At 40.6% G+C, this 72,089-nt stretch overlaps 2 protein-coding genes and 1 long non-coding RNA gene across 4 annotated transcripts; all 3 read left to right on the top strand.

Moving 5' to 3' along the window:
* Positions 1-21,586: 21,586 nt before the first annotated feature.
* LOC130706228 (uncharacterized) lies at positions 21,587-40,256 on the top strand. 2 transcript variants are annotated; one of them, XR_009006596.1, is made up of 3 exons: positions 21,587-21,903; positions 22,795-23,024; positions 40,126-40,256. It is a non-coding gene; the product is annotated as an uncharacterized LOC130706228 (long non-coding RNA). The 2 variants fall into 2 exon arrangements; XR_009006595.1 differs by lacking the exon at positions 40,126-40,256 and adding an exon at positions 30,968-32,207.
* A 144-nt stretch (positions 40,257-40,400) lies between these two features.
* LOC130706319 (histone H2B-like) lies at positions 40,401-40,718 on the top strand (the record flags this gene model as incomplete). Its single annotated transcript, XM_057537709.1, has 1 exon — positions 40,401-40,718. A coding segment is annotated over one exon (318 nt), but the record flags the coding sequence as incomplete, so codon positions are not given.
* Positions 40,719-67,303: 26,585 nt separating this feature from the next.
* Positions 67,304-69,160, top strand: LOC103007184 (putative MAGE domain-containing protein MAGEA13P). Its single transcript, XM_007184572.3, has one exon. The coding sequence runs from the start codon at positions 67,902-67,904 to the stop codon at positions 68,961-68,963; it is 1,062 nt and encodes a 353-aa protein (XP_007184634.3). The 5' UTR covers positions 67,304-67,901; the 3' UTR covers positions 68,964-69,160.
* Positions 69,161-72,089: the final 2,929 nt, after the last annotated feature.

The raw sequence follows: 72,089 nt of genomic DNA, 5'->3' as shown, positions 1-72,089 counted from the left end.
AGGTTTTGGGTCGTCATGTTTTCATTGCCATTTGTTTCTCGGTAATTTTTGATTTCCTCTTTGATTTCTTCAGTGATCTGTTGGTTATTTAGTAGTGTATTGTTTAGCCTCCATGTGTTTGTACTTTTTACAGATTTTGACTGTGTAACTGGTATCTAGTTTCATAACGTTGTGGTTGGAAAAGATACTTGATACGATTTCAATTTTCTTTAATTTACCAAGGCTTGATTTGTGACCCAAGATATGATCTATCCTGGAGAATGTTCCATGAGCACTTGAGAAGAAACTGTATTCTGTTGTTTTTGTATGGAATGTCCTATAAATATCAATTAAGTCCATCTTGTTTAATGTAGCATTTAAAGCTTGTGTTTCCTTCTTTATATTCATTTTGGATGATCTGTCCATTGGTGAAAGTGTGGTGTTAAAATCCCCTACTATGATTGTGTTACTGTCAATTTCCCTTTTTATGGCTGTTAGTATTTGCCTTATATACTGAGGTGCTCCTATTTTGGTTGCATAAATATTTACAATTGTTATATCTTCTTCTTGGATTGATCCCTTGATCATTATGTAGTGTCCTTCTTGTGTCTTGTAATAGTCTTTGCTTTAAAGTCTATTTTGTCTGATATGAGAATTGCTACTCCAGCTTTCTTTTGATTTCCATTTGCATGGAATATCTTTTTCCATCCCCTCACTTTCAGTCTGTATGTGTCCCTAGGTCTGAAGTGGGTCTCTTCTAGACAGCATATATATGGGTCTTGTTCTTTCATCCATTCAGGCAGTCTATGTCTTTTGTTTGGAGCATTTAATCCATTTACATTTAAGGTAGTTATCGATATGTATGTTTCTATTACCATTTTGTTCATTGTTTTTGGTTTGCTATTGTAGGTCTTTTCCTTCTCTTGTGTTTCCTCCCTAGAGAAGTTCCTTTAGCATTTGTTGTAAAGCTGGTTTGGTGGTGCTGAATTCTCTTAGCTTTTGCTTGTCTGAAAAAAGTTTTAATTTCTCCATCAAATCTGAATGAGATCCTTGCTGGGTAGAGTAATCTTGGTTGTAGGTTTTTCTCTTTTGTCACTTTAAATAAGTCCTGCCACTCCCTTATAGCTTGCAGAGTTTCTGCTGAAAGATCAGCTGTTAACCTTATTGGGATTCCCTTGTATGTTATTTGTTGTTTTTCCCTTGCTGCTTTTAATATTTTTTCTTTGTATTTAATTTTTGATAGGTTGATTAATATGTGTGTTGGCATGTTTCTCCTTGGATTTATCATGTATGGGACCCTCTGTGCTTCCTGGACTTGATTAAGTATTTACTTTCCCATATTAGGGAAGTTTTCAACTACAGTGCCTTCAAATATTTTCTCAGTCCCTTTCTTTTTCTCTTCTTCTTCTGGGACCCCTATAATTCGAATGTTGGTGACTTTAATGTTGTCCCAGAGGTCTCTGAGAGTGTCTTCAGTTCTTTTCATTCTTTTTTCTTTATTCTGCTCTGTGGTAGTTATTTCCACTATTTTTTCTTCCAAGTCACTTATCCGTTCTTCTGCCTCAGTTATTCTGCTATTGATCCCTTCTAGAGAATTTTTAATTTCATTTATTGTGTTGTTCATCATTGTTTGTTTGCTCTTTAGTTCTTTTAGGTCCTTGTTAAACGTTTCTTGTATTTTCTCCATTCTATTTCCAAGATTTTGGATTATCTTTACTATCATTATTCTGAATTCTTTTTCAGGTAGACTGCCTATTTCCTCTTCATTTGGTAGGTCTGGTGGGTTTTTACCTTGCTCCTTCATCTGCTCTGTGTTTCTCTGTCTTCTTATTTTGCTTAATTTACTGTGTTTGGGCTCTCCTTTTCGCAGACTTCAGGTTCGTAGTTCCCCTTGTTTTTGGTTTCTGCCCCCAGTGGCTAAGGTTGGCTCAGTGGGTTGTGTAGGCTTCCTGGTGGAGGGGACTAGTGCCTGTGTTCTGGTGGATGAGGCTGGATCTTGTCTTTCTAGTGGGCAGGTCCATGTCTGGTGGTGTGTTTTTGAATCCTGAAACTGAGAGGTAGGGCAAGCTGGCTTGCAGCCACTTGTTGGGAACCTCTTCCCCACACTATATACAAAAATGAGCTCAAAATAAGTCATAGACCTAAATGTAAGAGCTAAAACTTTAAAACTATTAAAAGAAAATACAAGAGTAAATCTTTTCTGACTTTGGATTAGGCAATGGTTTCTTAGACATGACACCCAAAGTGCAAGCAGCAAAAGAAAAAGTAGTTAAATGGGACTTCATCAAACATCAAAATTTAAAACTTTTGTGCTTCAAATTATATCATCAAGAAAATGGAAAGACAACATGCAAAATGGGGGAAATTTTTTGCAAATCATATGCCTCATAAGGAACTTGTATATAAAGGACTCTTACAACTGAACAATAAAAAACAAATGACCTAATTTTAAAAAAAAATTCAAAGGATATAAATAGACGTTTCTGTAAGGAAGATATACAAATAGAAAATAAGCATATAAAAAGACATTCAGCCTTATTAGTCATCAGGGAAATGCAAATCAAAACCACAATGAGATACCATCTTACTCTGCACAGGATGGCTAAAAAATAAACAGACAATAACAAGTCCTGACAGGGATGTGGAGAAATTAGAACCCTCAAGCATTGCTGATGGGATTGTAAATGGTTCAGCTACTTTGGAAAACAGTTTGGGTATTCCTCAAAATGTGACCTAGCAATGCCATTCCTAGATATATAGCCAAGAGAAAAGAAAACATATGTCCACACAAAAACTTGTACACAAATATTCATAGCAGTGTTATCAACAATAGCCAAAAGGTGGGACAACCCAAATGCCCATTAATTGGTGAGTGGATAAACAAAATGTAGAATAGCCATACATGGAATAGTATTCAGTTACAAAAAGGAATGAAGTACCAAACATGTGACTATATGGATAAACCTTGAAAAATTACGCTAAATAAAAGAAGACAGACACAAAATGATTCTATTTATTTGAAATGTCCAGAGTAGGTAAATATGTAGAAACAGAAAGTAAGTTAATGGTTGCCAGGGCCTACAAGGAAGGGAGATCAGGAGTGACTGCTAAAGTGTAAAGGGTTTCTTTCTGGGGTGATGAAAATATTTTGAAATTAGATAGTAGTGGTGGTTTAAAAACTCAAGGGATATACTGTAAACAACAGAATTATATACTTTCAAAGGTTGAATTTTATAGTATATGAATTATGTCTCAATCAATTGTTATTGTTTAAGAGGGCACATTAGCTATTAATCTCCTGCAGTGCTTTAGGATCAACTGTAAGAAAATCACTTTTTTAATATTTAAGGAATATGGTTTAGTGTGAGCAATTTATGGGTGATGGAATGTGGGTTAAAGCAGCTATGGCTGTGGCCCAGACCACCTTCCCTGTCTTCTGGAGGGCAGTAAGCTAGGGGAGAGGACAACTGGCAGGAAGGAAAAATGGGAAAGTTGGAGAGAAGGAGTCCAAAGTGAGAAGCCTACCCTGGGGTTGAAACTACCTTGCTCTCAATGGATGAAAAAGATGAGGTCATAGAGCTTCCATCTGTCTTTGTGAGACATCAGAGATCATCCTGATAATAGTGTCTTTCCAACAAAAATAGAGCATGAACAAAGTACATTTCTCAGCAAGGCCAAAGATAGGCAGATCTTGTTGTTAGGGATTGCCTGACCAGAATTTTCTCATTTCACCCTAAATCTACTGAGTCCCACTGAGTTCACACAAGCACACACACACACGCACACATGCGCACACACACACAGAGAGAGAGAGAGAGAGAGAGAGAGACAGAACCCAACATTTTATGATGACCAAATTAATTATTTTGCTGGAGAAAATGATGGCATGGCTCTCAGCATGCTCCAGCAAATCTAAGCCTAAAGCATCAAGATTCTTAGTCACCCAGACTGCAAACCCTGTTGTTAAGCTGGCCCTCTTCCCTCTCCTGGGCTCTCATCCATATCTACCTAGTCATCATGGTCTATTGATTTATGTTTCTCATCTAATGTACCTCACATCTGTCCCTCTGTTTCCAATCCTCTTACCACTCTGTCAGACCAGATGCTCATCAACTCATGCCGGAAAAACAACTGAACTAACTAATGGGGAGAAAATAAAAGTGTCTGTTTAAGAGCTAACTAACTACAGATTTCCTCTTAGGGGAAGAGATTTGTGTTTGTTTTAGCAAATGCTCTGATGGATCATTTTGATTGCTCAAAGATTACCCTTGGGGCATGGTTGGAATAAACCTGGAGCTAAACATCTCTGCTTGAGAAAGTAGCAGTAATGCCAGAGTTTGGGTATTTGTGATCTGAGGAAAACTAGGGAAAAGACTGAAAGATGGAGAAGGAGAATTGAGCAGCACTGAGAAAACTCAAGCCCTATTAGAATGGCTAAGGAACTTTCAATGTGAGAGATATTTAATATTTAATTTTAAGTTGTTTGCTGCTGTACTGTAAATACTTGGTCCTTCAGTAAAATCTGTGAGCTCACAGCTATTGGTAGTACATGGGAAAGTGAAGAAATCAAGGAGTGAGCAGGGAGGCAACACAGTACAGAAAAGGAACCATATATCCAAGAGGCATGGGAAGAGAATGAGAACATAGTAGAAGCAGAAACTCACAGACATTGGTGACCAGAATTAACATAAGCATCAAACCTTCCCCAGAATCTCCTAAATCGTAAAGGGCACAATTACCCCAGCAAGCCAGGAGGCTTAGGGCCTTGCAGGGCCTGAGTCTTTATCACACTACCCCGGACTGTTGGTTACTTACTGCTCTTCCAGTTTCACTCTTCATCCCTCCTCACTTTCCCCATGCTTTGTGTCCAAGGAGGAAATCGACCTATATTGACATCATTAATGGGCTTCCTTATATAATGGCTTTCTGTTGGGTTCCACCATTGAGAAGCCCTGGTAGGAGATCTGAGGAGAGTGAGGTCAGGGTATTTATTCACTCAACTCATTCCCTGTAGGGTCACAGTGGGATGGCTAAGCACAGTACCTGATAGATGACCCTCTCAACATCTCTCTCTCTCATCAACTAACTTCTCACACTTCTCTCTCTCTTTCCTCCTCCACTCCTCCAGTTCTAGGAGGGGTAATAACCCTACTGTTATTTGTCCCTGGGTACTTTACCATTCCTTGTGATTTCCCTACACCCTACTCACAACTTTGTTAAGACTCCCTCCCTTTTTTTTGCTGGCACCCTGACTAATACACTCATTAGGCCTTTACATCCATTATCTTAGTTAATTCTCACCACTACTCTATGAAGTAGATATTACTATTAACCTTGTTTTACAGGTGTGAAAATATGAGGCAAGGAGAGGTTAAGTAACTTCTCTGAGGACCTTCTGACTCTGGGGCTTCAGCTTCTACACATGTTATTTTTTTTCCCCACTCCAATAATATCCCTGCATCCAGGCTCTAAGCCATCTGATACACTATGGCCAGACTATTCCTCCTAAAACATTCATGTAAGGCCCTCTAAGATCTGGCTCCTATCTACCTTTTATCTCCCCTATACTTTCCCTCTGTACAAGCCTTCCAATCAAGTTAAACTGGACTCTTCAGTTTTCCCCAAACATATGATATTAGTCCTACTTTATCATTCTACTCATAAGGCACCCCAAGCCTACTCTCCTCACCCCATTCTATCTCCTTCTATGGTAGTTTCACTCTTCCCTTTCCTTTAGGCCCAGCTGAAATCCTCCCTTCTCTATAGAGTCTGGCTAATCCCAGTCTTGCCACTTTCTAGTTAGGTGACCTTCAGTGAGTCATGCTAACTTCTCTGAGTCAGTGCCCTTAACTGTGAAATTCATATCAGTTGCTGGTCTACTGATCTCAAAATACTTACTAATACTAACTGATCTCAAAGTGGCTCAGCAATGAGGCCACCCAACCTAGGAGCCCTTTTCTTCAATAGCTTAATCAAGATTTTCACAAGTGATGTCTGTTTTTTTTTTTTTTTTAGCAAGGCAATGCTTTTTTTTTAAATTTATTTTTTATTTATTTATTTTTGGCTGTGTTGGGTCTTCGTTTCTGTGCGAGGGCTTTCTCTAGTTGCGGTGAGTGGGGACCACTCTTCATCGCGGTGCACGGGCCTCTCACTGTCGCAGCCTCTCTTGTTGTGGAGCACAGGCTCCAGACGCGCAGGCTCAGTAGTTGTGGCACACGGGCCCAGTTGCCCCGCGGCATGTGGGATCCTCCCAGACCAGGGCTCGAACCCGTGTCCCCTGCATTGGCAGGCAGATTCTCAACCACTGCGCCACCAGGGAAGCCCACAAGTGATGTCTTATGGTGAATATTTGCCAATCTTTTTATGGTTGCATAGCATCTGAACCCCCTTCATGTATGGGGGAGTTGTCTATTGTGTGTATCTTGGTGGAAGAAAGTGCCCTGCCTCTCACTACAGAGCTCAAGAGGAGCCAAACATTCTTACTTCCTGCTCTCAACAGCTAGGATACAGACATATGACCTAGGCTCAGCCACATGACCTAGGTGTTTAGCTCCTTCCCAGGACTTTTTTTTTAACTTTCTATTTTATATTGGAGAATAGTTGATTAACAATGTTGTGTTAGTTTCAGTTGTACAACAAAGTGATTCAGTTATATATATACATGTATTTATTCTTTTTTAAATTCGTTCCCCAATTAGGTTGTTACATAGTATTGAACAGAGTTCCCTGTGCTATACAGTAGGTCCTTGTTGGTTATCCATTTTAAATACAGCAGTGACTTTTAATATGGAGGAAGTGGATACAGAGGCACTTGGAAATTTTTCACTAGCCATAGTTTCACCACTCTTCTTAGACTATAGCATGGTTTAGTGGTTCTCAAACTTTAGTGTACATCAGAAACTCAGTGTGATGTATGTGTGCATGTAGGGGGGCGGTGTTCTTGTTAAAGTGCAGTCTCCTGGGTCCTACATAGCTCTGCTTCATCAGTATCCTTCGGAGAGGGGGTCCAGGATTCTTCATTTTCATAAACTCCTTAGAGTTTGTTGATTCTAATATACACTAAAGTTTGAAAATCACAGCTCTATAAGGTCTGTAGGTAATACGTTTTCCTTGCCTTACACATTCTTCCCTTCTTCATCTGTGGATTTCCGAGATCCCTCGATTTGCTTCTACAGAAGAGAGGATTTATTTTCTCTTTAGACTTTGACTTTACTTTTTCCTTGAAAATAATCTTTTTATCAACCACCCCCACACACATACATTAAATACCACACACACACACACACACACACACTGTTTGGACACCTTGAAAGACGAACAGGATTTATATATCATCAATTATTCCTTTTACCATATTTCTAATTTCTCTAAGATAACCTCTATACATCTTTTCCAACTTTCTAATCTTTTCAGGAATTAATTTAGGTTCTTGCCACAGCATGATAAGAAGTGATGACATCTTTCACTTCATTTTGCATGACTTCTATTTTTTCTTTCACTTAAGTCCTATCAATTTTATGGCATCTTTCATTTTTTTTTTTGGTTAAGTATAAACTGGACAGATGGTATGAATTTATCTCAATCAGTTCTTCTAATCCTTTATCTTACTAATGTTAACTATTTGGCTTCATAACTCATTTTGATTACTTCTCTTTCCCAACACATTTGAAAATTCCTCCCTAACTCTTGGCATTTTTTATATATTGGAGGAATATATTACTTTCCCTGCCATAGATCTTTTCAAGGGCATATATATTCATAAATTGGATCTCTTATCTTTTCGAATACATACATAGCTATGTTATATCTTATGTCTTTTTTGACATTACAGTCTTGGGTAAGTTAAGAATTAACTTACTCAAGATTTGTCTTTCTGTACACTTAAAGTTTTTCTAAGAGGGTAGATCTTACATTGTGTTTTTACCACACACACATGCCCACACAGATAATAATAAAGGAGTGAGAGGAATCTTTGGGTGGTGATGGATATGTCTATGGCTTTGATAGTGTTGATGGTTTCATGGGTGAATAGTTATCTCCAAACTCACAGAGTTGTATACACTAAGTATGTGCAGTGTTAACATGTCAATTATACACCAGTAAAGGGTCAAAAAAGAGAATATCCTTAGAAGATTGTTTTTAAAATGCTGATTCTCAGCATTCCTCTGCCTCCGGAGATCTTTGTTCAGTAGGTCTGAGATCAGGACTAGAAATTTATGTTTTAAACAAGGACCCCAAGTGACTCTCATGATCAGGCAAGTTTAGGAGACTCTACTAAAAGAATGGAAGATGCTGAAGGGTTTGGTTTAGAGTAAGCTTTTTTTTTAATTGAAGTATAACACACAGAAAACTGCAGAAATTGATGCATGCATTTTTCACAAAGTGAACACACTGGTACAAGTAGCACCAAAATCAAGAAACAGAACATTAGCAGGACCATAGAAGCTCTCCAATGTGCCTTCTCCCAATTACTACTTCATCTAACGGGAACCATAAACCTCATTTCTAACAGCATTGATTATTTTTGTCTGTTTTTGAACTTTATGTAAATGAAATGAAACACCGTATACTCCTTTTTACCTGGATTCTTTCACTCAACATTATTTTTGTGAGATTCATTTGTGTTGCTGTTTGAATGAAAATTGGTCTTTTTTTAGTTGCCACTCTGTTATGTGAACATACCACAATTTTTTATCCATCTTACTGTTGAATTGTTTTCAATTTGGGGCTATCATGAGCAGTGTGGCTATAAACTTTCTTGTGCATGTCTTTTTGTGCACATATACACTCATTTCTTAGTTAGGTATACACTCAGGAGTAGAATTTCTGGATCACTGGACACATATACTCTTAGCTTTAGTAGATACTGCTAAACAGATTTCCAAAGTGATTGTTCCAATTTATACTCCCACCTGCAGTGTTTGAGAGTGCCAGTTTTTCCACATCCTCGCCAACACAGGGTGTTGTCGGTCTTTTTGATTTTAGGCATTTTGTTGGGTGTGTAATGATATTTAATTGGATTTAATTTGTATTTCCCTCATGACTAACGAAGTAGCTGCTGTAGGATTTTGAAGCCTGAAGAAACTAACTAGGATGATGGCTTGATAAGCATGCCACTAATTAAACTTTGTTTACTTGAGAGTTGCTGGCAGAGCATATGCCATATATGAGGTGTTAAATGAATATTTGTTATTGAATGAACCTCTGTTTGTAACTCTTCAGTTGTCTTCAGCAAGCCTTCAGAAGTTTGTTGTAGGAAACAGTTGTGGAAAACCATTCTTTTTTCTTAAAAATAAATTATTTATTTATTTATTTATTTATTTATGTCTGTGTTGGGTCTTCACTGCTGCACGCGGGCTTTCTCTAGTTGCAGCAAGGGGGGCTACTCTTCGTTGTGGTGCACAGGCTTCTCATTGCGGTGGCTTCTCTTGTTGCGGAGCATGGGCTCTAGGCGCGCAGGCTTCAGTAGTTGTGGCACACAGGCTCCAGAGAGGAGGCTCAGTAGTTGTGGCACACGGGCTTAGTTGCTCTGTGGTGTGTGGGACCTTCCCGGACCAGGGCTCGAACCCGAGTCCCCTTCATTGGCAGGCAGATTCTTAACCACTGTGCCACAAGGGAAGCCTGGAAAACCATTCTTTAATGATGTAAGGGATCCCAGTTCTTCAGCAATTGAGAATTATTGACATGGAGGAGCCCGGTAGATGTCAAGGTGAATTACCAAATAATTGAAAGACCAGATTAGGTAGTGACGGACCAGCTGAGGATTGCAGTTGAGGATTAATAAGTAGGTACAAAAAATTTTAATATTTTTGTTTACACTTCTTTAAATTGTTCTATGTAGTGTGCATATGTAATATGTATAATTAGAGGATAGTGGGTGCTAGTGCTTTAGTCATTCATTCAACAAATATTTCTTGAACCTCTACTAGATGGCAGACATTGTGCTAAATCATGGTATAATAGAAAGAGTATGGGCTTTGTACATTAATATACCTGTCTTTGAATCCCTGATCTTCTGCAAGTTATTTAGCCTCTCTAAGTCTCAATTTCCTCATTTGTAAAATGTAATTATAATGCTTATCTTTCAGGTTGTATGAGTATTAAATAAAGGAATGCCTTTAAAGTTCCTGGTACATAGAAGGCAGGCAATAGCTTAATTCGCCACAGAACTTATCACAGTGTGATTTATATTATAATTGTATACATTCTACCTCCCCCTTTAGATTGTGAGTTCCTTAAGTAACTCACAGGGAGAATCCCATTCATCCTTGTACCTTTCAAACCCTAACAGAGTGTCTGGCATGCATTGGGCATTAAATCAGTGTTTGCTGAATTAAAGATATACTCTCTTCCCTCCAGAAATTTATAAGCCAAAGGCGAGCTAAGAGAGTCACATAACTAACTGTACTAGAAGGCAGTATACAATGAATAGCATAAGAAGTGTCCAAAGTGCTTTGGGGATTCAGAAGAAAGAAACTATCACTTCTGGTTCTGTAGATCATAGAAGGCTTCATGGAAGTGGAACCATAAGGGCTGGACTTTGAAAGATAGGTAGGATTTTTAATAGACAAATATAACAAGAAAGATATTTCAGACAGTGGGGTCATTGTTAGCAAAGAGTGTGTTAGGATGAAATATAGGTTAACTTAAAAAATAAACTTTCTATTTTAAAAGTTTTCGATGTACATAAAAATTACAAAGATAGTACAGAGTTCCTATATACCCTGCACCCAGTTTTCCCTATTATTAATATCTTACATCAGTATGGTACATTTGTCAGAAGTAATGGACAAATACTGATGCATTATTATTAAATAAAGTCCATACTTTATTCAGATTTCTATGGTTTTGCCTAATGTTCATTTTCTGTTTCAGGATACCATCCAGGATATCACAGTACATTTAGCTGTTATGTCTTCTTAGTCTCCTCTTGGCTGTGACGTTTTTCTCAGATTTTAATTGTTATTGATGACCTTGACAGTTTTGAGGAGTACTGGTCAGGTATTTTGTAGAATATCTCTCAACTTAGATTTGTCTAATGTGTTTCTCATGATTAGATTGGGGTTATGTGTTTTGGGGAAGAAGACCACAGAGGTAAAGTGCCATTTTCATCACAACATATTAAAGGTGTATAGTATCACGACTTACTCCTGTTGATGTTAAACTTGATCACCTGGCTGAGTTATTATGTGTCGGGTTTCTTCACTGTAAAGTTATACTTTTTACCCTCTTTCCATACTGTACAATTTGGAAGGAAGTCACTATGCATATCCCATACTTAAGTCATAGGGAGATATGCTTCACTTCTTTGAGGGAAGAGTATCTAAAATATCTGGATTCCTCCACATGGGAGATTTACCTCTTCTTCCCAATTATTTATTTTCATTATTTATTTATAGTAGTATGGACTCCTGGATATTTATTTTATACTTTGAGTTATAATCCAATACTACTTTCTTTATTTTCTTGCTCAAATTACTCTAGCTCTGGCCATTGGGAACTCTTTCAATTGACTCCTGTATCCCGTTGACATATTCTAAATTTTGTGGGATTTTTTTGAGCACCTTATTACTTACTGGCACTACAAGATACTCTAGGATCATCTTGTATATCTTCTGTTCCAATTCTAGAATCAACCCTTTATCTAAGGAGTCCTGGGTCCTTTCATTGGAAAATGGTTTTAGAAATCAAGATCTGGGCACTAGGTGTGCTCATTGTTATGGAGATGTTAGGTTAAGTTGTACATAATTTCCTAGAAGCCGAATAGCTTTCTACTTTCTCTTCTTGTCAGGTGAGAGTTTCTTGATGTCATATCTTCTTTTTTCCTAATCCATGATCTTTGATGCAACTCTTCCCTTATCTAGGTAATAAGCCTCATGGCCTAGGCCTAGTGACTTCAGAGTAGCAGAAGAAGGATTGATATTAACAACCTCTACTTACCCTCATGCATACATATGTGTCTCATCCTTGTTTGCCATTTTTCCAATCATATAAGAGGGATTTTTCTGAATGCCAGCAACTATGTTATTTAACCTCCCTTCCCAACAGATAGGCACCAAAAAGCTATTTTATTATTTGCAATTTTATAACCTATACCATAATACAGATCTCTTAGAAACCAATTTTGAAAATACCATACTAATTTGTTCAACTTGCCTATTTTCCTTTTAGAAATACATTTTAACTCAGCGGTCCCCAACCTTTTTGGCACCAGGGACCAGTTTTGTGGAAGACAATTTTTTCCATGAACCGGCTGGGGGGATGGTTTCGGGATGATACAAGGGCATTACATTTATTGTGCACTTTATTTCTATTATTATTACATTGTAATATATAATGAAATAATTATACAACTCACCATAATGCAGAATCAGTGGGAGCCCTGAACTTGTTTTCACTTGCCACTCACTGTTAGGGTTTTGATATAAGTCTGCAAGCAATTGATTTATTATGGTCTCTGTGCAGTCAAACCTCTCTGCTAATGATAATCTGAATTTGCAGCCACTCCCCAGCACTAGTATCACCGTCTCAGCTCCACATCAGATCATCAAGCATTAGATTCTCATAAGGAGCACGGAACCTAGATCACTCCCATGTGCAGTTCACAGTAGGTTCGCGCTCCTATGAGAATCTAACGCCGCCCCTGAACTGACAGGAGGCGGAGCTCAGGCCTTAATGCAAGTGATAGGGAGTGGATGTAAATACAGATGAAGCTTCGCTCTCTCGCCCAACACTCACCGCCAGTTCTGAGGCCCAGTTCCTAACAAGCCATGGGCCAGTGCTGGTCTGTAGCCTGGGGATTGGGGACCATGTTTTAACTGACCATCAGGCATAGTGGATTTCCTATAGATTCAGAATAACTCCTCTCTGCACTGTTGGTGAGAATGTAAATTGGTGCAGCCATTATGGAAAATACTATGGAGGTTCCTTAAAAAACTAAAAATAAAACTGCCTTATGAGCCAGCAATTTCACTCCTGGGTATATATCTGGAAAAAAGAAAAGCATTAAGCAAAAAGATACATGTACCCCAATGACCATAGCAACATTATTTACAATAGCCAATACATGGAAGCACCCAAATATCCATCAACATATGAATGGATAGAGAAGTTGTGGTGTATATATACACACAGAAGGTGATAAAGGAGAAAGGACACCTAGTGTGCAATCATGATCTAATAGTGTGCTTTACTGAAATGATAAATTAAGGGAAAGAACTTTACTGCGTAAATAAAAAATGATAAGCATCAACTCTGAGAAAGTAGTGTTATAAGGACAAACATACCCCATTCAAACGTTTTCAACATGACTAGTGTCAGGGAAATCATTTAAAAGCACAATCGAGGACCCAAAAACAGCAAAGGAATAATTAAAGCAAAATGTCCAAGAAAAAATACATATCCAAGGTGGAAGAAACTAAAGTTACTAATCTGACTGGTTCAGATTAATCTTAGGTGGTTTCTAAACCCAAGAGTGAATTCTCCTGTTTTTGAAAACAGAAACTTTCTTGACATGTACCTTGGCATCTTGGGGGGATGCTGGAAGCATCCAATCAGAGCAACCGAAGCACCACTCTGGATCGGCTCAGCCAATGAAAAGCCTGCAACTCCTGAGGCATGGCCATCAACTCAAAGTGTGAAGAGTTGTCCTGGGCTTGAAGCAAAAAGAGTCTTCCCGGCACGTGCAGCTTTTGACGTTGAGGGGGGAAAGGGATGTGATTAATTGACAATGGGCCAAAATATTAAACTGTGACACAGTGTAAACCAATAAGGGCCTTCTTGGGAGATGCGGCCTTTAGAGATTATGGAGTATATTAGAACGTTTCATTCACTGTGGTTCCTTTGCTGGCTGATGTTTAATCACGGTGATTTAATGATATGCATTCAGAGACTGTACCGGATATGTTTTTGGCCCTTGCATCAAAAATATGGCAAGAAATTCATTACGAGTATTTCAAGTAAGATTTTTTATACCCTCATTTGTAAAATGAACTCTTCAGAAATTTGAAATAGTAAGATATTTTCACTGGTTGTATCATTCCATTCCATTTTCTAGTAATAAATATTAGCTTTTTCCCCTTCATGATTGACGCCATTTTCTTAGCGGTAGGATTAGCTGTCCCTTAAAAAGTCCAAGAGGAAACACTATTGGAAGCCTAGTCATTTGGGGAGGAAACCACACTGATGACCCACATTTCTTCAATTCTTCTAAAGTCCCTTTTTGGTTCAATTTCTGTAACTTATTTCTCCATGAATACATTTAAATATGCTTTTGATTGTATTATCTTAGGCTCTTGAAAGTAATTTGATCTTAATTTTTAAGTATTTCCAATTTATTGATTCCTTTTCTCTCCTCTGGTGGTTTCTTAAAGAATAGGGACATTGCTGAGTGTTTTTTTTTTTCCCCCAACCAACCTCTCTTATATTTATCCTCCATGCGAGGTATTTTAGGAAACCAAATAATGTTAAGAAAAAAGAATTTTAAATTTGTTAACGATGAATTATTTTTAATCATTTTATGAGTAACCATTTTTCATTTGTGTTCTCAGTGTGAGGACTGTGATATTGCCATTTCTTCCACCTGTATATAGCAGTATCATCCAGAGATTCTTATGTGGGATACAGTAGCCGATAAAATGCAGTAACAGATATAAAAACCACACCTACCCGTTTATTCTCCTTCAACATATCTCAAATCCTAATTCAGTTAAATACATAAAATAAGACCCCAAAGCAGTGTAAACTGAGAGAAAACTAATTTTCTAGAGTCAAGCACCATAATTTGCGAAATTTCTTTGTACCTAATTCAGATTTCTCCGAATCTTTTTTTTTTAATTTTTACTTTTTGCAGTCTTTCCCTTTTCGGTTTTCATCCAAAAATCTTGACTGAACTGCAGTTGTGCACGGATGAAGGGATCATCCACTGACAGCAGGTGTAAGCAGCATCTCCAGAGCAGCAGCCCACGAGGGGCTGGCAGCCCGCGAGCCAAAGCAGTTGGCCCAGAGTGTGGTGGGGTGTCCAGAGCTGAACTAATAACAGCCTTCCTGTGATACTCAGCCCGGAGATCAAGTTGGAAAGAGGTGTGATAGCTCACTTGTTGTTTTTCCCTTCACGTAGTTGCTTTGCACCATGGTGATGTAAGTACAGTCATCCAGATCTGGTAGCGGGACATGTCTCCATCTCCTTGCATGAAAATAACAGGAGGGTGTTCAGCTATTAAGATAACTAAGATGACTCCTTCCTCTACCTCAAGTAATTTGAATGTTAATGCTTCTAATAATATTTATGGAATTTAATATCCATTGTGTTTTCTTCTTGGTGCATTGACTTTTCTTCTTTTCTTTTTCTATAAATATGTTGCTGAATTTCCAAGGATTTGTGGATTTTCCTATTCCTTTTCTCAAAAAATGTATTTCTGGCTTCCCACAACGCTGGAGAGAGAGAAGGCACTCCATGATTGCAATCCTTTGTAACGTACTATGGTTTTCATTAGAGATTAATATTTCACATATTTAAAATTATTCATTTGGCATTTTAAAATAAGCAACAAGGATATGCTGTACAGCAGAGGGAAATATAGCAGTTCTTTAATAATCACTTTAAAAAGAGTATAATATATAAAACTTTTGAATCACTTGTTATAAACCTGAACTGATATAATATTGTAACTCCCCTATACTTTGAGAAAAAATTGAAAAATGAAAAAGAAATTCTCAGTGCCCCTGGAGTAGGATGTACCAACCTGCGAAGGCTGTCACTCTCAGCCACACAAAGAGAGAAAAGCTAGATAAACTACAATATTCCAACCTTTTCTTGAACCCAGTTTCAGTGCTTTCTCTATGTCGGGCTTTATAGAGTTTTATGAGGTCTAACTTATTTTCCTATGAATTTCATTTCCCAATTTATTCCTATCCTCCCGTGAGCGTATTATGGAATTTTTCAGAAGTATTTTATGTGTGACATGCAATAGAAAATGTGGAGGAGCAGTTATATGCATCAACTACCCCTATTATACAGTTTCAACATATCCCAGTGTAAGCATACATCTAAATATATAAATGGGGACGGATAATAGCTTACAGAAGTGGCAAAACAAAATTTTCACAAACATTTCACTTTTCTGATTACCTGGTTTTTGAAACTGTTGAAAGAATTCCCACAGATGCATCTAATCAATTCTTCCCTAGCAGAGAATCTTTCCATCTTTAAAAGGAAAACTTTCATGACCTGCAATTTTACAGCCTTTGGAGAATGTCCAGGGAGAGCAGCTCGTGCTCCGGTCTCCACTGGGGGTCTGGCAGCCTGTGAGCTATAGCCATTGGCTCGAAATGGTGTCCAGTGACCAGGGCTGAACAGATAATAGCTTTTGTGTGATCATCCACCTGGAGATTAAGGGGAAAGGAACTGTGATAATTTACCTTATTTTATTTTTTTTTTGGTTCCTTACTTATGTTTAATCATGGGGATTTAAGGAGTTAAATCCAGAGGAAGTCATTTCTTCAGCCCTTTGCATCCATTTAGAGGAGGTTTATCAGCAATAGAAGACCTATTATATCTGCTTTTACCTCAAGTGGTTTGAATGTTAAGGTTCATATCTGTTCTTTTCCCTTGTTTTATCTTCGTGGCCCAGGAAGATTTTATTTGTGTCATTTTTCTCTAAGTGTATTGCCAAATTACAAAGAGGTTACCGATTTACTATTTTTTTTAAACAGATTTCTAGCTTCCTACGACTGTTGAGAGAGGACGATCTGTGGGATTTCAGTCTTGTGCAATATATTCCGATTTGCTTTTTTTTTTTTTTTTTTTTCTTTTTTTTTTTTTTTTCCGATTTGCTTTAAAGCCCAATACTTTATCATGATTGTGCAGTGTTTCATTTGAACATGTAAAGTAAGTTGTAAATAACCCTTTTGACTAGGATGTAGAAGCTGGTAAAGGATGTCTCTCTCAGGCAAACAATGAGACAAAAGGCATATCAACTACAAAATTCAAAAAAATTTTGGAGTCATTCTGTGGAGAGACCAGAAACCAAATATTCCAGCTAGAACAGAGCACCACTTGCTGAAGAGTAAAATGGGGGGCAGGACAGGACACTAGAGAGAGTTCACGCACAATTGCAAGTAAGAAGGGGGCCCATCTTGCCTCCAGCGATCTCTTTGAGATCTCTAGAAATAGGATTTAGGCAAATAAGCCCCCTCATGAAGTTCATTACTTACTATTATTCGGGAAAGGTGAAACTTAAAAGGGTTTGAAAAAAGGAGCGCTTGCTGCTCAACTTGCCATTAAAATCTACCATGAAATCAAGTGCATACCTTCCTCTGTGTAGGAACTACAAATTGTTGTACACACTGGGAAAAAAAAATTTCAGAACTCAAAACTCTTGGTAGGGCCAGGTGCCTTTTCTGAGAAACAAGTGTGGACCACTTTGAAAAGAGCTGACTACAGAAAATCCCTTAATGTCTATCATGTTAATGGTTGCTGCATCAAAATGCCAGTTTCTCTCCATATGAAACAGAGATGCATTACCTAGGTTATTTTAGCGTGCTGGTCTCAAGGCTATGGTCTCTGTAAAAACATTCTAAGAGATCTAGTACACCAGGACACTGCTATTGTGCTTTGTGCGTTTTGCATCTGTGGATTCAGAAATGAAATAGGATCATTTTTGTAGCATATTACAAATTCAGCACAATAGAGCTGGAGAGTGAAGACTGGGCGTGCCAAGGGTGAGCAACACGTGGGAAATCGAGAAAGAAACAAAGATAAGGGGAATTTAGTTATTTATGCCGTTGAATTTGGGAAGGGGGAGTGAGCGATTGTGATTATCCACTTCAGTGGGTGCTTGAGGAAAGAAGGGCACCTAGATTGCTCAATCGCGATCTAACGGTGTGATTTACTGTAAAGACAAACTGAGGGAGAGCCTTCACGGCCTAATCAACTTATGAGAACTGTCACCGCGTGGATTATAGTATTGCTAGGACAATTATATCGCATTCAAACTCTTTTCTCCACTACCCGTATTATGGAATTCATTTAAAGTGTGGATCCAAACATGGTAAACGAATAACTAAATGTGAAAGTTCCAGGAGAAAAATCGATCGCAGATTCTAATCTACCGAGAAAAAATTTAATGTTGGAACTGAAGGGTCTGCTCGAACTTGTTCCGGTAATCTGCTTCTATCCTTTTCCGTCTTTACTCTTTTTAAAAACCACCTTGTGGGGCTTCCCTGGTGGCGCAGTGGTTGAGAATCTGCCTGCCAATGCAGTGGACACGGGTTCGAGCCCTGGTCTGGGAGGATCCCACATGCCGCAGAGCGACTAGGCCCGTGAGCCACAATTGCTGAGCCTGTGTGTCTGGAGCCTGTGCTCCGCAACAAGAGACCGCGATAGTGAGAGGCCTGCGCACCGCGATGAAGAGTGGCCCCCACTTGCCGCAACTAGAGAAAGTCCTCGCACAGAAACGAAGACCCAACACAGCCATAAATAAATAAATAAATAAATAAAATTAAAAAAAAAAAAACCAAACCACCTTGTTGATACAGGCCTCGGAGGATGGGAGATCCAATCAGAGAAGCTGAAGCACCACTCGCCTCTGAGTCAGCCAATGAGAGGCCAGCAACGGTGAGCCACAACCGTGGGTCCAAAGTTCAAGCTGGATTTGTGGGCTGAAGGGGTAAGTGCCTTCGTGGATGTTCAGCCTTGGTAACAAAGAGGGTATCAGGTGTGATTATTTGCTTGCTCTTTGCTTGCTTCATTGTATGTTTCTAATCGTGCTGGTTACCTGGGGCTGATGTACAAAATGCCAGAGATTGGTTTCCTTGAAGGACACGTACATAATGTCTCACACTTCTGGAGGTCAGAAATCGATATCAGGATGTCAGCGGGTTTGGTTCCTTCAGACTGGTGTGAAGGAAGCCTGTGTTCCAGGCCTCTCTCCTTGGCTTGTGGAGATGGCAGAGACACCCCTCCATCTGTTCCCAGTTTTCTCCCTCTATGAGGGTGTCTATGCCCATATTTCCCCTTTTAATATGGATACAGGTCATTTTGTATTCGGGGTCATCCTAATGAAGGCAGTTTAAGTTGATTTGTTCTGTAGAGATCCTATCTCTGTATAGAATCACTTGTTAGGTGCAGAGGTTTAGGACATCAACATAGGAGCTTTAGGGAGAAAGAATTCAACCCACAAAGACATGAATTTTGAGATATAGGTGGGCATATCTCCTGACTCTTCTACTAAGAGAACACTGGTTCTGTTCACACATAAACACTGGTTTGATGCTTACGAGGTGATATAGTAACAGATTTGAGTTCTTCCAACACATGTAAGCATAGAATACTGATGGAAAGTCTTACTTAAGCAGATGTTTTTGGTGAATTAATGCATTCAATCCCTGAGCTATCTGGAAAATACTGAATTTTTTCATAATAGTGCATCATTTACCAATTTCTGCATTGTAAATTACTTCAGGCTTAGTGGACTAACACAGCAATTATTTATTATTTCTCATGTATCTACGGGCCAGCTGAATGCTTCTGCCGTTATGGGTGGTACCTGTCAGGATTCTCGTGCAGCCCTCCTTTCTTTTTTCATCATCCCTGGTACAGTTCATATCCCATTGCTTCAAATTTAATAGTGTATAGAAAGGACTTTTGTCTGTGTGCTAAAATTGATGTTTGATTGTAAGCAATGTTTTGTCGATACTCCTATAACCATAATAATAAAAAAGAGAACACTGCTGACTGTGTATGGGAAAATAAGGTGACACATTCCATGTAATTTTCCTCAAGAATTTGAAGAGTGAATAGCTTTTATCACTCTTACAAAGTTTCTGACTTTCCACCACTGTGAAGAGGGAAGATATTCTATCATTTCAGTCCTTATAAGTGCTTTAAAATGTGAATTGTGACTTGTTTTAGACACCAATGTTTCTTCAGTTACGTTTGGCCTTCGTTTTGTACTCTGAAAATAATTTGTAAAATTCCCTGTTGATTAGGATGTGAAAACATGAAAAGTACGTCACGCACCCAGTGAGACATATTATGGACAACCTACTGAAATCAGGCCCTGAGAAAAGGGACAGCACCGTCGTGGGAGACAAAACAGAAAATGTTTTTTTAATGTTTTCAGAAACCCACAAACTCAGGAGAAAGAATTTGACAGGGCAGGATACTAGAGAGAGCGTGACCACTCTGAGGTGTGTGGCTATGCAGGGGGCCATTGCCTGATCGAGGAGAGCTCTAAAATTCTTTTTTCTCTGGTCCAGTGGAGAACTCTGTCGGACCATTAGCCCTGAGAAACTGTTCTTGGGGCCATCAGACGAAGGATTTATGATAAATGAGCCACCGGTATGGGAATGTTATGTATTTAGATTGTTGAATATGATAAGAATCGTAGGAAAATATTTCAAAGACAAAAAAGGATTAGACACCCAAGGAGACCAGAACAAACTACCACCAAAGGACCTTCAGGTAAATCCCTCTCTCCGGTATCTCAGGATGATCTCACACACCGGAAACAAAATTTTGGATGAGAAGAGCTCTAGGAGAAGCTCAAGGACGACTGACACACAGGAAATGTAAGAAAGAGAGGAATACAGTGGTATGATGTTGAAGAGGGTAAGACCAAAGAAGTACATGTGATTACTGATTTCAAAAGGTGATTAAGGAGAAAGGGCACCCCGTGAGTAAACATGATCTAACAGTGTGGTTTACTCAAATGATAAACTAAGGGAAAGAGCTTTACTGCTTAAACAACTAATGATAAGCATCAACTCTGAGAAAATAGTATTATAAGGACAAACATAACCCATTCAAAGTTTTTCAACATGACCAGTGTCAGGGAAATCATTTAAAAGCAGAATCGAGGACCCAAACACAGCACGGAAATAATGAAAGCAAAATGTCCAAGAAAAAAATACCTATCCAAGGTGGAAGAAACTGAAGTTACTAATCTGACTGGTTCAGATTAATCTTAGTTGGTTCCCCACCCCCCCCCCCCAAGAGTGCATTTCCTGTTTTTGAAAACAGAAACCTTTTTGACATGCACAGTGGCATCCTGGGGAGGATGCTGGAAGCATCCAATCAGAGCAGCACAAGGGCCACTCGGGATCGGCTCAGCCAATGAAAGTCCTGCAGCTCCTGAGGCCTAGCCATGGACTCAAAGTGTGAAGAGTTGTCCTGGGCTTGAAGCAAAAAAGAGTCTTCCCGGCACGTGCAGCTTTTGAGATTGAGGGGCGAAAGAGATGTGATTCCTTGCCATTGGGCCAAAATATTAGACTGTGGCACAGCGTAAAGCAATAAGAGCCTTCTTGGGAAATTCGGCCTTTAGAGATTATAGAGTATACCGGAACGTTTCATTCACTGTGGTTTCTTTGCTGGTTGGCTGTTAATCACGGTGATTTAATGATATGAATTCAGAGACTGTACCGGACCTGTCTTTTGTCCCGTGCATCAAATTGTGGCAAGAGCGCCCTCTAGCGGCGCCGGGCGGTGCGGACGGCCTCTCCTGCCGCCTGCACGCGCGCGCACGCACGCCCGCGGCGGCACCGCGCACTCCGCCGCTTCGCCCGTCGCGCCGCGCAGGCGGTCGCTCGCCGAGCCCGCGGCCGGGACCTTGGCGTGCAGCGCGGGCCTCGGCGGTGCCCAAGACCCCGGCCCGGAAGGATGCGGCCCTGGGCGGCCCGGGAGCTGAGCAGGGCCCCCGCGCCGACCCCCGCGGGCCCCGGCCTCCGGAGCTGCAGCTGCCGCCCGGCCCCCGAGAGACATGACTTGCAAGCCGCGTTCCGACTGGATTCCCTACAGTGTCTTAGAAGATGAGGGCAGCAACCTGAGGCAGCAGAAGCTTGACCGGCAGCGGGCCCAATTTTTAAAAAAAGGAAGACAAACAAAAAAACAACAATATGGCAAGAAGTTAATGACGAGTATTTCAAGTAAGATTTTTTTATAAACTCATTTGTAAAAAGAACTCTTCGGAAATTTGGTGTAGTAAGCTATTTTCACTGTTTGTATCATTCCATTCCATTTTCTAGTAATGAAAATTAGCTTTTTCCCCTTCATGATTGAAACCATTTTCTTAGCGGTAGGATTAGCTGTCCCTTAAAAGTCCAAGAGGAAACACTATTGGAAGCCTAGTCATTTGGGGAGGAAACCACACTGATGACCCACATTTCTTCAATTCTTCTAAAGTCCCTTTTTGGTTCAATTTCTGTAACTTATTTCTCCATGAATACATTTAAATACGCTTTTGATTGTATTATCTTAGGCTCTTGAAAGTAATTTGATCTTAATTTTTAAGTATTTCCAGTTGATTCCTTTTCTCTCCTCTGGTGGTTTCTTAAAGAATAGGGACATTGTTGAGTGTTTTTTTTTTTTTTTTCCCCAGCCAACCTCTCTTATATTTATTCTCCATGCGAGGTATTTTAGGAAACCAAATCATGCTAAATAAAAGCAATTTAAATTTGTTAACGATGAATTATTTTTAATCATTTTATGAGTAACCATTTTTCATTTGTGTTCTCAGTGTGAGGACTGTGATATTGCCATTTCTTCCACCTGTATATAGCAGTATCATCCAGAGATTCTTATGTGGGATATAGTAACCGATAAAATGCAGTAACGGATATAAAAACCACACCTACCCATTTATTCTCCTTCAACATATCTCAAATCCTAATTCAGTTAAATACATAAAATAGGACCCCAGAGCAGTGTAAACTGAGAGAAAACTAATTTTCTAGAGTCAAGCACCATAACTTGTGAAATTTCTTTGTACCTAATTCATATTTCTCCGAATCTTTTTTTTTTATTTTTACTTTTTGCAGTCTTTCCCTTTTCGGTTTTCATCCAAAAATCTTGACTGAACTGCAGTTGTGCACGGATGAAGGGATCATCCACTGACAGCAGGTGTAACCAGCATCTCCAGAGCAGCAGCCCACGAGGGACTGGCATCCCGCGAGCCAAAGCAGTTGGCCCAGAGTGTGGTGGGGCGTCCAGAGCTGAACTAATAACAGCCTTCCTGTGATACTCAGCCCGGAGATCAAGTTGGAAAGAGGTGTGATAGGTCACTTCTTGTTTTTCCCTTCATGTAGTTTTAGATTCTACATATAGATGATATCATATTATATTTGTCTTTGTCTGACTTATGTCACTTAGTATGATAATCTCTAGGTCTATCCATATTGTTGCAAAAGGCATTATTTCATTCTTTTTATGGCTGAGTCATATTCCATTGTATATATGTATCACATCTTCTTTATCCATTCATCTGTTGATGGACATTTAGGTTGATTCCATGTCTTGGCCACTGTAAATAGTGCTGCTATGAACATTGGTGTGCATGTATCTTTTTGAATTAGAGTTTTCTCTGGATATATGCTCAGGTGTGGGTTTGCTGGATCATATGATAGATCTCTTTTTAGTTTTTTAGGAATCTCCATACTGTTCTCCACAATGTGTGTACAAACTTACATTCCCACCAACAGTGTAGGAGGGTTCCGTTTTCTCCTTTTAAAATTTCTTTTTTTTTTTGGCCACGCCACGTGGCCTGTGGGATCTTAGTTCCCCTACCAGGCATTGAACCCATATCCTCAGCAGTGAAAGCACAGAGTCCTAATCACTGGACTGCCAGGGAATTTCCAGGTTCCCTCTTCTCCACAACCTCTCCAGTATTTATTGTGTGTAGACTTTTTGATGATGGCCATTCTCACCCGTGTGAGGTGGTACCTCATTGTAGTTTTGATTTGCATTTTCTAATAATTAGCAATGTTGAGCGTCTTTTCATGTGCCTATTGACCATCTGTATTTCTTCTTTGGAGAAATGTCTATTTAAGTCTTCTGCCCATTGTTTGATTTGTGTTTTTGGTGGTGGTGTTGATTTGTATGAGCTGTTTGTATATTTTGGAAATTAAGCCCTTGTAGGTCATTTGCAAAAATTTCTCCCATTCCATAAGTTGTCTTTTCATGTTGTTTATGGTTTCCTTTGCTGTGCAAAAGCTTGTAGGTTTCATTAGGTCCCATTTGTTTATTTTTTATTTAATTTCTATTGCCTAGGGAGACTGACCTAAGAAAACATTTGTATGATTTATGTCAGAGAATGTTTTGCCTATGATCTCTTGTAGAAATTTTATGGTGTCATGTCTTCTGTTTAAGTCTTTAAGCCATTTTGAGTTTATTTTTCTGTATGGTGTGAGCGTGTGTTCTAACTTCATTGATTTACATGCAGCTGTCCAACTTTCCCAACACCACTTGCAGAAGAGCCTGTCTTTTTCCCATTGTATACTTTTGCCTCGTTTGTTGAAGTTTAATTGACTGTAGGTGTGTGGGTTTATTTCTGGGCTCTCTATTCTCTTCCATTGATCCATATATGTTTTTTTGTGCCAAAACCATGCCATTTTGATTACTGTAGCTTTGTAGTATTGTCTGAGGTCTGGGAGGGTTGTGCCACCTGCTTTGTTCTTTTTCTTCAGGATTTCTTTGGCAGTTCTGGGTCTTTTATGGTTCCATATAAATTTTAGGTTTATTTGTTCTAGTACTGTGAAATATGTCATGGGTAATTTGATTGGGATCGCATTAAATCTGTAGATTGCTTTGGGTAGTATGGCCACTTTTACAATATTGATTCTTCCACTCCAAGAGCATGGGATATCTTTTCATATTTTTAATTATTTTCAATTTCCTTTATTAATGTTTTATAGTTCTCAGTGTATAAGTCTTTCACCTCCTTGCTCAGGTTTATTCCTGAGTATTTTATTTTTGGGGGTGCAATTTTAAAAGGTATTTTTTTTTTTTACATTCCCTTTCTGATATTTCATTGTTAGTGTAAAGAAATGCAGTCAATTTCTGTATGTTAATCTTGCATCCTGCTACCTTGCTGACTTCGTTTATCAGCTCTAGTAGTTTTTGTGTGGAGTCTTTAGGGTTTTCTCTATATAGTGTCATGTCGTCTGCATATAATGACAATTTTACTTCTTCACTTCCAATTTGGATACTTTTTATTTCTTTTTCTTCTCTGATTGCTGTGGCTACGACTTCCAATACTATGCTGAATAGAAGAGGTGAGAGTGGGCATCCTTGCCTTGTTCCAGATTTTAGCTGGAAGGCTTTCAGCTTTTCCCTGTTGAGTGTTATATTGGCTGTGGGTTTGTCATAAACGAATGGCTTTTATTATGTTGAGATATGATCCCTTTATACCCACTTTGGTAAGAGTTTTTTTCATGAATGGATGTTGAATTTTTCAAATGCTTTTTCTGCATCTATTTAGATGATCACGTGGTATTTGTCTTTTCTTTTGTTGATGTGGTGTATCACATTGATTGATTTGTGTATGTTGAACCATCCTTGTGAACTTGGGATGAATCCCACTAGGTTGTGGTGTATGATCTTTTGTGTGTGTGTTGTTGGATTCAGTTTGTTAATATTTTGTTGATAATTTTTTCATCTATATTCATCAAAGATATTGACCTGTAATTTTCTTTTTTGGTGATGTCTTTGTCTGGTTTTGGTATCAGGGTGATTTGTTTTTTTTTTTTACAGATTCTATTCCACTTCTAGTGAACAGTCTGTTCAAATCATCTGTTTCTTAGTAATTCAGTTTTGGTGGGCTGTATGTTTCTAGAAACTTGTCCATTTCTTCTAGGTTGTCAAATTTGTTGGCATATAATTGTTCATAGTATTCCCTTATGTTTTTTGTATTTCTGCGGTATCAGTTGTTATGTCTCCTTTTTCATTTCTTATTTTGTTTGTTTGGGTTCTCCCTCTTTTCTTCTTGGTGAGCCTGGCCAGAGGTTTGTCAATTTTGTTTACCTTTTCCAAGAACGAGCTCTTGGTTTTATTGGTTTTTTTCCTATTTTTTTAATACCTGTTTTATTTATTTCCTCTGTGATCTTTATTATTTCCTTCCTTCTGCTGACTTTAGGTTTTATTTATTCTTCTTTTTCTAATTTTTTTTTTCTAATTTTTTGAAGTGGTTAGTTAAGTTGTCTATTTGAGATTTTTCTTGTTTTCTGAGGAAGGTCTGTATCGCTATGAAATTCCCTCTCAGACCTGCTTTTGCTGCATCCCATAGATTTTGTATGGTTGTGTTTTCATTGTCATTTGTCTCAAGGTATTTTTTAATTCCTTTAATTCCTTCTTTGATTTCCTTGTTGACCCACAGTTTTTTAGTAGCATGTTGTTTAGGCTCCATGTAGTCGTTTTTTCCCTCATTTCTTTTCCCGTGTTTGATTTCTAGTTTCCTGTCCTTGTGGTCAGAGAAGATGCTTGAAATAATTTCTATACTCTTAAATTTTTTTTTTTTACATTTTTTTTTCACACACACACACTGTATTTTATTTTTACAAGAGATAAATAGACTGACACCAAGCATTGTACATGGATGACCACAACAAAAGCAACAATGATTGCAATTACCAAACATGAAACACACTCATACTATGTCATAATGTTGACATTCAGTCCAGTAATCCTCCACTGTAACAGCTCCTTTACTTTGCAGTGAAAATTGATTTTATACTCTTAAATTTTTGAGGTTTTGTTTTGTGCCCTAGCATGTGGTCAGTCCTAGAGAATGTTCCATGTGCACTTGACAAGAATGTTCATTCTGGTTTTTTTAATGTAATGTCCTGAAAATATCAATTAAGTTTAACTGTTCTATTGTATCATTTAGGATCTCTCTTGCCTTATGGATTTTCTGTATAGAAGATATCTCCATTGCTGTGAGAAGGGTGTTAAATTCTCCTTCTCTTATTGTATTCCTGTTGATTTCTCCCTTTATGTCTGTTAGTAGTTGTTTTCTGTATTCAGGTGTTCCTATATTCGGTGCATATATGTTGACGAGTGTAAAATCCTCCTCATGTATTGATCCTTTCACCATTATATAGTGTCCCTCTTTATCTTTCTTTATGGCCTTTGTTTTAAAGTCTATTTTGTCTGACATGACTATGCAACCCCCACTTTCTTGTCATTTCCATTTGCATGAAATATCTTTCTCGATCCCCTCACTTTCAATCTATGTGTGTCCTTTACCCTGAAGTGGGTCTCTTGTAGGCAGTATATTATAGGCTCTTGTTTGTTTTGTTTTTTTTAAATCCAATCTGCCACTCTATGTCTTTTGACTGGAGCATTTAGTCCATTGACATTTAAGGTAATTATTGATATATATATATATATATATATGAATTTATTGCTATTTTAATCCTTGTTTTCCAGTTGATTCTGTGCTTCTTCTCTGTTCCTTTCTTTGTCTTTTTGTAGTTTGATAATTTCCTTTTATTTTATGCTTGTGTTTTTTTCTTTTTGGTTTTAGTGAATCTATTGGATGTTTTTGATTTGTGGTTACCCTGTTTTTCGAGTCTAACCCCCTTCCTATATCTACTTGCTTTAGAGTGAGAGTCATATAGGCTCAAACACATTCTAATAAAAGAAAAAACTCTACATTTTCTTACTCTTCTCCCCAACCTTTTATGATTTTGATGTCCTCTTTTGCATCTTCTTGTTTATCCTTTTGTTGTTCATTGTGGTTATCATCCTTTTCCCAAAAGTGTTTTGATTTTTAAAAATCTGTGTATGGGCTTATTTAAGTGGTTTATTTTCCAATTGTGATTTTCTCTTTCCTATAGATTCTTGCTTCTTTTCTGTGTAGAGAAGACCTTTTAATATTTCTTTTAGAATAGATTTAGGATTGCTGTATTCTTTTAGATTTTGCTTGTCTGAGAAATCTTTCCTTCTATTCTATATGATTATCCTGATGGGTAGAGTATCCTAGGTTGCAGATTTTTCCCTTTTAGGATTTTGAATATATCTTGCCACTCCCTTCTGGCCTGCAACTTTTCTGTAGAGAAATCAACTTATAGCCTTATGGGGGTACCCTTGTAATTAAGTCTTTGTTTTTTTCTTGCTGCTTTTAGAATCCTCTCTTTATCTTTAAATTTTGCCATTTAATTATAATATGTCTTGGTGTAGGTCTGTTTGAGTTCATCTTGTTTGGAACCCTCTGTGCTTCCTGTACCTGGATTTCTGTTTCCTTCTTTAGTTTTGGGAAGTTTTCAGCCATAATATCTTGAAATACGTTTTCGATCCCCTTTTCTCTTTCGTTCCCATGTGGAATCCCTATTATGTGTAGATTGGCATGCTTTATGTGATCCCATAGATCTCTGATATTGCTTTCATTTCTTTTTTCATTTGGCTTTCTGTCTGCTGTTCTGATTTTGTGATTTCCATTCTTCTGTCTTCCAGATGACTTATTTGTTCCTCTGCATTATTCATTCTGCTATTCATTGCCTTTAGCTCAGCTTTCATCTCAGCAAATGAGTTTTCAAATTTTTCTTGGCTCCCCCTTATAGTTTCTAGCTCCTTTTGATAGTACTCTGCATTTCTGTCAATAGCCTTTCTTAATTCCTTTAGTATTTTCATTATCTCCTATTTGAAATCTGTATCTATTAAACTGAAGAGGTCTGTTGCATTGTTTGTTCTTTCAGGAAAATTCTCTTGGTCTTTTAACTGGGAGTGGTTCTGCTTCTTCATTTTACTTATATTTCTCTTACCCTATGAGTTTAGGGGAAACAGTTTTCTTCTCTGTTCTTGGAGGGCTATTTATATGTGGGAGCATCCCTGTGTAGCTGGTGTGGGTTTGATATTTTTGTTGCGAGGGCTGTTTTTAGCATGGATGCCTGCTGCCTCTTTCCTCAGCATGTGCTGGCCATTATCCCCTTGATACGGGGTGGGCAGATACGGCAGCTGGTGCCAGATCCTGGGGCTCTTGTCAGTGGTGGCTGCTCATGTGTGCCCCCGGAGCCTGCAATGGTAGAGGAGGTGGCTCACAACTGCTCCTGGAGCTTCTGTAGGTGGTGTTCTGTCACCTGAGAGCACACGCAGGGGAAAAGGCTGCAAAGGTGGGTCCTTTCCCTCTCCTCGCACACCCCCCAGACAATGGTGCCTGGCCTCTAAGGTGAGCCCAGGTTTCCTCCAGGTACACGCTCAGCAGCGGTTGCAGCAGACTCCAGCCCCTTCAGACTGTTTCTGCACAGCCAACCCCAGTCGTCTCCCCGGGTCTGATCTCCAAAGCCCAAGTTTCTGCACCCAGCTCCTGCCCACACTGGTGGATGCACATCTCAGGCAGGCAAGTGCAGGGTTGTGGCATTGACCATCTGTGCAGTTCTCTCTCTGTTCTGGCTGCCACAAACCAGTTGCTGTGCTCTGCTCTGAACCTCCAAGCTTCCCATTAGTCCCAGCCGATCTCCCCGCTGGTGAGGGGACTTCCCATGGTATAGGAACCTTTCCTCTTTCACAGGTCCCTCCCGGAGCACAGATCCCATCCTGATTCCTTTCTTTTTTTCTTTTGTCCTACCCATTTATGTGGAGATTTTCTTGAACTTTCAGAAGCTTGAGGTCTTCTGCCAGTGTTCAGTAGATATTCTGTGAGAGTCATTCCACAAGTAGATGTATTTTTGGTGTACTTGTGGGAGGAGTGACTTTCACATCCTACTACTCCACCATCTTGATCACTCTCTCCTGTCTTCACTTTCTTTCATCAGTGTCTTATACTTTTCCAAGTATATGTCTTTTACCTCCTTAGAAAGGTTTATTCCTGGGTATTTCAGTGTTTTTTGCTGCAATCGTAAATGGGATTGTTTCCTTATTTCTTAATTCATACAATTTATTCTTTCCCAATCCAGAATTTTTTTGATTTTTAGAACACAGACCTTCAGGACCTGCAATTTTGCATCACTGGATGATGAGAGTATCCAGTGAGAGCAGCTCAGGCCCCACCCTTATGCAGCCACTGAGGTACTGGCAGCCAGTGAGCCACAGCTATTGGTCCAAAGAGTGGTGGAGTGACCAGGCCTGAACCAATCACAGCCGTCCTGTGATATTCAGCCAGAAAATTGAGGCTGAAAGTGTAGGATTCTCTGTCAGCTGGTCTTGTTACTTTACTTGTTTTTCATCTTGGTGATTTAAGGATATAAATCCAGAGCACATAGTGCCCTGTGTCTCTGGACAATTGCATCGAATAAGAAGATGATGGTCAGCAAATAAAGATTTTTCTCTTTCTTCTAGAATTTGAATGGTAATATTCAAGTGAATGTTAATATATTAATATTATCATTGTGTTTTTCTTGGCACAGTGCCTCTTGTATAATTTTTCTAAAAATATATTGCTGATTTTTGACAAAGTTGATGATTTTCTAATTGTTTCTTTTAAAAACATTGATTTCTAGCTTCATACTTTGTGAAGCAGGAACATACTGTGGGATTCAGTCCTTTGAAGTGTTTTATAATTTGCTTTAAAGTTCAGTATTTTATCACCAGTGTTAAGAGTTTTATTTGAACATATATGATAGGTTAAAATAACAATTGATTTGGATGTAAAAACCTTGGAAGGATATCACCCTTAGCCAAACAATGAGACTAAAGCTGAATAAACTACAAAAATTTCATGGACTCATCAAAAGAGAGATAAGACTCTCACAGAAGAGATCCCACATGTAGAATTCTGCATTTGACAGAGAACCACTTGCTGTAGAGAAAGATGAGGGCAGGTCAGGAAACTAGAAAGAGCTTCACTGAGAATTGCATGCATGCCAGGGTCAGTTTTACTTCCAGAGCTCTCTTTGATAGCAATAGATCAGGAATTAGGACAAATAATCCTCCTTATCAAGATTTTAGCTTCTTATTATTATGGAATATTTTTAAAAGCTTATACAGCATTTAGGAAAACTGAGTTAGCTGCGCAGTAAATCTAGAAAAGTTATCATATGATGAAACCAAATTTATATTTTAAAGCAGGACAAGAAAATTTCAAGACAAAATTCTCTCACTGTGTCCATCTGGGCCTCCACCTTCCCTCCCTAATGTGTAGTGTACATCTGCATTTCACATTTACTAGATATCCTTAAAGATGGGAATGTCTGCTCAACCATAAAAATTGTTTTGTTACCTTTCTTCTGACACTAGCAATGTAACTTCTTAAAAGCATGGCGTTCTTTCGCATCTCTGTAGGTGGTCATCATGACTGGCTGTGTGTTCTCTCTTGACTGATGGAGGAAACTGGAGGTCAATTCAAAGAAAAAGAATTGGAACATTATTAACTATCTTGAAATTCAGCAATATACCTATAGAAAAACCAAATCTAAAAAAGTCAATGCACCAAGAAGAGAACACAACGGATGTTAAATTAAATAAATATTATCATAAGCATTAACACTCAAATGACTTGAGGTAGGAGAAGGAGTCATCCTACTTCTCTTAACTGCTGAACATCCTCCTCTTATTTTGATGCAAGGAGATGGAGACATGTCCCACTACCAAATCTGGATGCCTGTACTTAAATCACCATGGTGCAAAGCAAGTACTTGAACAGAGAAACAACAGGGAAGCTATCACACCTCCTTCCTACTCTATCTCGGGGTTGAGTATCACAGGAAGGCTGTTATTGGTTCAGGCCTGGTCACTCCACCACTCTTTGGACCAATAGCTGTGGCTCACGGGCTGCCAGTCCCTCTTCGGCTGCATCAGTGGAGGGTGGGGCCTGAGCTGCTCTCACTGGATACTCTCATCATCCAGTGATGCAAAATTGCAGCTCCTGAAGGTCTGAAGGTTCCTGCAAGGTCCTGAAGGTTCTAAAAATCAAAAAATTCTCGATTGGGAAACAATAAATTGTATGAATCTGAATGAATTCCAGTAGTAATTTCAGAAACCAGTGACTTAAAAAAGTGAATTGTTTCTTGGAAGTTTCAGGTAGCTATTTTGTAATATGTTTGAGTACTCATGTGTGCATTTAAATGACTTAATATTATGGGACATGTCGAAAAAGGTTGAAGAGGGATGTATTGGTGGGCTTATTTGCTTCCTCACTTTATCTCTGGCTATATCACACATAAAGTATCTCTAGTAAATTCCACAACATCCTCCCAGGGAATGAGAATTAAAATGCAAAATAAAATTAATACAAAAATAATTTAGACCTTAAGGAACTCTATAAAGGCTGAACTAGAACTAAAATGACTGTTGAGGTAAGTTATGAAATGCAGTATGGTTAAGGAATAGTCACAATTTTTGTTGGAACAAACTGCACTACCGACATATATTCAAGTAGAACTGATAATGTTTGATGTTCACTTCAACTTCAAAATGTTTCAGTGATGGGCAGTAGTATGGCACAGGTCGAAAAACGAGAGTCAATCTGACTCTTCAGTGCTACAGGTCTTTTCCTGACAAGTGAGTGGCTCTGAAAAGACCCTTTGGTTTGCGAGGCTCAGGTGGTTCTGAAGCAGCTCATTTGAGGATGGTGTACCTGATGACTGCCTTGGTGGCCTAGGACGTGGCGTGCTTGCCAATCTCCCTGGGCAGCAGCAGGGGCACGGAGGTCTGGATCTCTCTGAAGGTGATGGTGGAGCGCTTGGTGGAGCTGGCCAGGGGTGCAGCCTCCTCGGCGATGGGCTCGAAGATGTCCAGGCCCTCGTGAAGACCTGCTTCAGCACCCTGGGGAAACAGGTGATGAAACTGTCTGGGCAGCAGCGGCGACAACGCCTTGGCATCTTCTGCTTTGGGCTCTTTGGTTCGGCCTCTGTGGGCTCCTTGGTGCCCAGGCTTTCCTCAGAAGAAGTCTCACGGCAAGGCTCGGCCATGTCGGAGCCACCTTCCCCACAGCTCAGAGGGAAGGACAAGGAGGCTGCTGAGGGCCAGCGGCCGGGTTTATAATCCCTGCGTTCTCTGATGTCACAGGCAACGTCCACATCTGACTGGACAAAATGCAAGGCAGGGAGGCCTGTCACTAAGGCACCCCATGTCACGTGTCATTGGATGCCACCCTGCTTGGCCTCCCGTCAACCAATCCCAGTGGAAATCTGGTGACCTTTAAACTTTCCGTGACCTCCACTAGAAAAATCTTTGAACTATGCCCCATGGAGGAAAAGGTCATCCGTTCACTTCAGCTGATTTATGCCTACTACTTATGCATGAGAACTTTGAAAAGATGTCACCCAAGTCACCTACATTGAAGAAAAATCAGTTTGAGTTCCCTGAGAGAGTCTCTATAACTCAAACCTTTGCCACCATCAAAATGACTCTGGCCACTTGGGGGCCATTTTTCTCAACACAGAATTTTCTCTTTCCATGGCTGAGCCACCGTGGCTTGAGCAGGAACTCTCTGACTTGGTCAGCAGAGTGCTCCTCAAAATCAGTCATAGGACATAACTGACCAGCCCTTACCTCCAATTCTTATCAAACTTACAGGGAATCAGAAAGAACAGTAAAACCACATTCTCCAAAGACAGGCCACAAACAGAAATCGGCTACTTGTACATAAATACTAAAAATATTTAACATTTAGCAAATTTTAATTTTTTTTAACATTACTTAGGTACCCCAAATACCACACATACTGGAACTGATGAAAAAATATGTGTTAGTTGAAAGAAATTATTTTTCTAATTCCCTAGAAACCTTCCGAGTGAGAAGAAACTAATCAGTAAAAGGGAAATATTTAAAAATTAGAAACACATTCCTTTCAAAAACCTACGTAACTCAAGCAAAGTATATCTTTAATGTATTTATGTAAAAATAAATTACAGACACTGAACCAAGAAGGACTTAGGAAGACTTGAAGCAATGGAGGTCTTCAATGAGCTAAGATCCTAATGGTCAGGTTTCCAAGTGTGTTTCCTGTGAGGGCTTCAAGGAGCGGCTAATTCTACTGCTAACAAAATAGTTCCAATCATGAAAGGATAAATGCTCTTTTTTATTACTGGTAAATACAATATGATGATCAAACCATGGAAGAAAGTTTACAACAGGGAATTCTTTGGACCATAATGATAGTGTTAACATGAACCCCAAAGCTACAGGAGGACACCTTTGTGATTACAAATTCTCAAGGAGACTTTTCCTGACCCCAAATCTAGGGCATGGTGTAGAATTCTTTTTTTCTGGCATCTTCCCTTTCCATTAGAAAAAGTCCAGTTTTTCATTAAGGGTGCAGCCATTCAAGCAACCACAATTATTAAAGATCTCAATGAAGTATTAATTTCTGTCACTTTTCACACAGAGGTGAGCATTTTCAATAATGTATATAAATAATTTTGTCAAGTTATTTTTCATGTCTTGAATGGAAATTTCCCCCATTTTCTATTCCATTTATTGACCAAAACAGAAGTGTAACTGACCCTTTAAACTACTCTGCAGCGTAAGAGACAGCTAACACTCATCCCGGTACCATGGAGGGACCTCTCCAAGGGGCTGTCCAGCAGGACAGGCAGATTTTCACTTGTCGGCTCAGAACTCTCAAACAGCAAAGCAGAAGCTATGTGTCCTCTTAAAGATTAGCTCTGTAATGGGCATAACATCACTTCTTTCATACTCCATTGGTCAAAGCAATTATAGGCCTGCCAGAGTCAAGAGGCAGGGGAACAGACATGCTTAATCCATCCGAGAAGTGTCTGGGAATGAGCAGCTTTCACAAATCTAACAAATAGTGCCACACAACACATGCTTTTTGAGACGCCGCTGGGTGCCACACACATGATATGTCCGTAGCACAAGGTCCTGGGTTCCTTGGGCCACAGCGTTGCTAAACTATGGAATACTTTCCCACTTGACTCACTCTTATCTGGGTGAACTCCTGCATGCAGTGAATCCCTATAACCCAGGGCAAACCTTTCCCTCTGGTGGCATGAAGTTTCTGACCATTGTAGACATACCATCCCCCTACTCCTGGGCCCCTGGACATAGAAATACAGACACACAGATTGACAGAAAGGAGAATGTTTCGAGTGAGTACATGCTTCAAAGAACTCTACCAGAATCTGGTCTGGATATCAGATTTTAATTTGATTGCCTCATTCATGACCCTAACTCCAAGTAAGATTACATTTGAGGTACTGGGGTTTAGGACTTCAATATAAGAATTTCAGGGGACGCAATTCAAAGTATATGTGATATGAAACCTGAGCTGTAGATTGGCACACGTGCTGACTCTTCCATCATATTGATTATTTAGTTTCCCATTAAGAGAAAAAAGGTGACTTCATTCATCCTCTTTTCACTCCGACTATTCATTGCTTAGTTTAATTTTTTTATTTTTAGCTTCTTACCTCTGTGAAGGGAGAAGATACTCAGTGATTTCAACCCTTAGGAATTGTTTATGACTTTCTTTAAACTCCATTATTAGTTCAATATTTTAAAGGACTGTATTTGTACTTTTAAAATAATTTGTAATTTCTTCTGTGAAGAATATCACTTTGAGCCAAACAAAGAGGCAAAAGCTGGATAATCTGCAAAAATCAAAACTTTCCTTGATGACTAATAAGAACCTGCAGTATAAACAAACAAACAAGCAAAACAACGAATACTAAACTTTCATTGGGTTACTTGTATGGAAATATGTTAATATAAATGTTTCAGACATTACATGAAATTTCTAAAAACCTTATATGTTCTGGTATAATGTTATAGGTCATAATCCTAGTTATTACTTTAAAATGTATATCTCAGAAATAACTAATTTTCTTGTCAACTGCATTATTATGAACTTTCATCAAATCTTTAACCGTGGTCATTTTTAAGTCTTTTGTCATTTACAGACAGTTCTGCGTGTACTCTGATGCTTTTGCAAATATGTTCCTATAAAAGGGTTTCATCTTCAAGAAATTCATGGAAAAGACTCTGACAAGTACAGGTTTCTGGTAACTGACTGTACTGCTGAACTGAATGAATAAGCATTTTCAGAACTCTAATGGATAACTGATGAACTCATAAAAGTGCTAACAAAAGATCAAGATGAAAAAAAAAATTAATTACATGGGACTGAGTGAACTGATGAGGATGAGTATAATTTTTGTGACTTTCTGTTTGAATTAAAAAAAAAAAAATCCCACAAGGACTCAGAGGCAAAGAATATACAAATCAGTTTTCACTGCAAAGTAAAGCAGCTGTTACAGTGGAGGATTACTGGACTGAATGTCAATATTATGACATAGTATGAGTGTGTTTCATGTTTGGTAATTGCAATCATTGTTGCTTTTGTTGTGGTCAGCCATGTACAATGCTTGGTGTCAGTCTATTTATCTCTTGTAAAAATAAAATACAGTGTGTGTGTGTGAAAAAAAAAAACCAAAAAACTTTCCTTGAACCCATCAGAAGAGGGACAGGAACCTCCAGGAGAGACAAATCTATGTAGCTTTAGCAGAACTGTATGAACTCAAGAGAAAGGTTGTGGGCAGGGCAAGAAACTAGAAATTGTTTTCCTAAGTAGTGCAGCAGGAAGGGAGGAAACGCCTGATCCAGGACTGGGTACAAATTTCTTTGTTTGTTTTTCAGCCCATTGTGGAAGATCTCTGATGAGCCATTATACTTCCAGAGTTCTCCTTGGGAAATTAGAGTAAGGATTTAGGATAATTGGACCCCCTTCATGAGGGTCATTAGTTAAAATTATTCGGGAATATTAGAAAAATCTCATTAAAGAACTTGAAAAAAAAGAATTTTCTTTCCAAGGTGATCAGGAAAATTGTCAGGAGATCAACTACAAGTAAATCCCTCTGAATAGTGCCTTGAGATCGTCATACACATAGGGGACAAAACTTTGGGAGCCAAAGCCTCTTTTGAAACCATGCTCATTTCAAAGATAGAACGGTAAACCAGTTGGAATGCACAGCGTAAGTCATTTTATTTCCATCATGCTCACTACCGCTGCTTCAAAATCCTAGTGTTTGTCCATATGACATACAAATGTTTTGCCAATCTTGATCTTGCATACTAGTCTCATACATATTGTATTATGTGAGAAGTTATTTTAAGAAAATGAATCTGTTGGGACATTTTTATAGCTCTTTGGGTGTTTTGCACCTAAAATTTCAGAAACAGAATAGAAGGATTAGTGAAATGCCATTTAAAATATACCATATAGACAGTGAAGACTGGGAGTGCAAAGGTGAATGACAGATATGAAATCTAGGATAGAGAGAGGAAAAATGGGTTTTGATGTTGAAGACTGGAAGATAAAATGAGTACATCTGATCATTCACTTCAGAAGGTGATTGAAGAAAAGGGGCAATTATGATCTAATGGTATGGTTAACAGTAAAGATTGAAGTAAGGTCCAAACTTCCAATTTTAATTAAATAATTCGCAGACATGTAATATACAGCATGGTGGCTATAGTTAAATACTGTATTGTATATTTGAATGTTGCTAAGAAAGTAGACCTTAGAATTTCTTATCACAAGAAAAAAAAATTGTAACTGTGTGTGGTGGTGGCTGTTAACTAGAATTATTGGGGTGATCATTTCATAATATATACATATATCGAATCATTATGAAACTAATGTTTTATGTCCATTATATCTCAATAAAAAAGACTAATTGAGGGAAACAGGTTTACTACTTCAATAAGAAATTATAAGCAACCCTGGAAAATAGTATTAATATAGCAAACATATCCCAATCAAACTTATTCAACATTATCTTTGTTACAGGATTCATTGAAAACATAAGAGAAAAGCCAAAAATGGTACAGAAATATCAAAATCAAAAAGTTCAAGAAAAAAACCTATTCCCCGTTCCCTAATATCTGGAGATGCTACTCTAAGTCATTCAGATGAATCTGATTCTATTCCTTCCAAGTTTGTAATGTATTCTTTGTGAAAATGCAAACATTCATTATATGAACAAAAGATTAAAGAAATTTTACATAACCAATGAGATATAGCTGGACAGAGGATTGGTGAACTAGAAGACAGATAAAATAATAGAAATAATATAGAATACTTCACAGAAAGTAAAAGGAAAAAAAAGGATAAAGGTGAGGCAAAGAGACTCGAGGAAGGGAGTAAGTAGGTGATAAGTATCACATAGGCATTCCAGAAGCATAAAACTGGGTGAATATTGGAAAAATACTATTCAAAGGAAAATGGCTGGTAATTCCCAGAGTTAGGGGAAGCCATAAGTTCCTCCATGCAGGAAGCAGACCTGACAAATCATAGTAAACCTTCAAGGTAACCCTAGAGATCAAAATAGCAGACAAAAAGACGCAGTGCCTAAAAAAGGAATACCAAATAGTGTGACTGCAGACCTCTTTGTCTTAATAAATTGAAGCCAAAAGCAAGTGCTGAGAGAAAGTAACTGTCATCCTAGAGTTGCATATCTAGCCAAGGTATCATTTAATAGTGAAGCTCTGCTACACATGAAGATGGACCTCCCCAAACCACACTCAAATGTAGACTTGCTCCACCGGCTGCTGAGAGTACAGTCAGGTGCTAATCCTCAGCCATTGACCCTTTCAGATATTTCCTCAGCTTCAGAGAGCTAATTTGCCCAAAGTTAGGGACTTCCTGAGACGGTCACATCCAATGTCTGAACAAGGGGAGGGTATAAATATATGTCTCATCCCATCCTCAGATGGTAATCCCGATTAACATTCCCACATAATTAACCCCATCTCAGTGCTGGCTTCCTTCTAGAGCTTAACTGAGAAATGAAGACTTTTGAGAAAAATGAAATCTTATCGTGTTTACATCAACTGACACCATGTTAAAGGAACTTCTAAAGAATGTAATTTAGGAAGATGGAAAAAGATCACAGCAGATGATCTGAGATGCAGGTAGGAATGTTAATAGAATAAATTAGCAAGTAGAGGTAAATGTAAAACAAAGACTGTACAGAAAAGTTGCAATAATGATTACAGTTCCTTTGAGGAATCAAGTAAACAAGACATAGCTAAATACTGCAGTTATGCAACACTTGGATGATAAGAGTGTCCAATGAGAGCAGCTCACGTCCTGTTCACTGGTTCGGCCAGTGATGGACTGGAAGCTTGTGAGCCACAGCCTTTGGCCCAGTGTGGGAAAGTGGCCAGGGAAAAACAAATAAAAGCATTCTTGGGAGGTTCAGACTTGGAGATTGTGGAGGAAACTGGAGGGGTTCCTTCCCTGTTGTTTGCTTGCTAGCTTGTTTTTAATCACTGTAAGTTAATGATTTGAATTCAGAGATTGTACTGTATGTGTCTCTTGTCCCTTGTATACAAGTAAGGGAAGGATTTGACTACTAACACATCAAGTGGGATTTTTGTATTTTCATTGGTAAATGGCATTCTTTAGAAATGAGGAACGGCAAGCTTCCTTCACTGGTTTTATCACCATATTACATTTTCTGGTAATAAAGATGAGCTTTCCGCTTTCATAACTGGAAACATTTCATGAGCAGTAGAAATAGCAGTTCTTTAAAAGTGCAAATGGACACAGCTTTGGAATCTTGACCATTTCAGGTGAAACCACATTGATGAACCCCCCCCCCTTTTTTCAATTCTTCTTAAGTCATTTTTTGATTCCAATTCTGCAATTTATTGGTAAGGAAACACATTAAAGAAATGCCTTTGTCTGTATTGTCATGTATTCTTGCAAGAAATACGCTTTTATTTTAAAGAACTTCCCATTTATTCCTTCCATTCTTCCTATGGTGTTTTCTTAGAGAATTAATCATTGTTTTCAATCAACAACTCTTACGTTTGTTCACAAATTCAAGCATGTGGGGTATTTTGAGGACCTAAGGAATGTTAAGAAAATTTTATATTTGAGAAATGTTTAAGTATTTTTACTAATTTTAAAAGTATTCCCATTTCTGTTTGTGTTCCAACTTTGGACAATGTGGCTTTGAGATTTCGATTTTTTCTAATTCACTGGGGGTTTTGATCATAATTGGAGGCAGTAGATGGTCAATTATGTCCCATGATTTCGAGGAGCACTCTGCAGACCATGTCAGAGACTTCTGGCTCAAGCCACGGAGGCTCAGCCATGGAAAGACAAGATACTACGTGGGAGTAAAATGGCCCGCCAAGTGGCTAAAGTCATTCTGATGACGGCGACGACTTGAGTTAGGAAGGTCAGACTCGCTCAGGAAGCTCAAACTGATTTTTCTTCAGTGTAGGTGACTTGGGTGACATCTTTTCAGAGTTCTCATGCATAAATAGTAGGCATAAATCAGCTGAGGTGAACTTTGCCTACATGGGGCATAGTTCAAAGATTTTCTGGTAGAGGTCACGGAAAGTTTAAGGTCACCAGATTTCCACTGTGATTGGCTGACTGGAGGCCAAGCAGGGGGCCATCCAATCACAGGTGACATGGGGTTCCTTAGTGACAGACCTCCCTGCTTTGCATTTTATCCAGTCAGATGGGAGCATTGCCCGTGACGTCATAGAAGGCAGGGAGTATAAACCGGGCCAAGGGACCTCGACGGCCGCACTGTCCTTCCCTCTGAGCTGCGGGGAAGACGATTCCGACATGCTTGAGCCTTCGTCTGAGGCGTCTGAAGAAAGCCCGGGCACCAAGGAGACGTCTGAAGAAAGCCCGGGCACCAAGGAGACGTCTGAAGAAAGCCCGGACACCAAGGAAGCCGAGCCGAAGAACCCGAAGCGCCGCTGCAGCCGCCGTCGCCGCTGCAGCCGCCGCCGCCGCCGCTGCAGCCGCCGCCGCCTCTCTGACGGCTTCGACAGCTTTGCCACCTATTTCGGAAGGGTGCTGCAGCGGGTCCAGGAGGGCCTGAGCCTCTCGCAGGAGGCCGTGAACGTCATGGATTCGTTCGTGAAGGACATCTTTGAGCGAATCGCCGACGAGGCGGCGCGCCTGGTCCGCTCCAGCAAGCGCTCCACCCTCACCTCCAGAGACATGCAGACCTCCGTGCGCCTGCTGCTGCCTGGGAAGAGGGGCAAGCACGCCATATCCAGCGCCACCAAGGCAATAATTCGGTACACCACCGGCAAATGAGCTGCCTCCGGACCACCTGAGCATCGCAAACCAAAGGATCTTTTCAGAGCCACCTCAGTTTTCTTCATAAGAACTGTATTCTAACAAACTTTGATCGACTTTAGTTTTTAAAGTGTGTCATCCTGCTAATTTTTAAACATCTTTTTTACAAAGAACTAAATATTATCAACTACATTTTAATATATCTATGGTCTGATTTGCTCAAAATGAAATAGTGAGTTTTGTTCAATAATCTTGCATTATACCACTTTACTAAAGAGTGAGTTCTTTTCTTTTTCTAGGTCAACCTTTCACAGGGTCTGTAAGATAAAGTTATTTACCTTTTTCACTCTCATTTTCTCATGAATGTATGGCAAAATTTTCCAGAGATTCATTATGTACCGTAAGGACAACAAATTAAGTGCAGGAACATGTATAAGAATTCAACAGACATATTAGAAGAGATATTAAGGAGGTTTTCTTTTTCTTTTTTTTAAATTGAAGTATAGTTGATTTACAACGTTGTATTAGTTTCTGGTGTACAGCAAAGTGATTCAGTTATGCATATATATAATCTTTTCCATATTCTTTTTCATTACAGGTTATTACAAGATATTGAATATAGTTCCCTGTGCTATATTGTAGGACCTTGTTGTTTATCTGTTCTATATATAGTAGTTTGTGTCTGCTAATCCCAAACTCTTAATTTACTCCTCCCCCCTCCTTTCCCCTTTGGTAACCATAAGTGTGTTTTCTATGTTTGTGAGTCTGTTTGTTTTGTAAATAAGTTCATTTGTATCATATTTTAGATACCACATGTAAGTGATATCATATGGTATTTGTCTTTCTTTGACTTACTTCACTTAGTATGATGATCTCTAGGTCCATCCATGTTGCTGTAAATGGCATTATTTTATTCTTTTTCATGGCTGAGTAGTATTCCATTGTAGATATTCCACATCTTTATCCATTCGTGTCAATGGACATTTAGGTTGCTTCCATGTCTTGGCTATTGTAAATAGTGCTGCTATGAACATTGGGGTGCATGTATCTTTTCACATTAGAGTTTTCTCCAGTTATATGCCAAGGAGTGGGATTGCTGGATCACATGGTAACTTTATTTTTACTTTTTTAAGGAACTTCCATACTGTTTTCCATAGTGCACCAATTTACATTCCCACCAACAGTGTAGGAGGGTTCCCTTTTCTCCACACCCTTTCCAGCATTTATTATTTGTAGACTTTTTGATAATAGCCATTCTGACTAGTGTGAGGTGATACCTCATTGTAGTTTTTGAAACCGTGCACCTCAGGTTGGGACTTGAACCTAATCTCACCTCAGATGAGACTCGAACCCACCTGACTTGCACCTCAGATGGGACTTGAACCCACAATCTCTGGCTTAGGAAGGTACTCAAATCCACAATCTCCCAGGTAAAACTGCACACCTGGTCTCAGGACTTAATGAAGTTCAGGTTCTTTATGTCTCACTGCAGAAGGAATTCAGTGAGAGGAAAAGTGATAGGTAAGAAGTAGATTTATTGAGAGAGAGACACACTCCACAGACAGAGTGTGGGCCATCTCAGATGGTGAGAACGGGCCCCCACGTATGGAGTGGTTAGTTTTTTATGGGCTGGGTAATTTCATAGGCTAATAAGTAGGAGGATTATTCCAACTATTTTGGAGAAGGGGTGGGGATTCCAGGACTTGGGCCACTGCCCACTTTTTGGCCTTTTATGGCCTGGGAACTGTCATGGTGCAGGTGGCTGTGTCATTTGGCGTATGCTAATATATTACAATGAGCATATAATGAGGCTTGGGCCTAGCCTAATAGGTTCTAACTGGGCCTATCTTGGGCCTAGCCTAGTAGGTTCTAACTGAGACAGGATCTTAGTTCCCGGACCAGAGATTGAACCCACGCCCTTGGCAGTGGAAGCATGGAGTCCTAGCCACTGGACTGCCAGGGAATTCCCCACACTGTTTGGATTATTGTAGTTTTGTAGTAAGCTTTGAAATCAGGGAGTAGGGCCTAGCCTAGTAGGTTCTAACTGAGACAGGAAGGAAGGAGGCAGGGCACAACCATTAAAAGAATGACAGCCATTGGGAAGAACAGGATACCAAAAAAAAGCGGTTAGAACCTACCTGGAAATTGTTCAGGACAAGAGGTCCATATTCCCCTATAACATTTTCCCTATCATAATCATACCCAGTCACAGTTCCTGATCATTTGATGTTCTTAAAAGATACCATTATTATTCACCAAGGGCATAACATCTTCCCTTAATGAACTATAATTCTGAAGGAACATAGTTCACATTTATTTAAATTTTTAGCTGTATCCACTGAACTTGATTTTATTTTTTGCATTTTTAGATCATAAACCATATGGAGTTAATTATCGTTCCTGAATTAATTTGAGTGGAAGGGAGAGTTAGACAAATGTGTTTTAAGTATATAATGAATATTATTTTTATTCTCCTCAGTACCCTCACTGTCTATCAGAATATCTCCCATATATATTGTTTCATAATGGGTTATAAATATAAATAATTTATGTGTGGTTTAAAATGCCTCACAGCCGGACAAAGTGAAAGTCTCTTTTCTAATCAATATTCCTGCATCCCACTCCCCAAAGGTAACCACTGCTATTGTTTGATTTGTATTTGGCATGCATTTTTCTGTGCATATTGAAATACACATACGTAAATAGGCACAATGGTTTACACATTAACTGATTTGTTTGTTAGATATGAAATTGGAATCACAGAATAACACTGATCTGCTACTTATGTTCTTCATTTAACAAGATGTGTGCTTTTTAAATTGTTTTCATTAAGGTATGATTTAGAGAAAATAAAATTCACTCCTTTCAGTGTCCAGTTCTATGTCTTGAAAAGTACATACACTTGTATATGTACACTTGTATACAGTTGTATAACCACACCACAATCAGGATATACGAGTTCCATTATGCCAAAAAATTCTCCTGTGCCTTTTTGTAGTCAACCCATTCTCCCCACCTCAACCCTGACAACGACCTATTTGTTTTCTGACTCCCAAATTTTGATAGCTGTAGGTTTTCACTTTTATTTTCATTTTAATTCTGTTCTATGTATTTTTAATTGAAGTATCGTTGATTTCTGTTCTACGTATTTTTGATTTCCCTTGAGACTTCCTCTTTGACCCATGAATTAACTTGATATGTGTTGCTCAGTTTCCAAGTTCTTAGAGATTTTCCTGTTATCTTTCTATTATTAATTTCTAGAATTTTATTCCATTATTGTCAGATAACACATTCTGTTTGGTTTCAATTTTTTTAAGCTGTTAAGGTTTGTTTTATGACTCAGGATATAGTCTATCTTGCTGAATGTTCCATGTGCATTTGAAAAGAGTGTGTATTCTGCTGTTTTTGGGTGGACTGTTCTATAAATGTCAGTTAGATCTAGTTGGTTGATGGTGGTGTTCAGTTCATCTATAACCTTGCTAATTTTTTGTCTACTAATTCTATTACTGAGAGAGGAGTATTGAAGACCCAAATTATAAATGTGGATTTGTCTATTCCCCTTTCAGTTCTGTCAGTTTTGCCTCTTGTATTTTAAGACTCCGTTGTTAGATATAATACATATTTAAAATTGTTGTATCTTCCGGGTGAATTGACTGACTCTATTTATCCCTGGTAACTGTGTTTGCTTTCAAGTCGACATTGTCTGATAATGTAAAGAATCTATAGATTCTCCTGCTTTCTTCTGATCAGTGTTTGCGTGGTGTATTTTTATTCATTGTTTTACTCTTAAGCTACCTATATCATTATATTTGAAGGGAGTTTCTTGTAGACAACATATAGTTGGGCCATTTTTGTTTTTTGTTGTTTTATAAATCCATTCTGACGATCTAAGTCATTTAGTTATGTATTTAGACCACTGACAATTAATTATTGCTATGTTTCTATTTAGATCTACCACTTTATTGTGCATGTTTTGTTTGTCCTCTCTGTTTTTCATTACCCTGTTTCCCCTTTCTTTGGCTTATCTGAATGCCTTTTAGTATTTCATTTTAATTTTCTATTCTGAATTTGAATATATCTCTTTGTATAATATTTTTGTGGTTGCTCTGTGGATTACAAACTCCCTACTTAACTTTCCACAGTCTATTCAGAATCAATACTCAGAATCATTACGTTACCACTTCAGTTGATATGTAGAAACCTCACCTTAATAGATCCCCTTACCCTCCCCCCTTTACATTACATTTGCCTTATGTATTATAACTACACTGAAATCTACATAGATACCTACTATAGCTACTTTATTGAAAACTCCATCTGTTAATGTTATATTTTGCTGTGATTTTCCACTATTTACCATGATTTTGGAAACCCATTCAGCTGCATCTTCATATTCACTTTCTCCCTAGATCTCCATGAATTCTAAATTGGTGGAAATGTAAATTGGTACAGCCACTATGAAAAACAGTAAGGAGGTTCCTTAAAAAACTAAAAATAGAGTTGCCATATGATCTAGCAATCCCACTCTCTGAGCATATATCCAGAGAAAACTCTAATTCAAGATACATGCACCCCACTGTTCATAACAACATTCTTTACAATAGCCAAGACATGGAAACAATCTAAATGTCCATCGACAGATGAGTGGATAAAGAAGAGGTGGTATGTATATACAATGGAATACTACTCAGCCACAAAAAAGAATGAAATAATGCCATTTGCAGCAACATGGATGGACCTAGAGATTATCATACTACGTGGAGTCAGAAAGAGAAAGAAAAATGCCATATGATATCACTTATATGTGGAATCTGAAATATGATACAAATGAACTTATTTACAAAACAGAAACAGACTCACAGATATAGAAAACAAACTTATGGTAACCAAAGGGGAAGCGGGGGAGGGAGTGATAAATTAGGAGTTTGGGATTAACATAGACACACTACCATATGTAAAATAAACAACAAGAACCTACTGTATAGCACAGGGAACTATAGTCAATATCCTGTAATAAACTATAATGGAAAAGAACATGAAAAAGAATATATGTATATATATCTATAACTGAATCACTTTGCTGTACGCCAGAAATTAATACAACATTGGAAATCAACTATACTTCAGTAAAAAAAAAAAAGTAATATAGGTCATTATTAATAAATTAAGCAATACCTTGGACAGCATTGAATGCCAGTGTCCAGAGAAATTAGAGCATTTAGAGCCCTGGTGGCTTCAGGATACAACGGGAAAAGCTTTAGAGTAATTTCAAGCTCACGTACTGAGCAGGTATCCATAGCAGTTCCCCTGATTTACTTCACCTCTCCTGACTTCTTACCCTTATCTAAATTATAGGATTAAATAGGGACTTCCCTGGTGGTGCAGTGGTTAGGAATCCGCCTGATAGTGCAGTGGACATGGGTTCGAGCCCTGGCCCAGGAAGATCCCACATGCCTTGGAGCAGCTAAGCCCATGAGCCACAACTACTGAGCCTGCACTCTAGAGCCCATGAGCCACAACTACTGAGCCTGCATGCCACAACTACTGAAGCCCACATGCTTAGAGCCAGTGCTCCACAATAAGAGAAGCCACTGCAATGAGAAGCCTACACACCACAACGAAGAGTAGCCCCCACTCTCTGCAACTAGAGAAAGCCCACGCGCAGCAACGAAGACCCAATACAGCCAAAAATTAAATGAATAAATACATAAATACATAACTTAAAAGAAATGTTTAAATTATAGGATTAAGTAGGTAACTGAGTAAGTGGTAAGCGTAAAGGAGATACAATTTAGAGTACCAGCTGTTTACATTCATTTCCTACCCTCCATATCCTCTTTCTCAGAGGAGACGTCTGTTCTGACTGACCCCTTTCTACCCACCATCCTAGAAAGCAGTCATTCACATAATCCCCAGACTTAATTCTCATCATCGTCAATCATCATCACCAACACCAACATCTGCATAAGAGGTCACTGTGTCTATGAAGCGTTTGTCAGTCTTCTTTCATTATCACCCTCCAGGAGCCCTTTCAGACATTTTTTGCCTAATTACCCCCAGCCCCACTCCCCAGCGGAATGTGAAATTGTTAATACTCCAGATGTAGTTTATCTGTTTATGTACGGTGGTCCTTTGGAAGCTCACAGACCGCTGTAATATCTATGAAAACCCTAACCTCAAGAACCAGTCTTTGACCTCTTGGGGGTGATGTCGTCTGTCGAGAATGCATGGTATATTGTGATTAGGGCAAAAGCTGGAATCCCATTCCTGCTCCGTACGTCCCTCGATCCACACTAGAAAATCTGTCATGATTCGACGCCCAGCCTCGATAGACCGTCCCTGGAGCCACCGTCATCCCTCTCCGGGAGAAATTTCACTTTCCTCTCTGTATCCTCAGATGCCCTTTCCTCCCTAGCAGGTACAAGCAGCCTAATCATTTCCATACGTTTTCACAAAGGACAGAAGAAACACTGGCTTCAGACGGCTTCTGCTTCCAGCCTGGTCACAAACTTCCCACGCGGCAGGGGGAAGGAACACCAGGCTTGGCTTCCTGCTGCTGGGAGGGTTAACACAGGGTGAACAGAGATTAACCACCTCAGCAGTACATGTCCTGATACCTTTGCTAAAGATCTGCCACCAGCAACTAAAGGGGACCAGGCTGCCAGGTCCCACCCCTGGCTCTGGCTGTTGGCGTGGGGAACAACCTCTTTGCCATTTGTCTCTGTGCTCAAGAGCACTTGCTTTGTAGTCACACACATCCATGAAGAGAGGGTAGTGATACATCACTAGTGGGGCTGTTGTGAGATGAAATCCAGTCACTAACATGAAGAACCTAGATCTGGGCCCCTCTAAACAACCTGCTTCATAAATAGTAGCCCTTTCCTCCGTCAATCAGAGAGCTCATGTGGTCCTCACCCGCCCCTTCAGTTGGGGCCCCTTAACCAGATTGCAGGTCAGAATCACCTTGGGGATCTTTTTCTAAACCCTCATATGAATTTCCCTTGTTGGTGGAAAGAGGGCTTCTGTATCAAAAGCCATTCAAGTTATTCAGCCATGATAATATGGGCCTTAAAAAACAGATATGCCCATTTGGCACCCGTAGTGTGTGGCAGTGTCCATTTCCCCTTCATTCCACCAGCATCAGTTATTAACAGCTTTTGTCTTTATTGCTAAATATGAGCTCTTCTTTTTTCCAGACCAGTCCCAGTGGAAGAGTCACCTCAGAAGGTCTGTCCTTAATGTTATAAATTCACAGGCTCCTCCCCTAGGGTTGCCAGATTTAGCAAATAAACATACTGGATGCCCAGCTGAACTTGAATTTCAGATGAACAAAGTAATATGGCACGTGACAAATTTACACAAAAAAGGATTTTTTGTTTATTTTAAATTCAAATGTAAATGGTTTAAATATAATCTGGTAACCCTACACATGGAGGGATCTGGAGGGGAACCAAGGTGCTCCAGTCAACCAGCGCAGCTGAGCCCCTAGCAGAAGCCAGAACCCATGCTCATCCCTGGGAGTGAGCTCTCTCAGATGCACCAGCCTAACGGAGCCTCCAGCTGATGGCAGCCCCAGGTGAGACACCACATGGAGCAGAAAACTATCCAGCTGAACCCAGTCAACCCACATTATCCCGAGAAATTGAAAAACGGCTATTGTTTTGGTGGTGTTTGTTCAACAGAAATGGATATCTGAACCATGTCGTTTTGGTGAACTCTCTTTTTCTATAGTCTGTAATCTTTGGATAAGATAGGGACTGGCTGATCTTTGAAGGTTCGATAGGACGTCGTGATAATTTTGGCTATAGTCTCTGTGTGGGTTTATATGTGGGTATAGATTTTGAAATTTCCTCAATTCCTTCTGGGATTCCCAAGATAAATTTTCACGACGTATGATCTTCATCATACTCTTGGAATTTTAGAAATTTATTCCTGAATTCCCTTCCGCAGACGAGGCTCCACGGCCGTCGTGCTTGTGAAGGGAAGGAGAGGTACTGCTACAAACTGCTCCCTGCGGCCCATGGAAAGCCGTGTCCTCAGAAGATGCCTTGGTGAGTACGTTGTCAGAACGAGGGCTGTTTACTCATTTTGCGAAGGGTTTCTCAAAGAAGGTGTCCTGAAACACTTTCTCCTGCTACAGGGATAGCCTTGCAAGGAAGCCACTCTTCTCGAGTACACGTAGGATGCCTTCACCAGACCTCAGAGACATATGCATTGCAGTCCTGGTCCTTTCTGACTGTCCCAGTGCAGCACTGCTGGGTGGATACGTCTGTGCAGTTCTGGGGTTCGTTAATACGAAGACCACTACCCTTGTGGAAATCTGAGCCACATTCTACAATATCACCTTTATAAGGAATAAAGCTGATGTATTTTCACCTTATTTTTCATATTGCTTAGTTGGTTTAGAGTCAAGGTATGGAGAAGGGGTGTATTTTCAAGGCCCCTTAAAGACTCAGTCATTTTAGAGCAAGACCATAGGAATAGTGTGGGACCCGGCGAGACACAGAAAAGGGAAAGGAGCTGTGGATCTATTTGTAGACCCACTCCTGAGGGCAGAGTAAACACGTGCTCCATAAGGGCAGGTTGGTTCAAGAACTTTGAAGGGAGAGGGCCTGGGCTGTGCAACCTGTTTGTTCAACCAACCTCACTAATCAGGTAAGTGATTCTCTAGATAGAGGAGTGAGTGTAGAGAGAGGTTACATGGGTTTGGCCGTGGCTGTCCCTCCACGTGGAAGGAAATATTGCGAATGGAGGCTAGGAATTCCCCAGGAAAAAACAATGTATCGTTCAATTGACCCAGGTTTCTGCCTATTAAGTGACTATGATGTTTTAGGCCTGCCTCCCTGGAATAACTCTGAGATTTGTAAATGACATTTTTGCGTATGTATCAAGATCATTGGGTGACATGATTATAGAGAGTTCTTAGTTCTCTGCCACAGATGGCTAACTGCTTAGCATGGGCTGTGAGAGTACACGTTCACCCTCAGAGGGAGGGCTAACTCATCTGCAGGAACCCTACATACTTCCCTGGGTCTCTGTGTTCTGATAATACACGCCTACTGTCTCTTTAAAGCAAACACAACTCCTGACGACAAGCACATGTTTTGTCCCACGAAACTGGACAGATTTTTTGGCCAGTTGCCGGGGTCCCAGTCTAGTGCTTCAAATTAGTGTGTTTTCCAAGTGGCAGCCTGAAGAGCTACGGTGTTTTGCTTTAAGCTAAAGACAAGGGGGTGGAGGAGGGTGGGGAGGTATTTACGGTGGTGGAGGACCTGCCTGAGCCAGGCGGTTACTATACTATAGAAACGTGACGTCAGTAAGGCGACCTTGACGACTTTTTAATGGAGACAGAAGCGGCCTGGCAAGGAGAGCAGGTTTCTCCTTTAGGTGTTTGGAACTGAGTTGGGAGAGTGGGTACCCGCGACGGGGGCTGGACCACCCTGCAGTGTGGGGAGACAAAGGGATCCACATCCAGGTCACTTCTTTCCCGCTTTGGGGGCTCGGTGCCCGGGCTGTCTCGTAGGCAAAGCCATTGGGGTCCTGCCCGGCCCCAGTGGGTGCGGTGTCCTGCTCCAGGGGTGTCCTCGAGCCACTTTCCTTCTAAAGGCAGGGGCGTGGGAGGTGAGACAGGTAACGACTCTAAGCCTCAGCTTTCCCCTCTGTAAAATGGGGATAAGGATGCTTTCCCTAAAGGGTCTCTGTGAACATTGAGCGATAACACGTGAATAAGCCGATGGTCCTGTGGTTATCGCAGGATCATGGATGTTTGTATGAATTCAGGCCACTTCTTATTCCTTTTCCACTTTGTTCTCAGGGGACATATGAGGAAAGGAGAAGAAAAAGGCCCTGGTGGGAAGCTCATTGTACCTTCTGGTGGTTAGGATCACTATCCAGTTGTTTCAGTGTCCTTGTCTCTAACGCAGTGCCTAGCACGGTGCGGGGCACACAGTTACACCAGTAAAGCATGGTGATTGCTGGATTTGTCTCTCCCTGTGCAGCTCCTCATGCTGGTGGCCTTGCTCATATCAGGTGTCTGAAGGAGGCAGGTTCTGAGCATCTGTGTCCTGATGGCTGCTGGAGCTTCTACTCCAGGTTCAAGGGCAGGAGAGCCCAACACTTCACATCTTTCTTTGGAGATGCCGCCTGGCTCAAGTGAGTTCATAGATCTGATAAAAGCATGTTGTGGAATAGCTCCCGTGAGGTTCACAAAATGTACAGAAGCTACTTTGATTTAATCATGGGAAAGAGGTTCAGCACTTGGGATTTCCATCAGCAGCTACATGCTTTGTAGTAACCCTTGAGGCCCGTCTGATAGAAGTCTTTTTTTCCCCTTCCTTCCTTCCTTCCTTCCTTCCTTCCTTCCTTCCTTCCTCCCTCCCTCCCTCCTTCCCTCCCTCCCTCCTTCTCTCTCTCTCTCTCTCTCTCTCTTTCTTTCTTTCTTTCTTTCTTTTTTGGTGCTGAAAAGCAATGGATTGTCCATTTGGGAAGGAAGTTGGCCTTTAACATTCATTAGTAATAAATATACCTAAATTGTTCTCACCTTTTACATAATAATCAGTGATTCCCTTGTATCTCTCAGATGAGTATGGAAATATGCAGTAGTTAGATCTTCCTAACAACTTGACATTGTAATGTAGATTCTTCCCTGGTGACTATGGTTGTTTTTCCTTTTATAATGACATTTTTAAAAGAACCAGACAATTTCCAAGTGTTAGTTTAAAATGTCAGTGATAGAATTTATTTTTAAAAAAGCATTTGTGACTTTAGAGTTTGCCCTAACAGAATGATACTCAGCTACATTCCCTGAAATAACCAGTTCCTCTTTAATATCATTATGATTTTCCTGAGATATAATGTTTTTATTTCTGTACTTCAGAAGGAAATGAACATCAACTTTCCCTAAATATTTGGGCATACTTTATTACATATGATTATTTTGGTTATTTGATGACATAGTGTGGATCTGTTAATGTACAAGAGCATAATTGTAAGAGTTTTTCACCTGATTAATTTGGGTTTTGCACATGTAAAATTATTTTATGTTTAGGCATTCAGATACAATGAATTTAGTCCATAGTCCAAATTTGAGAAATATTAGTTTTCTTATGGCTTTGTTCTAGAAATATGTGATATTTTTACATTTTTCTATGTATGTTTGGTTTTCCACAAATATGCCAATATATAAATTTATAAGTATCTCTGTGTGTGTGTAAGTCATAATAGTATACACAGCATATATCCTATGTACAGGATACATCCATGGAAAATATTCTACTTGTTTTGCTCTTTCAGGAGGACCCTATCTCAGAGAAATAATTTTAACAAAGGAAATGCAGGGGAGTGGACTACTGACTTACAGAATAGAGAGGGTTTCTTGGTAAGACAACCAATCAAAACTCTGGCAAGTATTGGTATTGTTATGCAACTGAATCTATACATTTTACATACCCAAGGCTAAATTTTTATTAATGTTTAATTATGGAGCATCTATAAATAAGAAAGATTATTATTATTTATTTAAATGCCTACATTTAGAGCTTTGGAAAAAAGTTCAATCGGAAAAGCATAGAATGTACTGATGATATTGCCATCATTGCAGGTTGGAGCAGACATTCATCAATCAATACGATATGGAACTGCTGTGTTCAAAAGTTTGGGGATGAGATTATGGAAAGAATCAATATCATTCTTAGTATTGATCTACACTGAAGAATAAAGTATGCATCTTTAGGTGTATCAGTATAATTAAAACTAGACCCAAGTCTGCAGAAAAAAATATTGATGTCTACATTATATATCACAAACTAGAAATCTATCTTCCATTTTAGTCATGCTAGACCTTCAGAACAGAATAGCCTTTCAATGACAAATGGAATTAGGGACTGGTAAGAAGGAAAAATATTTCATCATTCCACTTGCTCCATCGTGACTGAGGACAAATCCTGAAAGTCCTATACAGTAGTGTAGAGAATATGAACTTGAAATTCATATAGCTCTGGATCAGAATTCAAATCCTGGCTTCAGGTTATAACTCCAGGCAACTTAAAGTTTTTAAGTTTTAGTTTCCTCGCCTGTACACTGGGTAACATATCTAATTTGTAAGAGTATTGTAAGGGTTAGATAATATAATGTTTGTAAATGTTTCTATCCCTGATGTTGCTCTTGTTAGTTCATTTTAACTGTTGTATAGTAGTCTGCATTTTGAATAAATTCAACACCTTTCTCTATTCTTGTACTCTTTTTTGTCTAGCTTCGTTTGTTCTACATCACACGATTTTGATATTTACCCATGTTGCTGCATGTAGCAGTTCTTTTCTCTTAGTTATGTTATATTCCATTATATGACTATCTTACAATTTATGTATTCATTCTACTATTGTTGCATATATATGAGTTGTTTCCAATCTTTGACTGTTATAAATAATGCTTCTGCATTCTTGAACATGTCTTTAAGTGCATATGTACACATTTCTTTAGGATATATACATAACACTAGAAATATTGAGTCATAAGGAATGCATATGTTCAGCATTCATAGATATTTCAAAATAAATTTACATATTTATTGTAATGATACATAGTCATATAACTCATGAATTGTCTTGTTGCTGTGTATCTTCATCAACATTCAATACTGTTATTTTGTTTAACCTGTCTGGTATCTGTATAGTGGTACTATATCAAGTGCTTAATTTGCATTTCTTTTTTGACAAATGTGGTTGAGCACTTTTTCATATATTTATTGTCCATTTGTATATTCTTTTGACTCAAGTACCTGTTCAAGTATTTGGCTCATGGTGTTGTATCTGTCTTAATGCTGTGCACAAATCTTTTATATATTCTGGATATGAGGCCCTTGTCCAATATATGTATTGCAAACATCTTCTCTCACTCTGTCACTTACTTCTTGCTCTTGATGTCGTTTGATAAACAATTCATAATTGTACCACAGTTCAATTTAAATTTTATTGTATAGTTAGTTCTTTCTGTGACCACTTTAAAAAATCTTTGCCGGGCTTCCCTGGTGGCGCAGTGGTTGAGAATCTGCCTGCTAATGCAGGGGACACGGGTTCGAGCCCTGGTCTGGGAAGATCCCACATGCCGCGGAGCAGCTGGGCCCGTGAGCCACAATTGCTGAGCCTGCGCGTCTGGAGCCTGTGCCCCGCGACGGGAGGGGCCGCGATAGAGAAAGGCCCGCGCACCGCGATGAAGAGCGGTCCCCGCACCGCGATGAAGAGTGGCCCCCGCTTGCCGCAACTGGAGAAAGCCCTCGCACGAACCGAAGACCCAACACAGCCAAAAATAAATAAATAAATAAATAAATAAGAAAATCCTTTAAAAAAAAAAAAAAAAAATCTTTGCCTACTCAAAGATCAAAAGTATGCTTTCCTATATTTTCCTTAAAGAAAGATCATTTTTTCACCTTTTACATTTAGGCTTATGAATCATATAGATTTGATTTTGTGTATCCTATGAGGAAGGGCTCAAGCTTCACTGCTTTCCATATGTGTGTTCAATTGATCTGGTACCACTTACTGAAAAGATCATCTAATCTTCACTGCATTGCAGTGGCACTTTTGTCATAAATCAGGTGATTTTTGTGTATGGATCTCCTTTTGGTACATCTATTATTTTCCATTGGTCTATAAGTTTATCTTTACACCAAAATCAAAAATTTTATTACTTTAGTTGTGTAAGTCTTATATCTGGTAGTAGAAGTTCTCTAAATTTGATCTTCATGATTGTCTTGCCTGTTCTTAGCATCTGCATTGCCATGTATGTTTTAGAATTATTTTGTCAATATCCACAAAGAAACATGTTCAGATTATACTTCGAATTGCATTAGCTCTATATATCAATATAGAAAGAATATCTTTACAATATTGAGAATTTAAAACCATGAACAAAGTTTCTTCCTCCATTGATTTAGGTCTTTTTTTTTTTTTTTTTTTTTCTTTATTTTTGGCTGTGTTGGGTCTTCGGTTCGTGCGAGGGCTTTCTCCAGTTACGGCAAGTGGGGGCCACTCTTCATCGTGGTGCAGGGACCGCTCTTCATCGCGGTGCGCGGGCCTCTCACTATCGCGGCCCCCCCCGTTGCGGGGCACAGGCTCCAGACGCACAGGCTCAGCAGCTGTGGCTCACGGGCCCAGCCGCTCCGCGGCACGCGGGATCCTCCCAGACCAGGGCCCAAACCCGCGTCCCCCGCATCAGCAGGCAGACTCTCAACCACTGCGCCACCAGGGAAGCCCCAGATTTAGGTCTTTAATTTACTGCAGTCATGTTTTACAGCATCCTATCTAGAGGTCTTCTGCATCTTTCATTAGAGTTATTTCTAAGTGTTTGATATTTTTGATGCTATCATAAATTGTATTTCTTTTAAATTCATTTTTAAATCATTTGTTGTAAGTATATAGAACCAAGACAAACTTTCACATACTGACTTTATATACAGTAAATATGATAAATTCACTTATTAATTCTAATAGTTCTTATGCAAGTTTTTTGCATTTTCTAAATACACAATCATATCATCTTCCATTTCCACTTTCATATGTTTTATTTTAATTTCTTACCTAATTGCACCAGTAATTCCTTTGATAGAAGTGTTGGTAGCACAGATCTTTGTCTTATTATTTATCTTAAATGGAAAGATTCCAAGATTTTACCATTATGAATGACGACTACAACAGTTTTATACACATACATGCACACAAAAATATTGTTAAGTTGCCACATATCAAGGTATTCAATTAGGACAATGAGCCAAACTGAGAGAAACAACCAAATCTCTGTTCACTTACCATGACAGTACAAGCAAGAAGTAGAAAGAGGCACCAGCTCCTCAGTTTTCCATTTTCCCCCCACAGCATGGCACGAGGTGAGGGTCAGATGACATGAGGGGTACACAGGGGGATTGTCTCGCTGCTCAGGCACTGCAAATTAAGAGTTCCTGCCTCTTTACGAACCCAGGGCCTTGGAGAAAAGGGAAGGACTGAAAATGGAAAACTACTGAGTCAAGATGGAGAAAAGTGCCTCAGCCAAGGCCCCAAAATCATTAGGTCTTTTCTAAGGCACCTGGAAAGTGCCTCGGTTAAGGCCCCTAATAAAGTCTCTGAATAGTGGCACCTGGGCTAGGAATGCAGCTATGCGTATAATCAAGGCTGACCCAGGAGGGTCTGAGGCCTCGGCTACAACTCCCTTGATGAATTAACCACTGCTGAGGTATATGAGGAAATAAGCTCATAAATTTCATATAAATTGCCCTTCGTCACACATAAAATTGCAATGATGCTAGTACATGACATATCACATTTTTATTAGGGTTGGTGTAAGTTGGAATTCCACAATTTTATGTTAGTATCAAGGACTGAAATAAATAAAATCAGAAATCAGATAGGAGATGCAACACATGATACCACAGAAATACAAAGGATCATGAGATTACTATAAACAGTTACATGCCAACAAACTGGATAGCCGAGAAAAAAGAGATACATTCCAGAAACATACAACCTACCAAGACCGAATCATGAAGAAATAGAATATCTGAGCAGACCAATTACTAGTAAGGAGATTAAATAATTTATCAAAAACCTCCCAACAAGGAAAATCCAGGACCAGAAGACTTCACTGGTGAGTTCTTCCAAAGACTTACAGAAGAATGAATACCAATGCTCAAACTCTTCCAAAAAAATAGAAGAGTAATGAACACTTCCAAACTCATTTTATAAGGCAAGCATTACCTTGACACCAAAGCCAGATAAGACACTGCAAGAAAAAAATTATAGGCCAATATCACTGATGAACATAGATGCAAAAATCCTCAACAAAATATTAACAAACTGAATTCAACAATACATTAAAGGGTCATACACCAAGATGAAATGGGATTTATTACAGGGATGCAAGGATAGTTCAACATCTGCAAATCAATCAAAGGTGACATACCACATTAACAAAAGGAAGGAAAAAAATCATATGATTATCTCAATGATACAGAAAAGCATTTGACAAAATTCAAAACCCTTTCATGATAAAAGCTCTCAAGAAACTTAGTATAGAGGATACATACCTCAACATAATAAAGGCTCTATATTATAAGCCCATAGTTCACATCATACTGAATGGTAAAAAGATGAAACTTTTCCTTCTAAGATCAGAAATAAGACAAGGATGCCCAGTATCACCACTTTATTCAACATAGTACTTGAAGCCCTAGCCAGGGTAATTAGGCAAGAAAAAGAAATAAAAGGCATCCAAATTGGAAAGTAAAATTTTAATTGTCTCTATTTGCAGAAGACATGATATTTTATACAGAAAACCATAAGACTCCACCAAAACACTGTTGGACCTAATAAAAAAATTCAGTAAAACCTCAGGATACAAAATTAAAATACAAAAATCACTTACGTTTCTATACACTAACAAAAAACTATCAGAAAAAGAAATTAAGAAAACAATTCTATTTATAATAGCATCAAAAAGAATAAAATATATAGGAATAAATTTAACCAAGAAGGTGAAAGATCAGGACACCAAAACTATAAAAATTTGTTGAAAGAATTTGAAGACACAAATAACTGAAAATATATTCTGTGCTCAAGGATAGGAAGAATTAACTTTGTTAAAATGTCCACACTATACAAAATGACCCACAGATTCAATGCAATCCCTACCAAAATTCCAATGGCATTTTTTACAGAAATAGAAAAAACAACCCTAAAATTTGTATGAAACCACAAAAGACCCCAAATAGCCAAAGCAATCTTGAGAAAGACTAGAGCTGGAGGCATCACATTTCCTGATTTCAAACACCATTACAAATCTATAGTAATAAAAATAGTAAGGTATTGGCATTAAAAACTGACACATAGATCAATGGAACAGAATAGAGACCCCAGAAATAAACCCATGTATATATGTCAATTAATTTATGACAAAGGAACCAATAATGTACAATGAGGAAAGGAAAGTCTCTTCTGTAACTGGTGTTGGGAAAACTGGATAACCTCAGGCAATATAATGAAACTGGACCTCTGTCTTACACCATACACAAAAATCAACTCAAAATGGATTAAATACTTGAATGTGAGACCTGAAACTGTAAGACTCCTGGAAGAAAACATAGGGAATAATATCCTTAACAATGTTGTTATCAAAGATTTTTGGCTTTGACAACAAAAGCAAAAATAAACACGTAGGAATACATCAAATTAAAAAGCTTCTGCACAGCAAAGAAACCATCAACAAAATTAAAAGTCAACATACAGAATGGGAGAAAATATTTGCAGATTATATATCTGATAAGGGACTAATATTAAAATATATAAAGAACTCAGGGGGGACCTTCAAGATTGTGGAGAACACATAGAGATCACATTCCTCCTGACAAATGCATAAAAAAATACATCTACATGTGGAACAACTCCAACAGAACACCTACTGAACGCAGGCAGAAGACCTCAGACTTCCCAAAAGGCAAGAAAATCCCCACGTACCTGGGTAGGGCAATAGAAAAAAGGAAAAACAGAGACAAAGGAATAGGGACAGGACTTGCACCTCTGGGAGGGAGCTGTGAAGGAGGAAAAGTTTCCACATACTAGGAAGCCCCTTCAATGATGGAGATGGGGGGGGCGGGGGGGGGGGGAAGCTTCGGAGCCATGGAGAAGAGCACAACAACAGGGGTGCAGAGGGCAAAGTGGAGAGATTCCCGTACAGACGATCAGTGCCAACCAGCACTCCCAGACTGAGAGGCTTGCCTGCTCACCCGCCAGGGCGGGCGGGGGCTGGGAGCTGAGGCTCGGGATATGGAGGTCGGATCCCAGGGAGAGGACTGGGGTTGGCAGCGTGAACACAGCCTGAAGGGGGCTAGTGCACCACAGCTAGCTGGGAGGGAGTTCAGGAAAAAGTCTGGACCTGCCTAAGAGGCAAGAGACCATTGTTTCCGGGTGTGCGAGGAGAGGGGACTCAGAGCACCGCCTAAACAAGCTCAAGAGATGGACACGAGTCACGGCTATCAGCGCGGACAGCAGAGACAGGCATGAAATGCTAAGGCTGCTGCTGCAGCCACTAAGAAGCCTGTGTGCGAGCACAGGTCACCATCCACACCTCCCCTTCCGGGAGCCTGTGCAGCCCGCCACTGCCAGGGTCCCATGATCCACGGACAACTTCCACTGGAGAACACACTGCGTGCCTCAGGCTGGTGCAAAGTCACCCGAGCCTCTGCTGTCAGAGGCTCGCCCCACATACTGTACACCACTCCTTCCCCCTGGCTTGAGTGAGCCAGAGTCTCCTAATCAGCTGCTACTTTAACCCTGTCCTGTCTGGGCAGGGAACAGATGCCCTCAGGCAACCTACATGCAGAGGCGGGTCCAAATCCAAAGCTGAACCCCAGGAGCTGTGCAAACAAAGAAGAGAAAGGGAAATCTCTCCCAGCAGCCTCAGAAGCAGCAGATTAAATCTCCACAATCAACTTGATGTACCCTGCATCTGCGGAATACCTGAAGAGACAACGAATCATCCCAAAATTGAGGTGGTGGACTTTGGGAGCAACTGTAGACTTGAGGTTTCCTTTCTGCATCTAACTTGTTTCTGGTTTTATGTTTATCTTAGTTTAGTATTTAGAGCTTATTATCATTGGTAGATTTGTTTATTGATTTGGTTGCTCTCTTCCTTTTTTATATATATATATTTTTCCCTTTTTCACTTTTTGTGAGTGTGTAAGTGTATGCTTCTTTGTGTGATTTTCTCTGTATAGCTTTGCTTTTACAATTTGTCCTAGGGTTATGTCTGTCCATTTTTTTTTCTATAGTTTTTAGCACTTGTTATCATTGGTGAATTTGGTTTGCTCGCTCTCTTCTTTCTTTCTTTCTTTTCTTTATTTTACTACTTTTTTATTTTTAATACTATTTTTATTATTTTTTATTTTAATAACTTTATTTTATTATATTTTATATTTCTCTTTTCTTTCCTTCTTTTTTTTTCTACCTTTTCTTCTGAGCTGTGTGGCTGACAGGGTCTTGGTGCTCCGGCCAGGTGTCAGGCCTGTGCCTCTGAGGTGGGAGAGCCAAGTTCAGGACATTAGTCCAGCAGAGACCTCCCAGCTCTACATAATATCAAACAGTGAAAGCTTTCCCAGAGATCTCCATCTCAATGCTAAGACCCAGCTCCACTCAACAACCAGCAAGCTACAGTGCTGGACACCCTATGCCAAACAACTAGCAAGACAGGAACACAACCCCACCCAATAGCAGAGAGGCTGCTAAAATCATAATAAGGTCACAGACAACCCAAAACACACCACCAGACATGGTCCTGCCCACAAGAAAGACAAGATCCAGCCTCATCCACCACAACAGAGGCACCAGTCCCCTCCACCAGGAAGCCTACACAACCCACTGAGCCAACCGTAGCCACTGGGGGAAGACACCAAAAACAACGTGAACTATGAACTTGCAGTCTGAGAAAAGGAGACCTCAAACACAGTAATGCCACTGGCATTACTACCACTACCACTGGCATTTTTCACAGAACTAGAAGAAAAAATTTCACAATTGGTACTGAAACACAAAAGATCTCGAATAGTCAAAGCAACCCCTTTCCCTGGGATCTGACCTCGGAAGCCCGAGCCTCAGCTCCCAGCCCCCACCCGCCCTGGCAGGGGAGCAGAAACAGAGGACTTTTATACTATGTAGAGGACTACAGTGACACGTGCTGTCTTCAGATCTGCGCCCACCAGACCAATATCTATGTTCAAACCTCAGCATGGCCCCTAGAATTAACAAGTGCACATAACAAGGTTGCAGGATACAAGGTCAACAAACAAAAGTCAATCAATTTCCATAGAGGGTACACCATTTTACATTCTCACCAGCAATCCAAGAGTTTTTAATTTTTCCACATCCATGCTAACACTTGTTATTTTTCATTTTTAAAAATTATATCCACATAGTGGGTGTGAAGTGCTGTCTTATTGTGGTTTTGATTTGCATTGGCCTAATGACTAGTGATGTTGAGCATCTTTCATGTGCTTATTGGCCATTTGTATATCTTCACGGGATAAGTATCTATTCAAATCTTTTGCCCATTTTTATTTGGGTTACAGGCATGCCTCATTTGATTGTGCTTTGCAGATATAGCGTTGTTTTTTTTTTTTCAAATTGAAGGTTTCTGGCAACCCAGCATTGTCAGATGATAGTTAGCATTTTTTAGCAATAACGTATTTTTTTATTCAAGGTATGTACATTGTTTTTTAGACATAATGCTATTGCATACTTAATAGACTACAATATAGTATAAACATAACTCATATGCACTGAGAGGCCAAAAAAATTTGTGTGACTCGCTTTATAAAGTGAGTATGCTATACGTATTTGATCTTGTATCTTGCAACCTTCCTGAACTCATTAGCTCTAATAGTTATTTTGTGTGGGGATTCCATAGGATTTTCTTATATACAATCTCATGTCATCTGTGAATAAAAATAGTTTTATTTCTTTCTTTCCAATCTGGATGGCTTCTGTTTCATACTCTTGCCTAATTGCCCTGGCTAGAACCTTCAGTACAATGTTAACTATAAGGGGTAAAGGCAGACACCCTATTTTCTTTCTGACCTTAGGGGAAAAGCTTTAAGTCTTTCAACAATTAAGTATGGTGTTAGCTGTGGGTTTTTTTTGTAGATGCCCTTTATTAGGTTTAAGAAGTTCCTTTCTAGTCCTAGTTTATTGAGGATGAATTTATTTTGATGATCATATGAATTTTATCCTTTATTCTACTGACATGTATTTCAATGTGGTATGCCTGTCCTGGACCTATTTGCCCTCAGATCTATCCCTCCCTCTTCCCCTGCTCTGCTCTCTATTATGTAGGAGCTGACATCTGCAGCCTGTAATTCCTAAGCTCACTTACATTTTGTTGCCATCTTGGTTTAGCCGACTGGTGGCACCAGCAGGAGATAACAACCCAGGAGAATGAAGCAGTCGGAGTCCTTTTTGCTCTATATCAGGTGGCTTCTCCCTCCACGGCTACATTTTCTCCACGGCTCCAGCTCCCCTAAGACTGGCCCACCATGGCTTCAGATCCTACTGAATGCAACACTTAGACTCCAGTAACACTATCATCTTTCTTTGTCCTTTCAGGCTAGAGGTGGGAGTGAATTCCTCATGTTGCTAATTGTTGGGTTTCCCAGCTCTCCCTTGTTTAGCTTTTCTCTCAGTTGTGAAACCAATCCCCTACATTAAATTCCCTGTGTTATATATTTACTTTGGTTTCTATTTGCCTGGACAATCCCTGACTTACATGTGGCCAATCATAGTGACAGATTTTCTAGCATTAAACTTCTTCACATTCATGGGATAAACCCAACTCAGTCACTGGCAGTTAAATATGTTTGTGTCTGTTATAATTAATAACAAAAAAAACAAAAACAAATACCCCTGGATCATGAAACATCCTCGAAATATTCTATCTCTTTTGTCCTCTTTAAAGCCTACTCAAAAGTTTTTACACACTTTAGTGTGTGTATACATACACATACATACATAAATTCTAATAGCATAAGTAATACAGTGATACCCTCAACTTGTAAAATATTCAAGCAATACACATGAAGCTATAAAATACTATCTGTATGATACAGCTCAAGTGATACTCAGTGAGAAATGTATAGTTTTCAATAGATGTATTGGAAAATAAGAAATATTTAGAACAGCCAAGTACCTCAAGAATGTATGGAGTGAATAGTATATTCAACCTAAAGAAGTAGAAGCCAGGAAATAATGAAGATTAATGCAGAAGTAATGAAATAGAAAACAGCAGAGCCAATGAACACAACACATTCCTCTAGAAATACTTATAAGATGGTCATATTTGCAAATATCAATGATTACTAAAGAAAAATCAGGAACAACACATGAAATAAACTTGTACAAAATTTAGATGAAGGGATTTTAATATAAGGGAACACAGCAAGTTCCCTCAGGATAACCAAACCGTGGACAGGGAAAGGTTTCCACATATAGAGGTATTTCAGCTAATAGCACAAGAAGGAATGAGAGAATGAACATTCTGTGACTCTTAATGGATTGATAAAGGTGATAACCATGGACTGCTGACATCAACACAAAGAACGACCAGGCATTATATACCTCCTAATGGAAGTACACCACCTAGGGAGTGGTCTTCTGGAAGAGAGAAAACAAATTTTTCTAAGGCATACTCCCAAAAAGGGAGAGGGGAAATTATGCAACTCATTTTCCCCAGCCAGCTCTCCTTGATTCAAAAACCAAATGTGGACATCCCCACCCCCACGAAAAGAACACTTGAGCCAAGCTCATTCACACAGTAGTAAATATTTTACAATAGCATAGTCAACTGAGCAGTGAATTAAATGAGCAAATGGGCTGTGCCCAAGAAATGAAAATATGATTTAACATTAGAAAATACTTTCAATTGTAATTCCCTACATTAACAAATTAGAAGAGAAAAAAAAATTTGATTGTGCCAATGGGTATAGAAAAAGCCTTTGAAAGAAATTCAGCATGAGTTCATGGTACAAACTTCTGGCAAACTAAGAATAGGAGGGAACTTGCTTTTCCTAAATTCTACAGCAAACATAGTTAGATGTGAAATGTTAGAAGCATTCTCATTCAAGTCAGGAACGAGACAGATACTCTCACCTCTACTGTTCAAATCTGCACTGGAACACAAAGCCAGAGATATGGATATCAAAATAAATAAATGAATATTGAAACGAAAGAGATACTATTTGGTAACAATATCATCAACTGCCTAGGAAATTAAAAGGAATCAGTGTGTGGAATATTCAAATAAATAAGGGACTTCAGAAAGAAAGTGTATGGGAGGACAATATAGCAAAATCAAGAGCCTTGCCACACAAAAGCAATAACTAATTAGAACATGTAACAGACAATATCCCATTCACAACAGCAACAAAATCCAGAAGTCACCTAAAAGGAATTACAAATCACAAGACCTATGATATCTTTATGGAGGCAAACATAAACGTTTACTGATAGATTCGGATTTTTTAAAAGTCCCAAATAGGGCTTCCCGGGTGGTGCAGTGGTTAAGAATCTGCCTGCCAATGCAGGGGACACAGGTTCAATCCCTGGTCCAGGATGATCCCACATGCCACGGAGCAACTAAGCCCGTGCGCCACAACTACTGAAGCCCGCACGCCTAGAGTCTGTGCTCTGCAACAAGAGAAACCACCGCAATGAGAAGCCCGCACATCGCAACGAAGAGTAGCCCCCGCTCGCCACAAGTAGAGAAAACCCGCACGCAGCAACGAAGACCCAATGCAGCCAAAAATAAATAAAAATAAATTTTTTTTAAGTTAAAAAAAGAGTCCCAAATAAATAGGCGTATACCATATTCATTGATGTGAAACGAAATATTTTAAAGACGTCAATTCTCCTCGAGTTATTTACAGATTTAGTGCCTTACCTGTAGTTGCCAAAGTGACAATCAAGTTTGGGCTGTTGTCTTCCACTCCCAGAATCAAACCTGGAAAACCATAGAAGGGAGAATGAAAGCAAATAAGCAATGAGGTATTAGTCTCCTAGGGCTGCTGTATTAAACTACCTTGAACTGGGTGACTTAAGCAACAGAAGTTTATTCTCTTACAGTTCTGGAAGCCAGATGCTCTAAATCAGTTTCACTGGGCTGAAGTCAAGGTGCTGGCAGGGCCGCACTCCCTCTGAAGACTCAAGGGGAAAACCCATTCCTTACCTCTTCCAGCTTCTAGTAACTGCTGGCATTCCTTCGCTTGTGGGAACATGACTGCAATCTTCAAGGTCAACATCTCCAAATATCTCTCTGCTCCATCTTCACATTGCCTTCTCAGTTTGTCGATTCTTCTTCTGCCTCCTTCTTGTAAGGATACATGTGATTGTACTTAGGGCCCACCTGGATAATCCAGGCTAATCCTCCCACCAAAAGATTCCTAATCATATCTGCAAAGACCCTTTGCCCAAAGAAGGCAGCATTTGCAGGTTCTAGGGACTGAGATACGGTAACTTTGGGAGGGCCATTTTTCAGCCTACCAAAAATATCAACAACAAAGCCTTAACAACAAAACATGAGGAACCCTTGGGGGAGAATGAAGAACTGGTACTTGGTGAGAGTGAGGGGGGCAGCAGGCAAGTTTGGGAGGGTCCATAGCCTGAAATTGATGGCAGATGAAGGTAGGTGGGAGAAAGATTAGGTTGATTGACACAGTATGACTCCAGAGCCTGTGTTAATCACCACCTGAAACCACTTTAGTGAGTGCAGCCTGGCCTTAAAAAATATATTTTAACAAAAAGGATGTACTAAAAATGGAATAACAACTATAATGGTGAACCACACTTACACACACGCTTGGTAGAGACATAAAACATTTCTTAATATCAATGAGGCTTAAGAAAAATGGAAATTACTATACTGGACAATGCAATGTTAGATAACCTCAAAAGAGTAGGAAGTCTCCAAATCACACTGCTCAGCCACTTCAGTACAGAAAATAAACTTTTAGAACAAAAGTATGTTTCCAAAGTATATGTCTGGCGGGTGAAGAGACCCATAGGAAGGTGAGCTGCTTTTCTGAATCTCCACGACCCGTCATGGGCGCCACTGCTCTCCCATCTAGCACCTAGCCTGGGAACCAAAACCTTTCTCTGAAAGGTTTGCAGACGGGCAAATGCTCACAGCTGGCAGAAAAGAAGGAATCTCCGAGAGAGCAATTAATCAAGGAGCCAGCAGCCAAGAGGAGCACTCTCATGAGTGAGGACAGAGCGATCCAACCCCCGCCCCCAGAACCGTGTGTACCCCGCAGACTCCTCCTCCATCCCTGATGTTATCCCCGGGAGACTCCTGGCAGGTGTGTCGGGATAAGCACCGCCCCCCTCATTTCCGACTCTGGGAACCCCGCGGTGCCAGCCTTGATTGAGGGGAGCTCTCAGGAGGAGGGGCTCCGGCCATTCCAGGAGTCAAAGTGCTGATCCCGTGGGACGACTGAACTGACCTGCCAGACAGAACAGAATGGGCCGCAGCCCTGTCTGAGCCCGCTTTCAGCCCCTGGATGTAGTGTTTCCCGACTTCAACCTCTGGAATCTGAAGATGAGGCTTCAACTGCTATGACTGCACTCAGGCCAGCAAAGGGACGAGTCCCAGACTCTGCCAGTCGCCAGAGTGAGGACCCTGAAGAAACCTCCCCCTGCAAACAGAGGGTGATCCCACAGACACCTGCCTTTTCCATCTGCCTTTGAGGCCCCAGGTATGGTTGACAGACAAGCCCCACCCCCCTTCACACTTAAGGGTCAGGGCCTCAGGGAGATGGTGCCCTTGACCTGAGGGACACATCCTCAGACCAGCAGAAGGAAGGGGTCCCGGGCCCCGTCAGGAGTAAACAGGAATGCCTTGAGGAGGACTGAGATGCCCCCCATCTTAGAACCAGAGGGGTCCCTAGAAATTCACCCCGACCAGTGTTGCCAGGCGCAGAGACGCCGGCAAGTGCTGGAAGGATAACCCGCTCTCCCCATTCCGGGTGGCGGATCTCAGGAGGTGAGACGCTCGGTCTGAAGGCGCGAGCATCAGATCGGCAGGGTGAGAAGGCCCAGATCCCGCCAGGCACGAAAGCGAGGCCTATAAGGACGGGCCGAGGGGACCGCCCCCCGGGACCGCCCCCCCCCGCCCCGCCCCGCCAGTGCCGTCAACCGCAGGAAGTGTTCCCGGATGTGATGTTTCCTACTTTCGCTTTCAGAGTCTGAAGGAGGAGAGGCTTCATCGTGGGGGTGCGGCCTGGGGTCAGCGTCGGGAGGAGTTCCAGGTGTCTCCAGGCCTCGAGGTGAGGGCCTTGAGGGGCGACTAAGGACAGTTTTCTGTGCAGAGCGGGCCCCGCGGAAATCCTGCTGCTGTGCTCAGCCCTGGGCACCTCCCCGACGCTCCGCCCTGCCGCGGCTGAGGGAGGAGAATGCAGGAGGCCTAAACGCTGTCAGGAGCAGCTGTGACTGCACTGAGGAGGGCTGAGGGGACCTCACCGCAGAGAGAGGGCGGCCCACGGAAACCCGCCCTGCGCCTGCTCCAGCCCTGGGAGACTCCGGCAGAAGCAGCTGGGAGTGGCGTCTTGGCACTTTGGTCTCGGGGAGGTCTGAGTGGATGTCAGGTGAGGGCGGGGCAGGGCGAGCTAAGAACCTGCCAGACGTAAAGCCAAATACCCTGATAGAGATCGGAGGGTACCCCCACCCCGAAACAGAAGGGCCCAGTCCCTGCCGTCGTACCCGAGGCGCACAGGGCAGAGGAGGCCGGTTGCGGTAGGCTATGGCTCCCACCGTGGGGCTGGGAGACGTGGTCCCTTGCAGAGACGCAAGCAAGGCTTCAACCTGAGGATGCAAAGCCTGGCCAGCTGAGGCGTAGTGTGGAGCAGCCCTGTCAGGAATAAAGATGGATCACGTGATGGGTCCTCCTACCCTAGATAAAGGCGGGCCCCACGGAAGCCCACGCAGCCCCTGCTAGTAGCCCTGGGAGGCCCTGGGCAAGTGGGGTCGGATGTGGTGCCCCCTCTCTTCCTTCTCAGGGTGATGTCAGGGGGACGTCAGCAGAGTGATGGGGCCCAGACCCTGGCAGGGGAAAGACCAGACTCTGAACAGCACTGAGGAACCATCCTCCCGAGAACAGTGGGGACATCGCAGAGGCTGGCCCCACTGCCCCTGTCAACGCTGGGGGGCCCACGACTGTGCCTGTAGTCTGCATCCTGAGAAGCCCTCTCAGTTCTCCTCCTAGGAGTTCTAGGAACCGGGAGGCGAGTGCCTTGGTCTGAGGCATGTGTCCTCAGGTCAGCATGCGGGAGACAGCCCAGGCAGTACCAGAAGTCAAAGCAGAGGTGCACACCCTGAATGTCTACCAAGGCCCCGCCCACCCCAGAACAGAGAGAATCCACAGTGCCTGACTCTACCCAGCCTGCTCTCAGCCCTGGAATCCTCGGGCTGCACCCTGAGGAACTATCTCACTTCCTCTTTCAGTTCTTAGGCCAGCCAGGACAACAGGAGCCCTGTGGTGCCTGGGAGCACCCCTAAAGAGGAGCCCTGTAAGTCACCGTTATCAGAGGCGCCCTGGGAGAGTTTCTCAGCTGAGGCCACTGACACCCTCCCTCTCTCCCCCAGTGCCCCACCCTCCTGTTGGCTACCTCCATCACAAGTCATCATGTCTCTGGGTCAGAAGAGTGAGCACTGCAAGCTTGAGGGAGACCTTCAGACCCCCAGAGAGGCACAGGGCCTAGAAGGTGTGCAGGCTCCCATGGCTGAGAAGGAAGAGTCCTCCTCCTTCCCCTCCTCTCCCTCCTCCTCCCTCACTCCTTTGATCCTGGGCACTCCAGAGGAGGTGCCTGCCACTGGGGCACTGAGTCCTCTCCAGAGTTCTCAGAGAGCCTGCTTCTCACCCACTGCCACCACAGCCACTCCATCGAGTCAGTCTGATGAGAATTCCAGAAGCCAAGAAGAGGAGGGGCCCATCACCTCCCAGGCTCCACCAGATCCTGAGTCCTTGCTCAGTGATGAGCTAAACAAGAAGGTGGCTGAACTGGTGCAGTTCCTGTGTGTCAAATATGTAACAAAGGAACCCACCACAAAGGCAGAAATGCTAACAAATGTCATCAAAGAACACAAGGACCACTTCCCTGTGATCTTCAGCAAAGTCTGTGGGCGCATGGAGGTTGTCTTTGGCATTGAAGTGAAGGGAGTGGACCCCACCAGCCACTCCTATGTGCTCGTCAAAACACTTGACCTCACCTACGATGGGATGCTGAATGATGACCAGGGCATGCCCAAGACCGGCCTCCTGATACTTATCCTGGGTATGATCTTCATGGAGGGCAACCGTGCCCCTGAGGAGAAAATCTGGGAAGTGCTGAATATGATGGGGGTATATGCTGGGCAGGAGGATTTCATCTACGGGGAGCCCAGGAAACTCGTCACCAAAGATTTGGTGAAGGAACAATATCTAGAGTACCAGCAGGTGTCTGACAGTGATCCTCCGCACTATGAATTCCTGTGGGGTCCAAGGGCCTATGCTGACACCAGCAAGATGAAAGTCCTGGAGTTTTTTGCCGAGATCAGTGGGTCTGACCCCACTTCCTTCCCATCATGGTATGAGGAAGCTTTGAAAGATGAGAGAGCCCAGGCCAGAGCTGCCACCGGGGATGATACTAGTGCCACAGCCAGTGAAAGTTCCAGTGTCATGCCCAGCAGCCTCTCCTGCCCTGAGTAAAGTCCGAAGCAGATTCTTCAGTCTTCGTTTGAAGACAACAGCCAATGTTCTACGTAGTGGAGGGCCAGAGTGGATCTGGAAGGAACAGTGTATAGCATCTTTGTGTTCCTGTTGTATATGGTTGATTTCGAGATTTATCTTTTTTTTTTTACTTTGGCTTTTTTTCAAATATTGTTTAATTAGCTCCTGAATCTAAGTTTATGAATGACAGTGGTCACACATTTATAGCTGTTTATCGTATTTAAGAATAAGAGTTTTACAATTTTGCAAAACACACTGAGAAACCCCCCATCTTTTCTTGTGATTTGAAACAAAATAACAAGGCGTTAGAATAGGAATTTCCTTGGAAACCTGAAAGAGCCCAACAGTAAAATTGAGGAGTTCTAGGAATAGATGAAAAAATGTGAAGGATGGCTAATTCTTGGGTTCACGTATCTCTTTTAGTCTGTTGTTATGTAAAATTAAATGATATGTACCTGGATATGCTTGGCTTATTCAAGAATGTGAGAGAAAGTAAATCTTAAATCTTTCTCGCTGGTTCATTTCTTCGCCAAACATTAATTGAGTATCTGCTCTTTGGAAAGCCGTATGTTAGAGGTGGGGATCCTAGGCTAAGCAAGACACACCCCTCCCAGAGATTGGCAGGGTCTAGGTGCAGCAATCAGATCAGGAAGATGGCAAAATGTCCTCTAGGAGCCAACAAGGTAAAAGAAGGGGTGAGGAGGTGGGGCTCCAGGGGAGAGCAGTCAAGTGTAAATGCCCTGAGCCAAGGCTGCTTGAGTCTTCGCTGGGTGGTGGCAGGGGCCTAACTCTCAAAAGCTGTGTCTCACAGTTGAGAGAAATGTCTGCCATGGAACTGCTCTTAGCAGTTCCTTTTGGATCCTGGATAAAGCAGAGAGAAATCCCTACCTGAGGCAGGTATGGAAAGTGTCCTGAACTCTTGTAAAAACCCAGTGCAGTCGACACAGTGCACGAACTAGGCGTTCTACACAAATCATCTGCAAGGATTTCCTGACAAATAGGACGATACTCCCCTGAAGTGATACCAAGAAGTTGCTAGGCTGGCATTCTTTTCCCTGGCCTGAGAGAGCCAAAGCCTTCTACATTAAAATGACATTATAATTAGGTTATCTTGAGTGCACTTTGGCCAAATCTAAACAAGGACTAGATTTTTGATGGGGGTAAAATGAAAATAGCACTTTTGGATGGGAGAACAGCTGGGAGGGAAGGAAAGAGTCTTTGACTTGAATTCTAGGAGCTTTGAGTTGAATCCATCTGGGGAAGACTAACCCACACCTAAATGAAATTACATATTATGTAAGGGAAATTTTACAGAGTTTTGCTTATGAAGCAGCATATTTGGCTGATTTGGCGTCCGTATTAGAGCACTGCATATTCTCTGAGAGGTCTGGATAACAAATTCCCAGAGGAGAGGATTGAAGAGTCTGGGGTCAAAATAATATTAGAAACAACTGCCATCTGTCAGGAGCTCAGCCAAGCTGGAGTGAAAGCTAAGGTGTCAAAGTAGATGCTTTAAAGCAACAAGCCGAACACAATAGAGTTAAGACTTTGATCACTTACTGTGATGATACAGGCAAGCGTGTAAAACAGGAGAAAGTCCCAGTTTCTCCTGTTTTGTTGTCCTCTGTGGAACAGTGCACCAGTCAAGGGTCAGATGGATGAGCACAGACGTCGGGGCTCACCTCCCTGTTGAGGGAGCCAGAACAAAAAGCTCTGGCAGTTTTATGGATCCTGGAATGAGAGGAAGCCAAGGGGGAAAGGCTAGGAGTGGGAAAAATAGGTCAGAAACGTGTGTTCAAGGTTTCGTCCTCCCTCCTCCCCCCATAGGGAGGCCTCAGCAGAGGCCCCAGAGTAGATCTCTGTCCAAGGCCTCAGATAAAGACATGAGAATGAAAGCACAGGGGTCAGAATGCAAATAGGAGACCAGAATGCCCTGCCAGTGGTGCCTGCTGCCTTGACCGCAACCCTCTTCAGAGACTGCAATCCAGCGGTTGTGCACCAGGCCTGGTGTGGGGAGGGCAGCTTTTCTCCGTGAGGCCTGCCAGGTAAAGCCTTTGTAGTTGCCTATGGTCAGGCCTGAAAAATCACTCATTAGGGTTTTAACCAGAAGCCCGACTCCTCACCGTTAGAGACCAGATATACGCCAGGGACTGTGCCAGGAGCTTGACATACCTTACATTCCAACAGTCCTGCAAGACAGGGCTCAGCAAATTCACTTCGCAGGTGAAGAACCAGACGCTCATAGCACTGGACAATTTCCCCAGGCTCACATGGCTAGTAAGTGACCAGGCTGAGACTAGACCTCTATTCTAAAGTCATCTCGAGTCCACGTTGTTCCCACACCTCCCAGCCTGAGGCCAACTGACCTTCCATCTCTTAATTCCTTTCTCTTCTCAGTTCTCCATAGTGTCTCTCAGGCCTCAAAAATAAGGTCTCTGCACCAAGATACCAAAAGCAGGCCTAAAGAAGGAAAATGACAATGCAAATCAAACACAACTTGGGTGCTATCTCTGGGCTTCATTAACCTAGGGTTTTCCTCTCCAAACCCCAGTCTTCCTTGAGAGCAGATTGGATTTCTGTCCAGTCCCAGCACTCTTTGCATTTACAGCACACTCCCTCTGGTCTTCCTCAGCAAGCCCTCCTGTCCTACTCTGTGACCTGACTGGCTTTACCAGCTCTTCCCTCTCTTCCTCTGAAGGCAATGCCCTACTCCCAGTGGAACAGCCTAGAATCACCTGCCCTTCCCATGACACAAAGCATTCCTCCTCCTTGCAGAAGTTCCCTTGCTGTCCCATCCCTCACCCTGGAACCTCTCTGATAGCAATAGCCCCTTCGATTTCAAAGTACATTTTGGACAGTGACATTTAGATGCCTAGTCCTTCCCCACTGGCCTCTTGAAAACACACTCAAAGCGTTTTCAAATATGCTGGTGAGTAGAGTCTGACTTGGCATATCATCTACTGGTTTGGAGCTATAACTCTGAACTTAGAGAGTATTTTAAAAACCACTCTGATATTTGCAGTAGGATTTTAAAGGGATATCTTTTTTGAAACTGGCCAGTGAACACATCCACAGATGAATGAGCTTACCTAGGCATTTCAAAAC

This window comes from Balaenoptera acutorostrata, chromosome X (genome assembly GCF_949987535.1).
Source record: "Balaenoptera acutorostrata chromosome X, mBalAcu1.1, whole genome shotgun sequence".
Taxonomy (NCBI): Eukaryota; Metazoa; Chordata; class Mammalia; order Artiodactyla; family Balaenopteridae; genus Balaenoptera; species Balaenoptera acutorostrata.
The sequence above is the reverse complement of the archived record's forward strand: the minus strand, read 5'-3'. Positions and strand labels throughout refer to the sequence as shown.

What these genes read in the sequence shown, in the direction of transcription:
- LOC103007184 (XM_007184572.3), top strand. Translation starts at nt 67,902, where the DNA reads ATGTCTCTGGGTCAGAAGAGTGAGCACTGCAAGCTTGAGGGAGACCTT.